Genomic DNA, 72,089 nt, shown 5'->3' on the forward strand with positions numbered 1-72,089 from the left:
ACAGACATAAGGCTATTATCTTCACTTTTATACATTAGAAAAGTAACAACATTGTACAAATAAATAAATAAATCAATTATTCAGTAAAACTTTCAATTTATTTTCCAGCTTTTCAATCTCTAAATTTTATCTTTGTAGATTTGTAGTGAGAAGATTGTGGTGCACAATCTTCAAAGTTTGCCAGCCCTGTAGCAGTTCTAGCTGTGAGTGGAATTTGAGCACATTTGAAGCCCTCCACACCAAGAAGTGCAAAATACTGACTCAATAGTACTTAAATAACCTTGTTCTTGTGCAATACATTTAGCATCTACCTCTCATTGACCTTCATGACATAATTTCATATTTAAATTCAACTGTCAATGATATGGACGAGCCTAAGAGACACTCTTTTTTAAGGAAGGTAAAACTAAAATTAATAAAGAAGTAGCAGAATGGGCAGAAGGTATAACCACATAAGAAGGCAGAAGGTATGTGAATGGATGTAGCTGATAATTTTTCTCAAGTTCAATCAATATCATCAACTTCAAGAGCACCCACACATCCACTAAGAAGTTCTACTCATAGAAGAAATTTGTAAAATATTAATTGTAATTGCAATTTTTTATCATATAACACCGTGATTGTATTAAGCTTCTTTATTGTTTGTGAATGAATGACAAACCACTTATTTGCTCTCTGATATCAGTTTTATAAATGTTGTTAAATTTGCTTTTTTTATGTTTGGAAATTTTTTTGAGTTGAGTCCAAGTCAAATTTGGGTTTGTCAAGTTTTATAAAGTTACAAGTTTCTTAATTAGTAACTAAGGAATAAATAATGAATTCATTAGTGATGTCACATTCACCTTACTGCTCATTAAAAGTAACTCTTCTCCATTTTCACTCTTCCATGAGGTCACTTGTCCACCATACAACAATACCTACACAAATATAACATTAATAATTTATACATATGACCTAAAAGAGAATTGATAAATTGAAAATGACATCAGAACCACAACTCAGATTAATCCATTAATTTCTATTGACACAATGTTAAAATCAAGTGATAGAGAAAATAGAAAGGAAATAGGAAGTAGATCTAATGAGCCATATTAAATATAAGATCAAGGTTACATTAAACCATCCTATGCTCTTAAACTAGTATCAACAACTAGCAACAAATGACACAAAACCAAGTATATGCACATATGTAAGTATTAATTGTTTTTTCTCAATTTCGCTCTTCCATGAAGCCAATTGCCTGTCATACAGAAAAAAGATACACAAATTCCACATATAACCATATAATCAATGAAATGATTAAAATTTTTTAATTTCAGAACCTTGTACCATGAGCAACTCATGAATAACCTGTTTGTGGGAATCACTGACATGAATGAAGCAAGAAGACTAAAAAGAAATAAAGCTATCATAATATTATTTTAGGTATGGCTCCAAAGAACCCTACAATATGCTCTATATGCCCTATGAATGATATCAGCAACAATTGACAATAAATTAGGAATATAAACATATAGAAATATTGATAAACTATATTATTCCTGCCAGGCCAAAAAAATTGATGATCATGCTGATGGGCTACCATCTTGCAGTAAAGATAAATTGGATCAAGCTATCAATGTCTTAAGCTTTGGTGGAACGAATTTTAGTTGGTTGTGTTTCTTCACTGACAAAAATAATCTAAGCTTGTTAAATTTCTTCAAAGATCATAATAAAATATTTTGAAGTAGGAACAATCAGTATACTATGTAGTGTAGGTAACATTGATGTGCCTAGAAGCCTTTTTTTTATAGCATAAATAGATTTAACATAAACTATTAGTCTATTAATGATGAATGTAGAACTGCTTGGGCTTGTTACAATCCTCACAAGGTTATAAAAACTACCATAACCAAAGTCAAAAAATCCAAAATCCAAAAAGGCATGAATTTGAGAGAGAACTCAAAAGCTTGATAGAAAGAACTTAAAACAATAGATCATTTCAAATCTCAGTACAACCTCAATTATGAACACAATTCAAGAACAAAACTTATTTATTGACCAAAACAATACCTTAGAGCTTCTCTTAGATTGAGATTCCTGTGTAGATTTACTATTATTTGAACCAGACATTGATGTCTAGGCATGGTTCAACATAACTTGAGTTTCTAAGCCTAACTTTCTAACCTATGAAAATGGAAGTTCAAATGTTGATCCCAAAAAATTAGTTGAATAATTGACCTGCAATAAAAGAAAGTGAGAAAAATTCATATACATATTCTATTAAACATTTGAAGACATGAGATTTCTACATTACATCAGGTGAAAATTGAAAGAGCTTCTAGCAGTAACTGTGTAGACATTTGTCAATCTAACTAAATCAAATTAAAACAAAAATTATGTTAAAACACTATACAATTAGAAGTTACAGACTGCACAACATTTTTGTAGTAATATAATCTCAACAAAAATGTAAACCATATCTAATACAATGCAATTACATACCTGGGTCATCCCATATCTAAACCATATCGTTCTTGAAGCTTTGATACTAACAGCAGTTGTTGTCTTCATGGTTACTAGCTACACATTCTGGGCCTCCAAAAAGGGCAAAGATTTCATTTTGTTAGGCCCAGTTCTCTTTGCCAGCCTTCTTGTCCTTATTCAATTTAGTTTTATTCAGGTTATGGACTCTTTCCTTTTGTTTTCCTACCTTTCTTGTTTCCTTATTTTCTAGGCATATAAAACCTAATTTATTTGCTTCATATTTATTTTGTATGGACAAAGAAATGGTGATGCTGGGTTTGAATAGTGATGTTTTTTGTATTTTGCAATTGAATAAAAATCATGTGCAAACTTGTATTATCCACAACTGGGAAATTTGTACTACACTATAGGCCTATGTTTGTTGTTAGGAAGTGAAGGAAAGATGAAAATACATGAAGTGAGTGTAGTGACTAATTGAGAGTCAACTTAGGTTTCTTATTGTATGAGGCAATAAATAATTCTGTATCAACCTCACCTGAAGATCGATGTCTCAATTTTCTCTCTACAAGAGTTGTCACAAATTCTAGTAGTCATAGAATTAAATTATTAAAGTAAGATGGTGCCATGGACTAAATTTATTCAAATCAAAGAACATATTTGAAGCAGCCATACTTTAAGTTTGACATTTTTCAGCTATCATTTTCTATTTAGCTTGATTCTAATTTTTATGTGTCCTAATTTTAAAACTCCATGAGCTTTTAGCCCATCTATACTTGTTGGATGCATAACTTCTACAAATAAATTTGGTTAAGGTCTATTTCTCTATCATTGTTGTAAGACTATATGATATATGGCAGTAATTGTCTTATGGAAAGTTGGTAGCAACTAGAATATATAGCATTTAGGATTTAACAGTAGCATCAACTATGGCTCACTTAGTTATAAATATATCACTTTGACAATGTCTTCCTAATTTTGTGGTGGAAGTCTTTTTATTCATGGTGCTTGCATTTCCCTGGTAGATGCTTATGTATAGATTTTGAATAAGCTAGATTTTTATTTACCTATTTATGGCATTTTGGGATGCAATACATTTTTCAAACCTCCTACAGACTATTGATAAGACAGGAAATATGTATGCTAATAAATAAGATAGTAGAACCTTACTAACCTATATCACATTTGATTTCAACTGGTAAGGCAAGCTTATGTTCCCTTCACCATTGGATCATATAATGATGTTGTATTGTGTGACATTGTACCTTTGAGTGGTTGTCATATAATTTTAGGAAGGGCTTGGCATGTTGAGAAGAGATCCCTACATGATGGCAGAAAGAACACCTACACTTTCACAAATAATGGAGAGAAGATGGTATTAACACCATTGGAGGAGCACAAGACAACTTGGAAGGTGTTAGCGAGCATTGGAATCTTTGAGAGGGAGAGGTTCCTAAGAAAAGAGGAACATGGTGAAGCAATGGAAGATGTTTTGATCAAAAAGGATGATGCTTTGAAGCAAACAACTAATGAGAATGAGGTTGAGGAAAAGAACCTAGAAAAGGATGATATGAAGACAAGTTTTCCATTTGAAGGACAAATAACAAATGAGCAGCAATCAAGTGTTGAATAGCAAGGAGAACCTAACACCAAAAAGGTTCAAAAGGTTGTAGCAGATGTAAAGAGAAAGGATGCTGATGAAGACAGAAAAAGATCAGGTCTTGAGGGGCTTGAGGGAAAGGAGATGATTGGAACAAAGATGAAAAGTACAAATGCTGATGTAAATAGCAAAGAAACAAGGGTTGGAGAAGCAGATATGATATTGATTAGTTCTATATGGTGTCCATTGAAAGTTGGAAAAATAAAATTCACAAAGACAATGATGAATGAATCGGATAGAACAGCCACCAACTAGGAGTTGGTATACCAAGGCAAATAGCAATGGTGTGAAGACATGTTGCAGACAGCACTAGAGGTCTCAAGGTGCAAAGAGACTAAGGATGAGAAGACAATGGAGATGAAGAGCCAAGGGAAGGCTAAACAAGGTGATTATATTCGAAGCATGGAGAAGTATGAAAATATGAGTTATTTTTGGTTTTTTATTCTAATTTTGTTGTAGGCATATGAGAATATGATGGAGATTCCTAGTGTGGGGAAGATAGCAATACTTGGTAAGAGTTATGTTCTAGAAGGAGCTTGTTATTGCTTCTTGTTTCTACCTATTGTTAGTATCTTATTGAGCTTTACTTTGTTTTGAGAATAGTTTAATATTCTCTACTAAACAAGGCCAACCACATGAAGGTGGAAGCTCATTTGGCCCCACCCCCCTCCCCCTAACATCACTCTACATTCTTTGTTAACATCTAACATTCATTCATTCTTTCAACCATTAATAAAATGTAACATTCAATCAATATCACATGATAACATTCAATCAATATCACATGATAACATTCATTAACACATTAGATTCGTTAACATGCAACATTCGTCAATATTTTGAATTAACACATAATTCATGAACATTCATTAGCACATAATTAAATTCATTGAGACATAAAATTTAGTCATTATCAATTAAGGTATGTAGATGACAATCATTTATTTTTTTTCTTTCTATTTCTTTTTTCTATGTAAGTTCTAAGAGGAGCATCAGTGTCATCATCAATTCCCCCATCATCAGTTGTTTTGTTCTCTATTCTTGATGATCTCAAATTCCTATGCTATTGCAAAGGGGGGTCCTCTGCAATAACAAATAAAAGAGTTAAATTAAAAATAATTTATTATAATTTTTACAAGTATTTAATTATTTTAAATAACATAACTATGGCGCTCTTTACCTGATTTAACCACATCATTTTGTCTGGACTCAATGTCAACATAGTCATGAACATTGACCCCTCAATCCTCTACAATTGCTCTACGTTAATCCGAACACCAATTGCAATTACATATTAAAAATTTAATAGAAAATGTATACCTCCACCACTGGGATGCACATCATGTGAACCTTTGGCATCCACAGATTGTATAGAAGGATTGTCAGGCTGCATTCCAACATCCTACGCATTGTTATCATTGCTTGCTTAAAATAGATATACTTACTTTATATTGGAACTTAACATCAAATAGACTAATTGGTAAAGTATTCAATTTGAAATCAATTTCATTTAGCTTATTTACATGTGGCTCAGATGCATCATTATTAGAACCTTCCACACTGATTTCAGCTCGTAGCCATTCAGCCATAGCTCTATAGCCTTGTTGGAAGCCAATTATCTTATCCTCTTTTGTGAGGCATCTCTTGAACTCTGAGCCCTGCATTTTTGTGTGGTATGGTGAATTTTACTTGCATTGTTTCATCAACCAATGGAGGGTAGTTAAAATATCAAAAGGAAATGGTAAATAGTTAGCAGGGTTTCCAACCCTTTTTACACCTTATTTTGGTCATGTTGGAGTTATTCTAAATTTTCTTTGGTCTTTGGGAGTCCTAGAGGATCCAATTTCACTCTTGGTTGGGTGTGTAGAATAAAGGTCAAGTGCTGCAATTTGCCCTGTCACTGGTAACAACAAGTTTGCCTTAGACCTGATTTGTTTTGGGTTGTGTTGATGTTTGTTTTGGTTTCCATTTATGTTAGAGGGTTGGAGTTGTCCAAAACACTTGGTGTCAAGGTTGGGTGTATGAGGCCTTGAATGGTACAAAGGAGAAGTAACTAGTATGCAGCCTTATGTGATGAGTTGGGCCCACGAATTAAAGGAGCAGGAGTTGTAATAGAAAATTAGTTCTTAGGCCTAAGAATGGTTAATGGTTATTAAAATTAATATGATGATCATGAATTATCTTGGATCCTCAAAATATGTGAGGATAAGAAGCCTATAATATAGGATTAAGGCATCTATCAAAGTTGCCAAGTGTTGTAAGAATGTTGTCATAACAACATTTTGCACTTATTGCAAATATTCCATGCAACATGGATAGCCTTGGATTCCTTTGATTGTGGGAGGTTATTTTCGACCAACTAGGCCCTAGAATGGTGGAGAAGACACCTAATGGAGTGATGTCTTGAATCTCCAAGCACTGGTTGCATATTGTAAAAAGTTTGAGTTAATGAAGTGGCTGGAAAACTCTATTTTTGAAGTGATATTTTGGTTTTTGAAGGAACAATCATACTTCAAGCCTAAAACATGTTGATATAGTGGTTGAGATGTGTTCTATAGTCATTTTAAAGACTTTTTAATGTTATGTGTTAAGGGTTTGGATGAAATCTTGAATATGATACACCTAAGAGCCAAGAACCTTGCCAAATCAGTAAAATGGGATGGAATCTCAATGAATTCAATGTGAAGAAGGTCCCCACAATGAAGTTTGAAATTTGTGATGTTTTAGTGGATTTGGCACTTAGATCCATCTAAGTGAAAGTGAGAAAGAGAACCAAAATTAAGGTGTGGATCATCCAAGGTGGAGTTTTCAAGGTGTGACTCTTGTAGTAAAGAGTGAATAGGATTTAGTTAATGATCTAATCCTATTAGGAGATCCTATAGAAGCATAGGATACTAGGAGATATGATAAATCTCTTGGTGGAAGTGGAAAACTAAGCCTAGGATTTTTATCTTACACCAATGCTTCCAAAGTGTGTTACTCTGCATCATATATTGGTGTGGAGGAACACTGAGATCCAAGTTGAGGATCAGGAGCATAGACAAGCTAGTCTATCCTAGAATTTTCCATCACATTATATAAAAAATTTGATACAATTTTTCATTTACTAATACTTACAACTCTTGTTTGAAGTTTCGAAAAACCACTAGAGCCGAGCTTGTGTGTCCTGTGCCTTTCTAGTCTTGCCTTTGTTGGCTTTGATGTGTCAAGCAATCTATGAAAAGTTTGAAATATGTTAGATAGTATAAATATAGAGGTTAATTAGTACATAATTAGATTCTCAATAGTATGACATACCTTGTTGTACTCTCCACTGGTGTAATATTATTTTTCTTGTCAACTTTATCCTTTCCATGCAAAATTAGAGCCTGTCACTCAGCCTCAAGAACATAGGGTGGACACTTGTACCTGGGGTTATCCTATAATTTTTTTCTATACTGGTCCCTAATATACTTCAAACATAAACTAGCTTTTTCAAGGAGCTTGTTTCTCTTGAATGCACGAGGTCCAAAGAGTTGGGTCATGCTCTCTATGAGATCATCCTTCAACGGTTTGCATTGGTTTTTCCACCTTTTAAGTAAAAAAAAACATGTTAGACTCATAAATAAAGTGAAGCTACCTTTAATATAGTTCAAGAAATGGATGAAAAGGAAAACTATTATAGCAATGATATGAAATCAAAATAGTGGTTTGGGGTTTTAGTTAGGATACGATGTTCCACCAGGTACGCAGGGTGGGCCCGAATATTCGCAAACACTCATCACCAAGTTTTCTCCAAAAAAGATCATTCCCTACAAAATAATCATGGGATCATTAGTCAATGAAGAGTGATAAAAAACTAAATTACTATTATATCACTATAGAATAATAATAACTTTAAAGTACCTGGAACTTTGGCTACTTTTAATGGAATGCCTTCATCGTCACTAACGATCAATATGACATCCTTCACCATTCTCGTACTAGGAACATAGGAACATCCAAGAAATGATGTTGCAACTCCTATTGCAAAAAGTTTCATAAGTTTCATAAGTCTTTGTCATGAAGTATAAAAGAACAAATGATAATTGATGTTAAAAAGTTGTAAAAAAAAAAACTGTTTGTTGCTATCATAAGAGAGAAAAAGAGGGATTTGTGTACTAGCAGATGGTGCAATAGTCGATGCCTGTAAGCTATGTGTTGCTGACTCAGTAGTCAAAAAGAGATTTGTGGTTGTCCTGGATGGAGGCGGTGTCATCATAGGATTCAATTGATGTGAAGCTAAAGAATAAAATTGTTAGAGCATTAAGAAAAAGGATTGTTGGAGCATGTATTGTCAATGATTATGATCATTCCTATATATATTCAGTGGAAAACAGAAGTGGGGAATGGAACATGCGATCTACTTGAATGACTTGAAGCACCCTCATCATGGGAACGAGGCTCGAAATCATGCAAAAACCTCTGTAAAGACAATGCATCCATATTTTAATTAATGCCATAAAAGAGCATAACATAAAAACCATTATTGAACTCTTGTTATAATTAAAAATTTCATTATTACTTACTTTTAAGGTTTTAGAAGTGTGCATCAATTTAGCTCCCCTTTCTCTTATATCCTGAGTAGTAGGCTTTATGGTTGCCAAACGTAAAATTTCTTTGCCAATTTTCTTCAGCAACTTTTTAGTCAAACCGATCGGGTCATCGGTGTCTGCTAAATCAATATAAAAAGGGTCCTCCTTAGGGGGGCGTTGCTGATTAGGGACTACAGGTTCCTTTCCCTCCCTCTAACCACTGCTCCTCTGTGACAACAATAGTATTAGTATTATCAACATTACTCCAAAACAATGAAGAAAACAACATTAAAAAATAAAATTTTTCTTCTATCTAGTTTGCACAATTACAATGAGTTTTACCTACTCGTGTGTAGATGAGTCGAGAACATCGCCAACATCCCCTCCAGGCGGTTGCTCCATATTGTGCCCCTATGTCAAAGATCAAGAGTAAAAATGTTAGCAAAAAATTTATTGACTAAATTGTATGTTGGAGTCATTGATTAGAAGTTGGTTTAATAGTATGTACCACCCCCATGATAGTAGCCTCGTTTGTATCTATACTGTTCAAATTGTAATCAATAAGAAGCTCTTCCCCTGCATGTATTGATTTTATCACACGGATGAATACATGATTTCCCTCGCGTGCCTCAAGTATGCAATTGGGTTGCTTTATAGTTGACCCAGGTCATGTACTATTTATAAAACCTGCAATATTCCTTGTTGCTTTTGGCCTTCCATCAATGTATATAGCCACACTTTTACTTTGATTATTGTCTTGCTGTTGTATATAATTTTCCGAGAGAGCATACCTACACATACTTTTTTTATATTGAACAATATGAATCCAACTTTTGTAATAGTGACATGGTCCAACATACTCCACCAATTCAGAAACTTTGTTGTAAGACACCTTTATGCCGTCCATAGAAAATAGGCCCAAACCATGTAGTGATGATGGTGCTATGCGATATATCCTCTTGTTAACACAAAAATCAGTGTTTATTGGAGGAAGTTCCTTGGGTACCCAATGTTTCTGTAGATGTTGGTACCTCAAGGGCACCTTGATATCGCCTTCCATCTCATCATCATAAGAACATGACCCCCCTTGGGCAAGGAAAAATTTCATGCATTTATTGAATTTCCTTCTAGTCCTTTGACCTCTAGTTAATCTCCCTATTCTAGATAAACTGCATGTCTCACTTTCCTCTTCTATTCCTATATTTCCCTCACTCGAGGAAGACACTTCTAAAAAATACCTATTTTTTGGTACCTGCAACTGGGAGCAATCTTAGAATACATTAATCTTACTATTGATAAGTGTATTAAATAGACTGTCTATAAGGAGTATTGACTTATACCTGTTGATCCATGAGACTGTGCAGGATGCTCCTGAAAGGGGTTCAATTTCCTACAAATGTAATTCAATTATCGTGAGCATAATCACATCATAATCATAATCACATCCATCATTAGCATCACATAAAAATTAAAAACATTAAAAGGTACACAATAAAACACTTAAATCAGGCTCACATTATAAGCCTACTAGGGAAGTAGGCCTAGTGAAGGGCTAAAACTGGGTTTTTGTATCAACTAATGAGTTGAGGGCTTAGTCACCTTGGGGACATGCTATTTGAAGTTTTTTGATGTGTGTGGAGGTGGAGGAAACACCTAGTTAAGGTGAAGTCAAGTTTAGCACCTATTAAGGCATTGTGAGCATTTGATAGTTTCTTGATTAGATTGCTTACATGAATCCATTGGATGGATTGAGGGACATTCATGGGATTATTCCAAATATGTAGAACCTAAGGTGGCATAAGGATTTGGTGTGCACTCTGATAGGTTATGGAGTTGGCTTGGATCAAGGAGAGGGATCTTATGAAGATGCTTGGTTGGTGTGTGAGAACACTATGGAAGTCCCTCTTGTTATGAATGATTGCAAGTCCACCTAGGGTCTTTGCATCACCTACAGAGGTAGAATTATTAACCAACAAATTGGGTAAGTACTTATATTATGTTTTCCCTATGAATTTTATTCTAGGTACAACTCCCTTTTATAGATATTTAATGAATTCCCTTTTCTGAACTAAACACTTACAAATGCTTTTGACCTGAAAGAAAATAAGGCTCAATACATTCACACACCAATATGTGTTTTAAATATTTTTATTTAATTAATTTAGAATAGTAGTTAATTTAGATTAGCAGTATTCTATTTGTAGTTGAAACTTGTAACTTTTAAATAGATAATGAATAAACTATGTAACCATATATATAAGACAAATATATTTCTATCAAGAAATGAATATTAAATAGATTAAGGATTGATGGCATACCTCTAAATTCCATCATCATCATCAATAACAACATCATCGTCATCATATTCTTCTTCTTCTTCATGAAAATTTCTTTCAGTAACATCATCCAATAACTGTCGATCGTGATCATCATCTACATCATCTTCTACTTCTTCGATGTCTTCTTCTTCCATCGCATTATACTTTATTGGCCTTCCTCTCGGTTCATGTCTAACAACAAATGACCAACCTGGTTTATGTGGAACCTCTGAGTAAAATACTTGCTCACATTGGCTTGGAAGAACATAAGGCTCATCCCCAACTGGCTCAAATGACCTTGTATTAACCATTGTAAATCCATTATCATGTTCAATAATAGTTCTATCAGGATCATTTGGATTAAGTCGTAGCCTGTACGATTTGAAAATGAAGAGTACTAATTTGAAGGAACTAAAGTCACACTCAAGTATCTCATCCAAAATGCCATAGTATCAATTTTCAGACTCTTGAGGATGTAAGTCATTTCTAGATGAAATATTAGTCACTTGAAAGATTGTAGTTATTCTTGAATCACAAGTTTTCTTCGTGTCATCCAACACTTTGATGCAAAATTTTTGACCATTACAGAACATAGCCTTGTGGCATTTAATTTGCAATAATATGTGAAACATGTCAAAATTATTGTATCATGAGTTGATAAACATACAGGTGATTAATAAATTTGTACGTACTTGGAAATCTCTTAAACCACATGCTAAATCTATTTCCCTTTGCGTAACATTGGAATCTCCATTATGATGAGCTTTTTAAACCAATTAAGATACACCTTCCCATGTTAATGTGCGACCAAAATTTTGACATCGTTCAATCCATACCATCATCCAATAAAGATTGTTTGCAATATACAAATGTAGTGCATCTCACTCTTGAGCACCTGTACAAAAAAAAATACACAACTTACAACCGATTTATTTTGAAGATTAAGAAATAATTTATTACAATAACATCTTATAATTTATTACCTCTCACTTTCCTCAATGTACCTTTCCCCATTAAGTACTCCCCTTCTAATTTTTAAAAAGGATCGAGATCCGAAATGCTATCTACATGGATATTTGATGCAAACTTAGGAAGATATTTAGTAATGTACACCATAGTCTGGTATACCATATATCCCTCTACCATAGAACCCTCAGGATGTGCTCTTTGTTGAACCAAAGCCTTCAAATATTTCAAATGCCTCTCAACCATCCACATTGACCTAGTGTGTACAGGTCCACTTAATTCAATCTCCTCAACTAGGTGTATGAGGTAGTGTTCTTGTGCATTGAAAAAAGTTGGAGGTAGACACTTTTGCATTTCACATAGTAAATGAGGAATTCTTCTCTTCCAATAGTTTATATCTTCTTTATGGATTTATTTAGATGACAACCACCTACATTAAGAGATTCAAGTCACAAAAAATATATAGATATGAGATTTTACAAAATAATATAAAATAGATTACATAGCAAGAAAAACAAATTGTGAATATAATAAATATATACAACAAATTGAACCGATATTATTGCTTACCTCATATATTTTCCAAGATCGTATATCACTTATTTGATGTTATTGTTGAAGTGCTCTGGGAGAGATAGAGGAAGCACATACTGCAGTAATTATAAACCAATCATTTCATTGTTTTCTAACATAAAATAATGAACAGTACACGTATTTTATGAATATATTGTAAATACAGAAGAACATAACTTACCTTGATGAAAGTGTGCCAATCATGCATTTTGAGCCCTGGCCCAAATTCATTTTTTTTTGATATGAGATTGTTTATGTTCATAGAAAATCCTGTGGGAAATCAAATTTTTCGTATGACTTCTTTTATGGCATCACTTTGCTGCTCTATTAATAACCATGGAAGGGAACTTATATTAATATGATCTCTGTTGCTATTTGAGTGAATGAAATTCTTTAATGCATGATTGGATTCATGTATGTCATTACAAATTTTGACAATTTTTTCTTTGTCACGCCTTCCATCCAATATTTTCCACAATGTCTCTGTTATATTCTTTCCAATATGCATAGTATCAAACAAATGCACAATTTGTAAGTGCTCGTAGTAGGGAAACCTACTAAATTGTCTGGGATAGCTTTTTAGTCCCTTTGGAAGGTTGTTAGTATTGCCTTAACGACCTTCACAATCATCAATTACACAATTAGTGAACAAAAATCACAATAGAAATATATAAGTTACAAACATAAACCATTAGGTGGAACGGCATTACCTCAACAATTAATTCTATTATATTCTAACTTCCATAGACGAGGTGTCATTCTTCATGGCTTTGATGTAGTCTCTTCTTTCCCATTGAAAAGATGTTTTTATGTACTTCAATACTTATGATTCCTATGGAGGAAGTGTCTACACTCATCAAACACCTACTTTCCTAAACTTTTGGAATGACAAGATTTCATCTTTGGACCACAAACTGGACATGCAAATTTTCCCTTTGTTTGAAGACCTACAAGATAATGATTTAATTGGATTATTAAATATGTTGATTTTTATAATTATAATTATTGTGCGCAACTTGAATTCACTATAACATACCACAAAAATGTGTTAGCCTTGGGGCATCATGTATTGTCCATGCAAGTATTGCATGGAATTGAAATTGTCTTTGTCCTATTGGTCTAGACATGTCATACATAGTGACACCGTTCCATAACTCCACCAACTCGTCGATAAGAGGCTCAATATATACATTCATATCTTTTACTTGATATTTACCTACTTGAATGAACAGTAACATTACATAATTATTGTGACCGTTTTACTGCAAGATTTGTAAGTACATGTAAATTAATAACTATCAAATGATAAGATACCTGGAACAATCATTACCAACATAATGTGATCCCTCTTTATTGACATCTATGGAGGAATGTTATTTTTGATAACAAAAATAGGCCACACCGAGTAAACAGATCTCATCTCTCCAAATGGATTGACACTGTCCACTGCCAATGAAAGCCTGAGATTACGAGGTTCTTGTTTGAAGTGTTGCCACTTTTCCTCTATGTGCATAAATGCCAAACCATCCAAAGGGATTCAAATAATGTCATCTCGACTTCTATTGTGTGCATGATAATCCATAAATTGAGCCAAGCTACTACACCTGAATAATTGTCGCATCCGTGGAATAATGGGGATGTAATGAAGAACCTTTTGAGGCACCCTTTTTGTTAGATGATTTGTTTGATATCTACTCATATGACATACAGGGCATTGTGTTGTAAATTCATGTTCTTTATAATATATAATATGATCATTGGGACAAGCATGTATTGCTTCATACTCCATTCCAATATCTTTCATAACAATAGTTAATTCTCGATATGAGCGAGGTAGAATATTTGATGATGGTAACAAAAACTCACCTATCAATCTCCAGCAAAATATATAAGTTGTTAATATAAACAATATTAGTGGTACATTATTCACCCTTTGTTAACTATAAAGACATATATGACATACCTTAACATATGTGAAATTGTTATGTTGGATAAACCATTCATAACCTTCAAGTTCAACAAAAACAATATAGCAGAGAGAAGAGTTGTTTGGGAGTCTTTGTATAGGGGCTCGTATGCCTTCTAAAGTAGAGGTACATCAAGGCTATCATCATCATCATGATCAGATATGCTTGGACTAGATGTGTCATGGATCAATGTATTTATACCATCCTCTTCAATTGTGTTTTTTGGTGCATGATCATCATCTTCCATGGGATCATTATGTTCACCTTGGATATTTGCACCTCCATGTTCCTCCACTTCAAAAACCATATTCTTCAGATTATTGTGGTTCATATCATGTACTTCCCTGGGAAGATCAACATATATAAAATTGATTAACATAAATAAACCATGATCACCAACTCATCATCAAGTGATTTCATATGTATATAAATTGTTAAAATGATATAATGAATGACTTACCAGTGGATGATAGTCATGCCCCCCTTCAATGTGACCATTCTCCCTACAATGTCTCTTAATTGTTTTGATTAGCAGTCTTCTTTGGTTTAAGCCCTTACAAATATTACAAGGACAATAACATTTTCGATCACCTTTTCTTCTCAAGTTAGACCACAATCTAGCGATTGTCTCCCTATTTTTTTCTTCACTTATATTATCTGACATGATCATTCTTTGTAGGAAGAAAAAATTGGGCTATGAAAACTTCGGTCTACAACTTTCACAAACTAAGAAAAACTATCGAAAGTACAAAAATCTTCTTAGACCTAGCTAAATACTTTAATATTTTAAAAATACTTTCTTTGAATTTATTCTTAAAATTATTTGTAAAACTTTGACCAACTGCCTGAAGGTCTTATTTCAAGAGACCTTACAACATTAAGCCACTAAAAGCAATTTCAAAACATATAAACTAAAAGTCTAGTTAAAATACACATTAGAATAAAAAATATACAATTTTCATACCCAAGAGTGTGGCTATAAATCGTGCAACGACCTTCTTGCTTAGTTGTAGAAGCTCTCCAGTAATCAAATTATACAAACTACAAGGCCTAACAAAAATTTCAAAACATATAAGCTACAAGTCTAGTTAAAATATACATTAGATTAGATTCAACAATAGCAAGCAATGTTATTCAAAATTAGATTCAACAAACCTTAGTAGTGTAAATAGCCATCTCCTCTAAACTGGACTCCATACACGAGGGGGCATTCACATACTCTTCCCCTAAAGGTATCCTAAAGAACAAAAGCCACTATTCTTGAGTTTGTGAATTGCACCTCGAGATGAATGAAGCTTAAAAGGAATGAAAATTGTTTTCATACATTTAAATCAGGATGTAATATTTTTTCATAAGTATATACCTTGCAAGCACTTAAAATTGTTGTTATATGTGTTGCAGGAAAAGAAGAAGTTTATACTTATGTGTATAGATGCACTTCCTGTATGCGATCCAAAGCTCGAATGTTATCAAGTGTGTCCAATGATGGGGAGAGACCTCCGTGCAAGCAAAAGATCTATAATGAAACAAAAGAAAAAGAAAAAAATTTATAGTAAGAAAAAGTTTGTTGTGCTACACAAGGTACCAAAAAAATAGTGTATAATATCTTTTTCTTTACCTGGCTTTCAATTCAGCATGAGAGCCTTTAATAGAAAAGTCAAGTTGATAACATATTTAACAGGAGCTGTAGGGTAGCATAGTTCTTGCGTAAGTCCAAGAAAATGTGTGAGGATTGACATAGATTTGCATATGTCCAAGAAGATGTGTGAGCATTGACATAGATTTTGTGAACATTTTCTATGTAATGAAGATTTTACTGCAAATGGAATGAACCTAGTGATTGGTAAATTGATTACTTGTATGAAATGGTGTAAAATTGAAACTAAAACCATTTCAATTGGCCATGCCACTCATGGATTGTTCCTCCATATGTTATAATACTTTCATCATATATCACAAATATGAAATAGAATATGTAGCACACTGAAATAAAACATTAAAAGATAGTTTCTAAATGTAATTGAATATATGGAACTAGTTATAAGAATCTATAAAAATCAATCAAAATGGGTTGAAATTAGTGCTCAACTTAAGAAGATCAACACTGATAATATGTCAAATATTTATTGTTAATTTCTGCTCGTAGTTGTAGGGAAATTAGCTAAGAAAGCAACAAAAGAGCCAATAGTTTGTAAGAGTATACCATTTAAACTGTGTATGCTAATTTAACAAGAGAGCCCATAATTTGGCATGAAATACTCAAGACAATAGAGGAGCTTCTACCAAATTCCCAAGAAATCTAGAAATTGGATGAACTCAGATGATTTTTTTATTTTATTTTTGCCAAAGTTTTTAGTTGCCTTTAAGATTTCCTTGTTGGATTATATATTCTTCTCTCGTTCTCCTTAGAACTTATAATTGAATTAGTTAGCTGACATATTGTTGTGAAAATATGGGTCATTTTTGAAGATACCCTACTAGGATCCCAAGGAACTTAATATGACTATTAATAATGGAAAACTTAGAGAGTACGTAAAAGAGAAGGGCAACCATAGATTCTTGTTTTAAATTATAATTAGTTTTAGGTCACTTATATGTCATGTTAGTGGCATGAAAATTATTTTAATGTGTTCTTTGATTGAGGCTTGAATATAAAGTCCATAGGAGACATTCTAGTTTATTATAACTAGATGAAAAGATAGAAAAAATGTTACATAATTGAAAGGCAAAGGCAACTTATGAACAGATAAATAGGAATTCAAGCAACAACTTCAAAAAGACTATGTGAGAAATTGATATATGAAGAAAGATGAAGATTAATATCAAATATGAATTGAAAAACACTAATATTATCTATTGAGAAACAAATCCCAACTAGCAGGAGAGAAAACAGGCAATAAAAAAAGAATTGATTAATTGCTCATCTCCAGCCACCTAAAAATTTCTATGTGTTTTCGTTGAAATATTTTACAAAAAATCCATCAGAAAAACCCTAATTGGTATTACTATTTGGAAAATGATTCAGAATCTTGGACCCAAAGTTTGGGGCACTAGGGCCTAGATCTCATAAGCTTATCAGACTTAGTGAGGCCAAGTACAACAAACTCAAAAGTTGTAATATTCTGCACAATTCTCTTGTCAAACTCCTAAACCAAATATAAATTTAGGCTATGAGGCACATACAAAAATTCCCATTACTAGGCATGAAAAATGAAGTCAAGCATCTCAAGCATAGAATCGTAACCGTAGGCATAAATGCCCATGTCTGAGTTGGACATAACACAAAAGCCACAACTATATATTTGATATGCATCTTACTTTAGCATTTCATGTAACACAGACAAACTACCTAAGATTTATAACCTTTATCTTCCAATATCCAATGGCTCCTTATAGGCATTAATACAAAGAAGCCAACTGTCAAAAACTGTGGCAATGATAAACATTTTGAAAAATAAAATTGTATTAGGTATAAATAAAAAATAGTGAAGAATGGTGTAGACTTGTAGCCAGAAGATAACACAGTGAAAATTGATGAGCTCTTTGTTATCACCCACCTCAAAGAAACATGCATATCAACTCCAAGTGTCAAATGTTAGTTGTAAGTGCAACAATGCAAGTTTTCATCTATTTAACTTGTTTTTCTACTATAGTCAATGCTGATACATCCTACTTTAACATAAATAGATTCAAAAGGAAGTATTGTCAACTTAAGAAAAATAGTAAAAAATATACAGATGGATAAATGATGCATTTGTTTGGTATATTGTTAACTAGTTGAGAAATAACAGAAGCTACACTGATTGCTTGAAACTTTTTGTATGGCTTTTCCTGCCCCTGTGAAGAAGATGAAAAAATGCCATAGATAGTAATCAAAAGGAATTAAGCCTACTAACAACAAAATGATTTGCATTGACAGAAAAAACCACAAATCCGTACATTTAAAGAATGACTTGAGTGATCTTTCAAACAATTTGAAAATGAGCTCTGAACAAATACTTTTAACCATATTTCCTTTTATTATGCTATGTCTCCCTGCAAGAAAAATAAATAGATCTACAAGAAAAATATTACACATGCTCATCTGCATGCCCAACTAAACATGCAATTAAACAAGTGTTACACCATTTGTAGAAATGGGAAGCTCAGGAGCACCCTCTGTGAGTATGATAGGCCAAACACTTTGGTACTTGCTCCCTCATGCCAAAATGTGCCAGCAAGCATAGCAACCTAAACACTGGTTTTTTAATTTTCACCTCTTCTCTTTCATGGCCAAATGCTACTCAACGAGTGTTATCGAAACTAAATCTATGCAGAACATCATACAAATTTACAAATACCTTTTGTTGCAGACATTAGAGAGGATGAAAATGAGGTGACTTGAAATCTCTCACCATCTTGGGCACAAAATTGCAAAGGCATATGGTATTGATTTCATCGCTGGTAGCCTTCCTCTCTTAAAGTGATACCTTTATTAACCGAGCTCTGATACCATGTTAAATAATGAAGGATCTTTGTAAATGTAACATGGATCTCTCTAGGTGATAATCAATATAGAATGGATATGAATTAATTCAATATTGAAAAATGTTTGGCAGGTCTGAATATATAATTAGATCACTTATTAGAATTCCCAATCTGAAGAGATAGAATCATTTATGAATCTCGATAATCCATCTCTTGTGATCGATCATCTTATTTAGTGCAATCAAGAGGCATATGAGGGGTGGTTGTAACTATTCAACTACATGTCTCCTTGAGGAGACACATAGGCATAAACTTAATTAGCCAACAAATCCAAAGGTTATCGATTATGATTAGTCACCAAACAAATTATCAAGAGACCCTATGGCCATCATCATGATTATTTGGTAAGCCAATTTCAACATCAAAGCCTCTAATATGAGTATAGAAGATCATAACTCGATCCCATATGATTGTCATTCAATCCATCTTGATTAGGGATATACTACCCAATCCAAGAGATAGATATAATGTGATTGTTCATATTTTCATACTTAGTTTAATAATGACAATATCAACTCAATACAAGGATGCCAATCAACTCACTGCCATCACTACTAATGCTTCTAAATTAGCACAAGTGCTCTATATTATGTTTTTGGTACTGAGTTAAATGAGAAAGAGAAAAGAGCATGATTAGTTCTCACATATTATTTGGCCAACTCAGTGCCAAAAATACAACCTTTAATGTGAAGTGAGGAGCTGCAATAGAGTGCAAGGATTAGAACCTCTCCCCAAGTTTTTAGTAGACTAGGGAAGATGAAGATTTAAAATGTTATAATGTAGTTTATGAATCATGATGATGATTTTTAAAGATAATAACTGTAAAGACAATCCTAATTTTGGTTGAGTCCTGAGTATGAAAACCGTGCAAGGAACTTTGTATGATGCTGCAAGAAATGCATTGATGCATTTTTGGATTTAGTCTTCTCAATTAAATTCAAATGAGTCAAACTTGATAGAAAACACTTTTGTACTAATTTTTGGACTCATTAGATATATTTTATCATTTAATTTTGTAAAAATAATATTTTTCTATCCCTTCTGCTCTCTAATATCTAGACGATAGATCATAGAGTGAGATCTGAAACATTGTGATTCAAAAAACATATACAATCTCTTCTAGAAACAACATCAAGTAAAATCTTGGATAGCAGAAAAATTGTTATGTATAGTAGAAAGTTTTTTTTAAATAAACTTAAGCAATTTTTAATTTACCTAAGTTTTTGCTAAGCCCACATTTGCCAACTATGTATATGATGCTGTGAGGAATGTATTGATGAAGCCAAAAAATGTGATTTTTTGATTAATCACTAATTGTATCTACTCTGATTTACAATCAATTTTCATCCTATCACTGTGAAAAATGGTAGTGTGATGTTGCTTGTATTACAAAAGGGATGTTGCTTGTCAATCTTGCTAAGGGTACTAACCCCAAATCCCTATAAGGGACATTGCCTCTTGACCCTTTTAGGTGCTCCATCCCTAAACTTGTGCCAACGATTGTCCCCAAATCAACCCTTGCTAACCACCATCCCCAAATCAAGATCCTAGTTCCCACCCTTCCCAAGACTCTAAAGGAACATAGATTTTTTTGCAACTTTGTACTTAGCTTTTAGGTTGACTTCATACAAAGGAAATTTTAATTGAAAACTATCAACAATTAGTTATCATTTATGCAATGTGTAGTATATATTGTGTAATACAATTTAATCAAATACAATATGAACATAAATAAGAAAAAATGTATCTCATAATTTATGGAATAAGCTTTCATTTTATTTTATTTTTGTATCTCTATTCTATAAAACCATGTTTTGTTAATTTTTTCATCTTTATTTTACGTGTGTTGAAAATATGATTTTTTCTTGATTGATTCATGATAGTTCGATAATTTTTGAATCTTTTGGTTTGCCTTTTTTTTACTAAGAAGATTTTTAGTACTATGGTAGATACTATAGGCCTTGGCAATGAGGGCCATACTTTCATAACTATGCCAGATATATAATACCATTGCATTTTTGTATAAGATACATGAAACCAAATGTACTTTTTATTACTGGCCATTCTGTTGACTTAGGGCCTTTCATTTCCAATGAAAATAATGTTCTATTATTACTTTTATACTTGAATTAATGAATGTCGAGCAAGGATTTTTTAATTTTATTCATTATATGAATGTTTAAACTTGAATCTTGATCTCATGTAATGGGATACTTGTAACAATTTTCCAACTTGTATCCCAAATTTTTAATATATAGTCGTAAATTTGTTGCTACCATCCTACCATAATGGGCTTCGAGAGTGAGATCTTACCACCCAAGGCTATGAAAAATAAAATAAGCTTTGATGCAATGGACTATGAGCAACAATAAATTTTCATGGATTTTGAATGTCTTTTTGTTGCAAAATCCAAGCACACTGCCATGGAAGTATGGGAGGCATCATCAAGGAGCTCTCGGCATGAAATGGAAACACTTAAAAGCAAGTGTCTTGTTCAAGAAATGAAAGGGCATTCATGAGAAACATTAACATTTATAATGAGAATGCATGACCATTTGTGGGACATGGGAAGATAAATTGCAAATAGCTTGAGCCTAGTGAACCAGAATACAATTACCAAAATGAATTCATCTCATAAAGGTTGATATTTTGCAATTTTCTTTGGTCAAATGTAGATTTCCATATTGTTGTCAAGACCATAATGTCTTATGACATTTAAACTGGAACCTGATGTTACTGTAATCTATATTCATAGATATATTCCATATCTTAATAGAACAATTGTTTACCCTGTCACGTCTACTGAAAGGCCTCTTGTTTCCCTCTTTTGCTCTGCAGTCGTTAAAAGACTTGAAGGAGCTCAAACATTTGGACATTGAAATGAATGGGCATGCTTTTGATCTTGAAAAACATGTTGATGAATTACTTCTATTTAGAGTCAAAGAACAACGGATGAGCAATTTGATGTAGTCCATTCTTATAGTTTCTTGTGTTGGTGTCATGCCTATTATAAAAAAGATCCCTACATCAGTATTGTGAGGCTATTTTTCTTACATGGCAATAGAGAGTTTACCTGGTAATAAATTTTGGGAGAGGTTCCTTATATTATTCATTGCACCATCACGAAGATATAAGTGATTCTTAAACATCGTTAGTTCATTTTTCTTTGGTTTTGTTCATTCCTTTGGCTTCTTACTATTTGTTTTAACATGCTAACCCATGAAAGGTTTGCCTGAAATGAAATTAAAATTCATCAATTTTAAATCTAAAATTTTATGTGCTTTTCATTTAACATAATAAATGGTTATGAAAAACTAAACTCTTTGAAATGACTTCTTTGCAGAGTACTTGAGGATGTACATGCTTCATTTCTTGAAACAGTACCGTTCAAGACTTTTGCTAAATTTACATTGTTACAATTTGTTTACTTATTGTTATGCTTCGGTATTACAAAGATACCAATAGTAGGGATACTCTTCCCTCTTCCTTTCTTTTTGCTTATTTCAATCAGACAATATATTCTTCCAAAGCTATTTGAGGTTTAGTACCTAAGTGAATTCGATGCAACTGAATATGAAGAGAGTGAAGCCCTTACTCATTGCAAGAGTTTCAATTTTAGTGTAATTGTCTTAACTCTTAGAATCTTACATCAGTACAATCCTTTACGTCCTTTTCTTGTTTTTGTCTCCAGTATTATACTCTCTTGTAAGTACTTATACTTTGGTTTCTCTTCACTGAAATATACAGGAACAGCATCTTGATGGTACAGATATATTGGAAGGCATGAATGAGAATGTTGATGATGCTGAAATTTTGCATGAAATAACTACCAGGAGCCGTTGTGAATTAAAACACTGACTTGTAAGATATGATTTGCTTTGGATTTTTTTTCTTCAAAAATATGCCATAGATCATTTTCAGGATTGAAAAAGTGGCTTTAGAATCCATAGTAAGTGTGTGATGAAAAGTAGTTAGCAGCAAAATAGATTGAAATTTTGACTGATGGCTTGAACATGTTTTTCATTGAACAGATTCACACTGAGGATTAGAAGTGAATGAAATTAGGAAGTATGTTGAAATTTCAATTTGGGCCACACTTCAAGGATCTAGTGAGAGATATTGGTCTCTATAGATAATTCACATTGCATTTGCATTGACTTTAATCATAATGTATCCAATACACATATTAGAAACATGTTCCTTAAAGCAGCCTCTCTCTATTGAACTATGACAAATCAATTTCATCATTGATTTTTTAGATATCGCTGAATATTGTTTCAACACTGTCCTTGCAATGAGAAAATCCTCTCTACCGAAGCTTTTATTCCAAAGGGGGAGCTTTAATGTTATTTTGTACTAATTACAAGTAAGAGCCCTATAAACAATAGGCTTGGTCCCTGATCAATCTGATGGATGCCAAGTCTCTGAACATTTGTTCTTTATTCTCATTTTCCACGAAAGCTCACTTGAATTCTGTAATATTAAAACTATGCAGGTGCCATGTCACAAACATCTATTTATCATTCAAAATTTACGAACATTCTATTTGTGTTGCAATGACCCAAATAGATTTTGCAAGGCTTTTATGAAAAAACACAAACTTATCTTATTTTCAAGCCATTAGAATGTTGTCAATACAAATGGTCTTCAAACTAAAAGATGATTGGCAATGGTCACATGTACATTAGGTTATATTATTATATTGTGTCTGATGGTACAGCAGAGTTCATTCTATCTAATGCTTGCCAATTGTACAACAAACAACAATACAAAATTCTCACCAATTTTAACTGCAGATATTGTGAGGCTTATATGGAGAAACATGTAGGAGTCATATTTTTGGGCCATCGTAAGTTTAATATAATCTATTTTAAAAATAGTAAATGAATGGGAATGGTCACATGTACATCAGACTACTACGATTGTGTTGTTCAATGCAAATAGTTTTTGAAAACACAAAATGGCCGGCGATGGTCAAATGTACATCTGGGTCTATGGTATTATAGCACATTTGTGGTATAATAAAATTGACTATAGTCAATGGTTTCCAATTGTGTATCTAACGCCACATTTTTGGCAGCCAGGAGATAATTTACATCCGGTATGGTTGTGTCTCCTCCCATTTCCTACTTCATATATATAATAATAATAATGATTGGAGAACAAAGGAGTAATGGGTTTTTTTGTTTTGCACCTTTCCATCATCCTCCTCTGAATGTTGCCCTTGGATCTTTCACCGCAGAGATTCCCATACAATATAGTTGGTCAAGCAAGCTCAATGCGTCAAGTTAGCCGATGCGAGTCTCTGCCCCTCTCAATGCGTCGAGTTAGCCAATGTGGGTCTCTGCCCGACCTTCTCAATGCCTCAAGTTTGCCTCAATGCCCCTCTCAATGCTGCTAAAGTGGTCTCCTGTGCGCCTTTCCTTTTCGAAGAATCCTGTGTCGCACAATTTCTTTCAAATGAGGGTTTTTCAGTTTTTTCTTCTCTTATATCCCATTGGCCTCGCAATTGTGATGCCTTCCATTGCAATTGCGATGGCATCAGGCTAAAATTGAAAAAAAAAGCAAAAAACACATTACCGTTTCTTGTCGTCGCAAATTGATGTCGCAAATTGACCCCTAATGTATTAGTGTAGGGTTAATACATTCCATGATGCACCATGTATTCCTCCATCAATTTGGTGATGAGGTAAGATGTGAATTGTGCCCCTTGATATTTGACAATCTCCCTTGGTACTCCAAATTTTGTGAATATGCATTCATAAAAAAACTCAACAACTTTGTGATCTTTGGCATGTCTCATAGCTTTGGCTTCAACCCATTTTGTTGCATAATCTATACATACTAAGATGTAAGACTTCCCATGAGAAGAGGGTTCAATAGGCCCAACGAAGTCAATACCCCACTTGTCAAAGGGTGTGACAACTATCTATGGCTACAAAGACATTTCGTCAGTCTTTCTGGGATGTCCCATATGTTGACACCTATCACAATGTCAAGTATTCTTGATTGCATACTTATGAAAAGTAGGCAAGTAGTACCTAGTTGTCAAGATTTTATAGGTTGTTCATTTTGTGAAAAAGTGTCCTCCACATGGCTCATCATGGAATACCTAAAGGATGTCATAAGTTTCATCTTCTCAAACACATCTCCTTATGAATTTGCCTGGTCTTGTATAAAACATAAACCTTAAGATCCAAGAGAAGTTAAAAATCTTCTCAACTAATAGATGACATTGTTTAGGAGAAAAGTAAGGTGGTGTTCTCCTTATAGCAAGGTAATTTCAAAGTCTGCATACCATGGGTTAAAATAACCAATAGAAAATAAGTGCTTCTCAAGAAAACTACCATCAATTACTATAGGATCATCTAGCACTTGCAATTGTAACAAGAAATTGGCCACTATATTAGCCTTGCCTAGTTGTCTATGATCTTTAAATCAAACTCTTGCATGAGGAGTAACTAGCATGCTAGTCTACCCTAATGGTAGGTTTATTCATTAAGTATTTTATAGTTGAATGATCAGTATACACAAATACTTCATAGCTTGTAATGTAGTGCCTAAATTTGATTAGTGCATAAACAACTGCTAACAACTCTTTTTCAGTAACATTATAATTCAATTCTGCTCCTTGAAATTTTTTACTAATATAGTAAATTGCATGTTCAATAATACCTTCCTTTTTTCCTAGAACTACTCCAATAGCATAATTAGATGCATCTGTGTGGATATGGAATGTGGTGGTCTGATTTTTTGCAAGTAAAAAATCAGACAAGTTTATATTCCTGTAGGATAGGGTTTGGTTTGTGCAAAGTTTAATTTAAACAAAAAATAGGTGAAACCCTATTAAAAAATTTATGCCACAAGTAGACTTCTTAGGTCATACATTTCTATTTTAAAAAAGAGTTTAGTAGGCGAATCAAATTTGAAAGAGGAATATTCTTTTGGGAGACCTTTTCAAAATTCTTTCCTTTCAGTCTCCTCTTCCAAAATTTTTTCCTAACATCAGATGTCTTCTAGATCTATGGTGGTTGTCATGTCACATAGTGAAGTTGCAACTATTTTATCACATGTGACATGGTGAACATCACGAAACATAAAGATGGTGATGGGAAATAGAAAAATGGGTGCTAGTTTTTCATTGTTTTAAACTTCTCAATGGTCAAACTGATGTTAGAAATGTCAATATTGAAGAAATCGACCAGTTTGAAGGTGCTCTATTTTTTGTCACCAATTTTGGCAAAGTGCCTTCCAGTGAAAATAAAAAAACATGAGATTAACAAATGGATAGGCACCGCAAAGTTTTTCTATTTTTAATGAGGTTTTATGCTTATGAGGCATTCTCACAAGCATTGATTATAGTAATAATGGTAGAAACATGTGATACTTCTTGGCATCAAATTTTCTTAATACCTTAAGGAGGTCACTATGTCATGACCAAAAAATCAAGGAATCCTAACAGTAGTGACATAGCACCTTGCTTGGAAAGATGGAATGTGGAAACAATTATATTGAATGGTGGGTCCTAGAAGTTCTTTAGTCAACACATAATCATTGTGATATGTTGGCAATAATTAAGAACACGTGTTTTTCTTGTGCCAAAATTTTAAAACAATGCAGTGTCACTATGTCACAACTAGAAAAACAAGGAATCCTATCGGTAGCGACATAGTGCCTTATTGAAAAAGATAAGACATGACATGGCTCAATTTTATCGTATTGTAAAAGGGATTAAAATATTATATATGATTTTCTAGCATGTCAAAATGTTTCCAAATCACATATGACATGGAAAAGAACTCAAGAAAAAGGTAGATGAAGAGTTGGGACTGTCAGATGAAATTCACTTCAATGGTTGGTGCTAAGTCATTATGAGGAATTGTCTTTTTTTTAATGGTAGTGACATAGAAACCAAAGGAAGAGTTAGAGGGACCCACCACAATCACATTAAAATAGTGATCAAATGCACATCGTCAGATTATAATGAATCAATGCTATTCATTATGTCGCATATGGAAATTTCTCACTATTTATGCATGGAAACATAGCGAGAAGGTGAAACTGTCCATAAGTGCCAATGGGTCTGGCCCAAGTTGCCAATAGTAAAAGAAAGGCTTACGAAGAGAAATTTTATTAGATTGAATTCTAGCTTGGCAAGTAGAAAATGAGTCATGTCTTTTGTTTTATTCCTAGATTGTCAAATTTCATTAAATCGATAGCATATTTTAAAAAATAGAAGGTGGTGCCACTCTATTCTCCTTACAACTCATTTATGAAAATTGAAAGCTCCTTCTGTGAACTAAGAATAAAGTATATTGCATAAATCTTGCTATTTCCTTCATACACAAAAAAATCATCAAACTTCAAAAGAGCCTAGAGCTATTGAGAACTTGTGCTTTTAAAATGCGAATAAATTCCAGTAATCATGGTGTGTCGTAGAATTACAGTTATAGGATGGTGAAATGCAAGTAAGTTTCTTAGTCTATTATATATTAATTTTTCTAGTGCTTTTCTATTTTAATCACCATGCCTCCAAAGAAAGTTTTCTTAGGTTAGGTTGACTATTTATCTAGAAACATACATGATGACCTTCTTGAGTTGTTGCCCGAGTCTACAAATGAATCTACTCAAGTGAAAAAATTAACCACTCTGAACTGTAGGCTCAAAATTGCTAATGGATTGTATGATAAGAGGAAATGGGTTAGGGATGCCAAAACTTCTCAAACAAGGCTTTGTCTCTTCAAAAAATGGTTCTTAGAAAGGAAATTGTTTGCCCCTCATGGGAACATTGGAACTTTGACTTGGGAAAACTAGTGGTCCCTAATGTTTTCATGGATTATGACCTATTAGAGGTTATTTCTAAAAATAATGACCCAAAAATTAGAGTAGTGAGAAGGTTGGATGGTGAATGTCTAATCACAATCATCCCTAAGGAAATTTGAGAAGTTTTTGGTCTTAAGCCATTGTTAGATTATCATATACCTATTAACCTATAAGAATTAGAAAAAGAATATTTATCTAAAAGGGATAAGATCATATAGGGTGCATTGAGGGTACACATAGGCACAATTGGGAACTTAACAATAATCACAACATCTACTAGGGAACCTTTTAAAAAGGAATATTTCACTTCCTAGGCTATGGAGATATATAGGACTCAGTGTAAGGTTTCCAATGAGGATGAGAAAAATATCATGCCTATAAGTTTTATGTATGTGCTAGCTCAAATATCTTCTTTTGGTGTTGATATTATTTTTTATTTCACATCATATTTAGCAGAATATATCCATATAGGCTTGGTTGGAATTGCCAAGGGCAAGGTAGAAAAGACTTTTGGTCACTACTCATTGTTGATGCACATGTTTTTGTTTAAAGGTGTGACATATTTTGGGAAGGAAATGGTGTTAAATAGAGAACAAGAGAGAGAAGATCTGCAAGTCCAACTATGGAGTGCATACATGACCTGGGATGTAGAGAATGCTAGTTTTGTCATGTTTGATAGGTACTTTGCCTCAAGGTTAAGGTGCTTGTTATTAAGTGATAATCCTAGAGTTCCTAAGGCACTAGTAAATTTTGTCAGGCCCATGGATAATCCTACTAGTCTAAAAGTATCACATAAATGGGGAGATATTATACCATACTCTATTTCAACTATGTACAGAGTTTACGATTTTAGAGGGAATCCTCATGTATTTCCCTACCAGGTGCGTCTAAAAGTGGGGATAGTTGAGATATTGTGGTAGCTAGGAGGATTGGAGGAAAACTATTTGATAAAAATGAGTTTTAATTTTTGGATTTGATTGTGTATCATTTTTTGCAATCAATGTTTTGGATCATACTACATGATCCATCATCAGGATGCAAGAGAATCATGGTCCATCATCATTTTTTGTTCTTCATGTTCTCTTGCACCTTGATGATGGATCATGTAGTATGATTCAAAACATTGATGCTAAAAAACTATACACAATCAAATATAGAATTTAAAACTTATTTTCATGGATTGTGGAAATCTTATAGATCTATTTGATAAAAAGAAAAAGAGGCTCAATTTTCCCTACTTGTACTGTAATCCACCATATTTTAATCAAAAAGGGTGGTTTGTTGTTTTTATACAAATTACTAGACTAGTATAAGATGGTTGTATGTCATCCACATTTATGTAATACCAAGGGATTCTACTATTTAGTTTTTAGATTCAAAGCTAAACTCGGTTCCATAAAACATGTGCCTTATTACCCTAAGGATATAATAACAAATGAGTTCTCTTTGTAGGAGCAAGAGACTAAAAAGGAGAAATGGAGCATTTTTTCAAGAGTTTTGGAATTTATTCATTGCTTTGACAAGGATTATGAGCCTCTAGATAATGCAAAACTAGAGGTAGATAAAATAAATAAACTCATGATAACTTTTCCTGAGATAATGAGAACAATGAATTAGAAGAAACAATTCTTCATTAATGCCTATCCTGATAAAGCCAGGGAGGTTATGAGAAGGCTAGCATTAACTCCCAATGGTGGAGTAGCATAATTAATTGTCCAAAAAAGACTAGGCTACAATGTGATCCAAAATAAGAAGACCTCTATGGACAAAGAAAAGAAAATAATAGAATCAACTAGTGTTGTCTTGGAAGAGAGACCTGATGAGCTCTCACCCAAGAGGTAGAAATTAATGAAAGAACAAGGTCCTCACATTGAGGAATATTTTCCTACCCAATCCCCTTTGTAGATTGGAGAGGAGCAGCTCACTGGAGGGAAAGTTGAACAAATGGGGTCCCAAGGGGGAGTATTTATTACCCAGATAGAGCTAGAAGAAGGAAATCCTCAAGAACCTCCAATGCCAAGCCTTGATTTGACAGTAGTAGATTATAGAGGAAAAGAGCTAGATCCTATAGTTGAATAGGATGGTCATGAATTTTTGTCTGATGATAGTTTTGTTGGAACAAGAACCTTCTACCAATTTGTATGGAGAGAAAATATTGGAAAATATGAGGAAAGGTGTAATAAGTTAAGAAGAAAGCATCCAAAAATGGAGGAGGTAGCCATGCAAAATCAAATAAAAGAAGAAATGATGCAAGAATTCCAAAATATAACCCCTAAAGAGGGGATATAGATGGTAAAAGCAGCTAATATTGTACTACTACCCAATTGGGATATAGTAGATGCTCTAGTTTTTAATTATGTTTCTAATAAACTAAACATATAGGACCAAAATAAGAAGGAAATAAAAGGTGCCACCTTCAGTGAAGACAAGGCTGCCTTAGTTATTTGGTCATTAAGGAAAGGATCTAGGACTCTTTCCTCATAGCCGAATGACACTGGATTAATGGGAAATATAATTGTAAAGAGAGTGGGAAATACAACCCATGTGGAGGCTACACATTTGAATGTTGGTACATCTCACCTAGCTTTGACCACTACAGAAAGAGATGAGAAGGAAAGGATGGAGTTATAGGCTAAGTATGAGAAAGTTTTGGAGGCTTACAATAAAGAAGTTCAGAAAATAATTGAACTTGAGAAAAAATAAGGGGACAATCTTCTAGACCAAAGATCACATTCCCTTGCCCACTAGTGGAGCCTTTTAAATCCACTCCCCTTATTAAGATTCCCGATACACTATAGAGGCCACTTAACCATATAACTAAAGATTTTAAAGAAGAAAAAAGTATACTATGGGCATTACATGTAGAGTTGAATGTCCAATATGAAGATAAACTAAGAAAGGCTCTCATGTATTTGGTTGAAAAAATTGAATGGAGATTATACTATGATCAATTGTCAAAGGTTATAAACATATAGGAGGAAATAAAAGAAAGTGATGAGACTTTGAAACCCATTGTCAATAAGTGGAGCAAGAGAAGAAAAGAGATTAAATTGTTGTGTTATTTTGTTATAAGATCTTCATAAGACCACATTGAAATAATTTATGATGTTGCTAATGATCTTTCATAATTTGATGATAAAAGAGTTGAGCTACAAAGAAGAATTGTTAGCTACTTGGATAAGTAGAAAAGTAAGAAATTTGATTTATTCCCACTTGTTTTCGATAAGAAGAATAAACTAAAAAATAAAGATGAATGGGCCAAAGAATTAGATGATTTATTTTGTTTGAGAATGAATAAAGTCATTAGTGAAACATGACATACAAGGTGGGAAACCACAATAGAATAAATGGTGAAGGTCCAATTATTAATTGATTCTTTAAAACAAGATTTTGTTAATATCGATAAAGAGGTTGAGTATGTGATCAAGAAGGAAAATTATATTTTGCAATTTAACTAACCAAGTGACACACTTTTTGACAAGTGGATGGAAGATATTGCTTCTGATAAGTAGTGGGAAGAAGTAGAAAGTGATGATAATAAGATGGATCAAGATGAAATACAGATCATTGATGCACCTTTGGTAGATCAGAAGAACTCAAATGGAATGCGTTGTGGGCCAGATAGATAATGTGGTAGAAATCAAACTAGGTATAAGTGTCACCTTGATAGTACAAGATGATGCAAGTGGAAATGCCAAAGTTGAGGTAAATTTACAAGAATCAGAGCCTAACACATCATTGGTGAACCTAATAGCTACATATACTGAGGAATTAGAATAGAAAATGGCCAATCATGGAGTTTGTAGCATCTAAAAATGTAATAGAAGTGGATGCTATCAAAAAGAATATTATGATGAAAGGTTTTCTATTACACATAGTTTTGTCTTTCATGATAGCAGAATGTACATATATTTTGTCTTAAATGAAAACTGCCATTTTCTCTAAGCCTAAAGCTTGTTGCATTTGACCATTTATAAGTGAGATTCCAAGGCTAGAGAAAGGGTCCAAATTATTGCATTTCTATGTCTTTACTAAGCCTATTCGGTCTAGCCTTTTTGATGAATACTTTGTGATATGTTTTCTCTATCGGTTTATGAGAATACATCGATTTAATAGGATTTAGATGTTTTGGCTTGAGTCATTCTGAGTCTTGTTTAATTGTATAAAATTGTTTTCAAAATGAAATTAATACAAAAATGAACTATCAACACATCTTTTCTAGTTGAATCTTGTCTCCATTTCTTTTACCTAGTTATTTTGAAGTTGTATAAGAAAAGCTTGTCTAGTTGAATGCAATTGAATTAAATTTTATATCAATTCATCATTGCTATTAGTTTAATGAATTAAATAAATTCTTTAGTGGTATTGATAGGCTCTCCATGGTAATAGGAAGGATGTCTACAAATACAATTTTCAATAAGAATTATTGATAATGTTGATTATAAAGCAATCAATCAGATCTAGGAATTGAATGGACTCTTAATCCTAATGGATGAGGCACTGGTCTATAAAATTTAGTCTATATGTGGAGAAATCATAGGCAATTATCAAACTCAAATTAAAAATCAATTTTACTTTACTATTCAAAAGAATTGTCAACGCTGGTCAACAATTGTTTACAATTAATCTCCAAGCCTTAGTTAGCTACTATTGCTAGAAATACTTGTAAATCTGAGAAGAATTGTGACCAAATCTACTTATAAGGGATGTGTATTATCTTAAAGTGTCATGGAATGAGAAAATTATGTATGTGCCAAAAGTAGGAGATGAGAATTAGAATTAAACTAAGAGGTTTTTCCTCATTTTTATTCATTTCTTTGAACCATCCCTCAGGTATACCCACCTTGGTTTTGTAGAGCCTAAAGAGTATGAAATCTGTCTTGATTTCATTATAGTTGGGTCCAGATAAGAAACACATTCAATTTTTTATAGGAAGTAGTTGATCCTTAGATTGTTTGTGTTTTCATTATCTTGGTATTGAATATTTTGTTACTTAATAGTTGAAAAAATAGCAACAAAATGGTGACTCTACTCGGGAGTTGCTTAATGCATGTGTGTGTGTAAAATGTACTACAATTTATTTGGTCTTGGTGTGTATGTATGTGTTAGATGAATTTGTAGTACTATTTGTGGTTGTAAGTGGGCCTATTTCAGTGGAAAACTTTGAGAATTTAAAAAGAGAGAGAAACAACCCTAGTGCCACAGGTGTACATTGACATACACAACCTTTATGAAGTGTCTTATCTATCAAGAAAGAGTTGTAGTCATGTGTTTTTTGTGATTGGTCTCTTATACTATAAAGTTATTTGGTATTTTCTTTTATTTTTTCTTTTGAAGTCAAAAGCTATCTTACTATCATATTTCCCCTAAAATAGGGTCGCAACTTAGTCAAGGTTTTGAAGCTAGTGCATATTTAACAAGAAATTCTCTTTAATGGCTGATAAAAGGAAGAATACAAGAGGTTACACATGGGCTAATCTTGATGTACCCTTATATATTGATTCTCCCCAATGTGATAGGAAAAATAAAGGCAAAAAGAAGGCAGATTTGAATCCCACCTAGAAACTTAGAAGTAATACATCAGTATATCCTCAATACCAACTAGTGGTAGGAAGGGAGTCTTCTTCATTAAGTTTTGAGTCAGAAACTACAAGGCTTTTGGGTGGGATATTTAGTACTCCACTTCAAGAAGACCAAGTTTATCATGATAAGAATGTTTCCTCAGTAGGAGATACTTTTCATAGATTAGATATGAACTATAGGTTAGGATATGGGAATGCCATGAAAGATCCTAGAACAGCTCCATAAATGGAGCCTAATCTTATAGATCTTGATGACCCTTTTGATTCAGAGGCAACTTTTTTAGATCCTAAGGAAGTATGTAAAAAAATAGAAGTTCTGAAGAAATGGGTCATAGAAGAGGAGGCCAAATGTATTTGCTTGGAAAAGGAAAGCGAGCAAGCCACATTGAATGCTATTATTAAAAGAGATAACTTGCTTAGAAGGATAGCTACTTTGAAGGAACATAACAAGAAGTTAGAAGAAAGGACCTTAGTCCTTCATGCTAATGTGTTTGGGGATATAGATAGTTTAAAATATAAAAATCTAGAACAAGAAAAACTCATGAGCCAAAGGCAAGAACCTATTATTTCTCAAGTCCAAGCCTACAAGCTTGTCTATAAAGATCATGTAGAACCTCTTGTGAAACCCATAGATAAGGGATAGGGAAAAGCTATAGGAATCCAAATAAATGAGCGCCAAGTTGCACTAGAAAAATTTGTAAATCCTCCCATCTCTAAATTGGAACTTGATCTAGAAAAAGATACAAAGTAGAAAGAGGATCTAGCAAAAGAACTTGAGAAGGTTGAGAATGAAGCTCAAGCAACTAAAACTAGGAGAAATTTTTTTTTCATCAAATCTAACTCTGCTTTATCCTCTTGGCCAAATTTGTCTACCCAAACTATAGCTTATGTGCCTACTTGTGGACTAGTAATATCTAGTAAGGCTATGTCTCTATCTATCCCTGTGTCATTATCCACTATTAGCATTTAGATCCCTACTATTCAAATACAACAATCACAAAATGTTGCCCAAAATCAGGCCAATATAGCAAGTGCATTAAATGCTGATATTTTTTAGGAGAAGCCTATATATATGGAAAAATTTGGACAAATATCATTTGTAGGGATTCCTAGTTTCCCTCATCCCATATCTTTTGATCTAAGAGATAAAGTTGTTAAGTTCTCTAGAAACAATGTTGTCACTAGAGAGGAACACTTGAGAGTCTTTGTAGACATGTTGAATGAATTTGAAGTTGAGTATGAAGACATGTGGTGATGAAATTATTTGTGCATTTGTTAATAGAAGATGCCAAGGATTGGTTTAGAAGATTACCAAATGACTATATTAGTTCTTCGAGTGATATGGAGAAATTATTCAAAGAACAATATGGTGAAAATACTAACACTGGTTTCATGTTGAATGATTTCAATAATATCAAGAAAAATGCTACTAAATCTATATTTGATTTCAATGTAAGGTTTCAAAAAGGAATTTATAAGTTGTTCCAAGTTATGAGATTGAATGAGGATGTTTGTCTTACAACTTATTTTAATTTTTTTGACAGCAAGATGGCTTACTAGTTGAGGGATAAAGATCCCGAAACTTTGAGGGATGCTTATAGGATTGTAGTGAATATTGAAAATAATAGAAAAGCATTTGGTAAGCTTGGGAGGAGAGATGATCCAAATCTATTCAATCGCAATAATAACAATAGAAAGGAAGTTGATAAAACTCTTGCAGGTAAGAAACCTAAAGAACCCACAATAGGTTAGGTATTGGACTTGTTGAAAAAGTGAACCAAAAAAATTTCAATACACATAAACCAAATTTTGGTGAGAAGGTCCTAGTGATCAACAACAATTTCAATAGATAACTTAGAATTCAGAACTATCCTTATACCTCTCAATGGAAAGATGGCAAATTGATTCCTAACAAGACCCAAAATGTGAAGGATAAGGGTACACCAGATCCTCTGCGAAGAATTTTAGTTAATATGAATGATGATGTATCATGCTACATCATATGTCAATCATCCCACTCTCTAGAATATTATGCAGTTTCCCAATAATTTGCTTTAGATCAAAGTACACAAAATGGGGAGGATGAAGAAGAAAAAAACCATTATGATGTGAGCTATAATATGGTTAGCATGTGTGATGATTGTGTAGATACTAATTTGGATGAACTTGTAAATGATATTGCACACTAGAGAATTTCTTATTAGCGACATCATTAGCAAGTGTTTTTTGACAATGAAGGTTATGATGAAGAGTAGGCATGTGTTATATCTTCTAGAGTTGGCCATGTAAACTTGAGAATGCCCTCTAAGAAGGAGATTGATAGTGTTATTGTAGAGATGATTTCTCAACTTCATAGAAATTAAAATTTGACAAATCAAATAGTTAATAATGATGCTAGAAAACCCTCTGGTATATTCATCAAGGATATTCCACATAAGATAAAGGATGATAATAAAAAGATCAATGAAGATATTGCTAAGATAAAAGATAGCAAGACCAAGAAGTAGGAGCCCAAGAAGAAGGTTCAGTTCCAAGCAAATGAGACACCAAAAGCAATTGTGGAAGAAAAGAAATCAAGATTTGACACTATCAAGAAAATGATAATGCCTATTGTTCAAAAGGTATCCACTCCAGCTTTGCTTATTAAGCCCACTTGGTTTGAACCTATTGATATGATATCTATGTTGTCACTAATTACTATCAAAGTACCTTTATCTAAATTATTTAGAATCAAGGAACACAAGAGTAAGGCCTTATCATGGTTGGATGGGATAGGAAAGAATAGTAATATGGTTGAACCAAGTGTCATTCAACAAACCCCAGTAGTGGTAGAAGATAATGGTATTATATACCAAATCCCACAAATGGTTTTGGATGATTTATCAGTAGCTTGCATAGAAGATATTGACCCATTTTTTCTCAATTTCATCATAAAAAGAAAAACCCTAAAGAACTGTATGATACATTCAGAAGCATCTAACATCATCATGCCTTTTAAAGTCATGGAAGCTTTAGGTCTAAAGGTAGATACTAAACAAGGTAGATGTAGAGGTATGGATGCTAGAGAAGTCCATATTATAGGTGTTATCTATGCACTACCATTCAAGTCAGTTCCATAACCTAAAGCAGAATTGACCATGTCAATCCTTCTGGTTGACATTCCCCCACATTATGGGATGTTTCTCTCTATAAAGTGGAGTGCTGCTATGGGAGATAGTCTACAATGTGACTTTTCATATGCAACTTTCAATTTAGGTGATAAGGTAGTTAGGGTAGATAGGGAGCCAAGGGTCAATAAAATTCTAGGAGAAGGCATTGATAAGGATTCAGCTTGCTTTTTGGACACTAGTTTAAAAACTTTTATGGTAGAATTGATCATTCAAGAAGTAGAGAAATTGTCTATTGTGATTGAACATGAAGCAGAATTTTCTATGGATTCACCAGTTTTGTGCACAATGTACTTTGATGGGGCTAGTTCCAAAGAAGGTTTAGGGGTAGGGGTAGCTTTTGTTTCTCCTAAGAAGAATACTTTCAAATATCCATTTACTCTAAAATTTTCTTGTACCAACAATATAGCAAATTATGAAGCCCTATTGTTAGGACTGAAAGTTGCCACCCACCATGGAATTAATAAGTTGCATGTTATAGGTGATTCTAAATTGGTTATTTCACAAATAAGGGAAACTTATGCCTATAAAAATAAAAGTTTGAAATAGTTGAGAAATGTAGTATGGGACCAGATAGAGCTTTTTAATGCATTTGGTATTTCATGGAGGGACAAAAGTTAGAATAAAATGGAAGATTTACTAGGAAATGTAGCAATCAAGCCTAAGGAAATGTCATTTTATGGAATCTCACAAATGGAGGTTCAAAATAGACCTTCAATACCTGACAATATTGAAAATTGGCAAGTTTTTGAAGATGGTAAAGATATTTAAACTTCATGTTAAGTGAGGACAAGTAAAATGGTCAAGAAATGGATTATAATGATTTAATTGAAACCATTAATGGTAAGGAAACAATTTTTGGCTAGGAGATTATGCAGCAGAAAACCAACAAGGTACCTAAGGGGTTAGTGGTCTTGGAGAATGTTTTTGATAATCAAGATAGAGTAAAACTTGGAACTAGGGATCCTGAGCCTCAAGAAATAGGAGAAGTAAATCTTGGTACTACTGAGGCCCCCAAGAAAGTTTATATTGGCCAAAACTTGCCTGCTAAAATTAGAAAACCACTGATTGATTTGCTGAGGAAGTATAGACATTTTTTTGCATGGTCATATGATGACCTTAAGGCTTATAGGGAATATCTATTCCAACATGTCATACCTCTAAAAGATAATGTAAAACTTTTCAGATAGAAACAAAGACTAGTAAATCCCACTCTAGCCTACAAAATGCAAGAGGAGTTGATGACGCTAAGGGATTGAGGGATAATTAAGCCAATTAGAAATTCCACCTAGGTTTCAAATTTGGTACCTATTCAAAAGAAGAATGGAGACATAAGATTATGTGTAGACTTCAGAAATTTGAATATTGCATCCTTGAAGGATAATTATGGACTACCAAATATGGAAGCTATGTTGCAACAGGTAACTGGTTCTGAGCTAATGTTCATGATGGATGGGTTTTTAGGATACAATTAGGTCCTTATGATGGAAAATGAACAATTTAAAACTGGTTTTACAACTCCATGGGGAACCTATGTATATGTGAGGATGCCATTTGGTTTGATCAATGTAAGTGACACTTTTCAGAGAGCTATGGATGTGGCATTCCATGAGTATATTGATAGATTTATGGTGGTATACCAAGATGACCTTATATCATATTCAAAGAAAGGTGGTGATCATTGCAATCATTTGGAAAATATCTTTATCAAAGTCTTGGAATATGGGGTATCTTTAAATCCAAAGAAATTTATATTTTGGGTAATTGAAGGCAAATTATTGGGACACATAGTATCAAAGGATGGAGTAAGGATAGATCCTCAAAGAGTGACAACCATTGATAAAGTGGCTAAGCTAAGAAATGTAAAAGGAATACAATCTTTCTTTGGGCAAGTAAACTTCTTGAGGAGATTTGTTACAAATTTTTCTGAAATTAGTAAACCCATTTCAAAAATGCCCAAGAATGAAGCTATTATCAACTAGGATGGTGAACCTTCATAGGCATTTCAGGACATTAAAACTACCACAAAGAATGGTTGAGTCCTTATGACCCCAAATTATACAAAACCAGTGCAGATATTCTCTTTTCTATCTTTCCATATTGTAGCTATAGTTTTGTTACAAAAGAATGAGGAAGGATATGAACAGCCTATTGCTTTCTTTAGTAAATCACTACAGCCTATTGAACTAAAAATATGAGATAAATGAGAAGAAGGCAAATACCTTGGTGATGGTTGTTAAAGATTTTAGGTGTTATTTGATAGGTGCCATTGTTATTGCATTTTCACCTAATGCATCTATCAAGGACATTTTTACTCAGCAAGAGGTATCAAGAAAGAGATGCAGATGGATCAATAGGATCCAAGAAATTAACATTGAAATTTAGAACACAAAATTGATAAGAGGTCAAGGATTAGCTAAGCTTATGGCTTAATCCAACTTAGATGCTAATCAGATCAATATACTAATAGATGATTTAAGGTCAAACTTATGTGGCATGGACCATTGTGAATGGTATACTAATGTCATTCATTATTTACAACATATGGAAACCCCATCTCATTTGACTAAAAATAAAAAAAGAAGTGCTAAGTTACAAGCCATTAGATATATTATTGTCCAAAACAACTTATGATGGAGAAATTTTGAAGCAGTGCTACTAAAATGTCTTGATCAAGAGAAATCAAAAGAAGTGTTGAGTGAAATGCATTTTGGAGTCTATAGAGGACATTAAATGGCCAAGACCACTGCACACAAGGTGATGAGAGTTGGGTTTTGGTGGCCTACCCTTTTCAAAGATGCTCAACTAATGATTAGAAAATGTTATGCCTATTAGAGATTTGCATGTAAATTGAAATTTTTAGGAAACACTCCATTAAAGCCAGTGGAAGTTCAAGCAACATTCCAAAAATGGGGAATGGATTTCATAGGAGAAATTTCTCCTAAGTCTAGTACTAGTTATTCATGGATATTTATTACTATTGATTACTTCACAAAATGGGTAGAAGCAATTCCTATAAGAAATGAAACTAGCAAAGTTGTCAATAATTTTTTGCTAGATAATATCATTTCCAAACTTGGTTTTCCTCAAAGGATTGTGACAGATAATGCAATGTGTTTTAGATATGAGGAATTCATAAAGTTCTATGATAAGTATGGGATTACAAGATTAGTATCTTCACCCTATCATCCATAAGGAAATGGACAAGACGAGTCTACAAATAAGAACTTGTTGAAAGTAATAAAAATAACACTAGATGATAATAAGAAAGCCTGGAATTCTAAATTGCAACTAGCAATATGGGCTGACAGGGTGACTATAAAAAATTCTATAGAAGTAGCACCCTTTGATATTGTGTATAGTATCCAAGCAAGGATGCCTTAGAAAAATTTAATGGGACTCTATAATTACATCCAAAAATATGATGAGGATATTATTGATGACATGTAGGAAAGATTGGATGAGTTGGTAGGATTGACTGAGACCAGAAAGGAAGCATCTGTTAGAAATCAAAAGTTGTAACTACAAGTTAAGATACTTTATGATAGAATAATAGTGAGTAATAAATTTGAATTTGAAGATCTAGTCCTTATGTGGAATGCTAGGATTGAGGATAAGGGAAAATATGGCATATTTGATCCTAAATGGTTAGGCCCTTATCTAATTGAAGCCTCATGGGGAGAGGATTCTTATTTGCTGAAGGATCTATCAGGTAATATTTTTCAGCTACTAGTCCATAGATAGCTCTTGAAGAGGTTTTTTTGCTAAAATACTTGTTTTATCCATGAGCATTAGCTTTAGGTTTTTTGTACATTTGTATATGCTTTTTGTCTTTTTGTATATTTCTTGTGCATAGTGCTCTTCTGGTGTGGTTGCTCTCTCAAAATTTTTCATTCTTGGTCAAGTATGTGGTCTACTCTACTAAAGATTATAAATTCTTGCATGGACATAGGTAGTCTATTATCCCCATACAGAATCACCGATGGTCTAAGTTTTCACAAGTAAAAAATTAGACAAGTTTGTATTCCTACAGGATAGGGTTTGATTTATGCAAAGTTCCATTTAAGAAAAAATAAGGTGAAGCCCTATTAAAAAATTTATGCCCCAAGAAAACTTGTTAGATCATACATTTCTATTTTAAAAAAGGGTTTAGTGAGCAAATCAAATTTGAAAGTGGAATATTCTTTCAGGAGACCTTTTTAAAATTCTTTCCTTTCAGTCTCTGCTTCCCAAATTTTTTCCTACCATCAGATCTCTTCTAAATCCATCATGGTCATCATGTCACATAGAGAATTTGTAAGTATTTTATCATATGCAAAATCGTGACCATCACAAAACATAAAGACGGTGACAGGAAATAGAAAAATGCATACTAATTTTTCATTATTTTAAAGTTCTCAATGGTTATAGTGATGTCAGATATGTTAGTATTGGAGAAATGTTAAAGTTCTCAATGGTTATACTGATGTCAGATATGTTAGTATTGGAGAAATGAACTTGTTCTAAGGTGCTCTATTTTCCTTCACCAGTTTTGGCATAGTACCTTTTTGTGAAAATAAAAAAGGTGAGATTAACAAATGGATAGGTGCCATTAAGTTTTTCTATTTTTAATGAGGTTGTATACTTATGATGAATTGTTAGAAGCATTGATTGTAGTAATAATGGTGCAAACATGTGATATTTCTTGGCACCAAATTTTCTTAATGCCTTAAGGAGGTTGCTATGTCACGACTGGACAATTAAGGAATCCTTCCTGTAGCGACATAGTGCCTTGCCTAAAAGAATGGAATGCGGCAACAATTATATTGAACAAAATGTCCTAGAAGTTCTTTAGTCATCACATAATCATTGTGATATTTGGAAATAATTAAGAACACATTTTTTTTCTTGTGCCAGATTTTTAAAATAATGTGTTGGTCACTTTGTCAAGATCGAAAAAACAAGGAATCCTACTAGTAGTGACATAATGCCTTACCAAAAAAGATAAAACATGGTGGGGCTTGATTTTATCATGTTGTAAAAGGGATTAAAATATTATATATGATTTTCTAGCATGTCAAAGTGTTGCCAAATCACATATGACATGGAAAAGCACTCAAGAAAAGGGCAGATGAAGAGTTGGGACTATCATATCAAATTTGCTTCAATGGTAGGCACTAAGTTGTTATGAGGAATTGCCTATTTTTTAATAGTAGTGACATAGCAACCAAAGGAAGAGTTGGAGGGACCCACCACAATCATGTTAAAATAGTGATCAAATTCACATCGTTAGATTATAATAAATAAATGGTGGTCAATGTGTTGCATATGGAAATTTCTCATTATTTATGCATGATGACATAGCGAGACTTCAGGCAACACATGTCCATAAGTGCCAACGGGTTCAACCCAAGTTTCCAACAATAAAAGAAAGGCTTACATGGAGAAATTTTCTTGGATTGACTTCTAGCTTGGTAAGTAGAAAATGAGTCATCTTTTTTTTTATTCCTAGATCATCAATTTTTTTGAAATTGATAACATATTTTCAAAAATGGAAGGTCATGCCACTCTATTCTCCTTACAGCTCATTTATGAAAATTGAAAGCTCTTTGTGTGAACCAAGAATAGAGTATATTGCAAAAATCTTGCTATTTCCTTCATACATGTACAAATCTTCAGGCTTCCAAAAAGCTAAGAGCTATTGGGAACTTGTGCTTGGCGATTAAAAACGCAAAGAAATTCTAGTAATCATGGTATGTCATAGAATTATAGTTATAAACTAGTGGAAATAAAGTAAGTTTCTGAGTCCATTATATATTAAGCTTTCTAGTATTTTGTAATTTTAATCACCATGCTTGAAATGAAATTTTTCTTTGGTCAGGTTGACTATTTATCTAGAAACATGCATGATGACCTTATTTGAGTTGTTTCTTGAGTCCACAAATGAATCTGCTAAAGTGAAGAAATTAACCACTCTAAACTCTACATTCAAAATTGTTGAAAAATTATATGATAAGGGCAATTGGGTTAGGGATGCCAAAACTTCTCAAACAATGCTTTGTCTCTTCAAAAAAAAATTCTTAGAAAGGAAATTATTTGCCCCTCGTGGGAACATTTGGAACTTTGACTTGGGAAAACTAGTGGTTCCTAATGTTTTCATGGATTATGACCTATTAGAGGTTATTGCTAAAAATAATGACCCAAAAATTAGAGTAGTGAGAAGGTTGGATGGAAAATTTTTGATCACAATAAGCCTTGAGGAAATTTGAGAAGTTTTTGGTCTTGAGCCACTATAAGATTATCATATAACTATTGACCTACAAGAATTAGAAAAAAAATATTTATCTAAAAGGGATAAGATCAGATAGGGTGCATTGAGGGAACACATAGACACAATTGGAAACTTACTAGTAATCACAACATCTACTAGGAAACCTTTTAAAAAGGAATATTTCACTTCTCAAGTTGTGGAGATATATAGGACTTTGTGTAAGGTTCTTGGTGAGGATGAGCAGAATATCATGCCTATAAGTTTTATGTATATGCTATCTCAAATTTCTTCTTTTGGCGTTGATATTATTTTCTATTTTGCCTCATATTTAGTAGAAGAAATCCATATAGGCTTGGTTGGAATTGGCAAGGGCAAGGTAGAAAAAACTTTTGGTCACTACTCATTGTTGATGCACATGTTCTTTTTTAAAGGTGTGACATATTTTGGGAAGGAAATGGTCTTAAATAGAGATCAAGAGGGAGAAGCTCTGCCAATTCAACTATGGAGTTCAGATATGGACTGGGATGTAGAGAATTATAGTTTTTTCAGGTTTGATAGTACTTTTCCTCAAGCTTAAGGTGCCTCTTATTAAGTGACAATCCCAAAGTTTCTAAGGCACTGGTAAATTTTATCAGGCCCATGGATAATCCTACTAGTCTAAAAGTATCACATAACTAGGGAGATATTATACCATACTCTATTTCAACTATGTTTAGAGTTTATAGTTTTAAGGGGACTCCTCATGTATTGCTTTGCCAGGAGCCTCTAAAAGTGGGGATAGTTAAGATATTATGGTAGCTAGGAGGATTGGAGGAAAATTATTTGGTAAAAAGACAAAGAGGCTCAATTTTCCCAACTTGTATTGTAGTCCACCATTTTGTAATCACAAAGGGTGGTTGGTTTTCTTTATACAAATTACTAGACCAGTATTAGATGGTTGTATCTCATCCCCATTTTTGTGATATTAAAGGATTCTATGATTTAGTTTTTAAATTCAGAGTTAAACTTGGTTCCATAAAACATAAACCTCTTTACCTTAAGGAAATAATAAGGAATGAGTTCTCTTTGTAGGAGCAAGAGACCAAAAAGGAGAAATGCAGGGTTTTTTCAAGAGTTTTGGAATTTATTCATTGTATTGACAAGGATTATGAGCATCTAGATAATGCAAAAACAAAGGTAGATAAAATAAATAAACTCATGATAACTTTTCCTGAGATAATGGAAACAATGAATGAGAAGAAACAATTCTTGATTAATGCCTATCCTGATAAAGCAAGGGAGGTTATGAGAAGGTGAGCATTCACTCCCAATGTTGGAGTAGGACAATTAATTGTCCCAAAAATACTAGGCTACAATGTGATTCAAAATAAGAAGACCTCTATGGATAAAGGAAAGAAAATAATAGAATAAACTAGTGTTGTCTTGGAAGAGAGACCCGATGAGCCCTCACCCAAGAGGCAAAAAATGATGATAGAATAAGATCCTCACATTGAGGAATTTTTGCCTACCCAATCTCCTTTGCAGATTGGAGAGGAGTAGCTCACTGTAGAGAAAGTTGAATAGATGGGGTCCCAAGAGGAAGTATTTATTACCCAAACAGAGCTAGAAGATGGAAATCCTGAAGAACCTCCAATGCTAGGCCTTGATTTGATAGTAGCAAATTGTAGAGGAAAAGAGCTAGATCTTGTAATTGAATAGGCTAGTCATGATTTTTTGTCTGATGATAGTTTTGTTAGAACAAGAGCCTTCTACCAATTTGCATGGACAGAAATTATGGAAAAATGTGAGGAAAGGTGTAATAAGTTAAGAAAAAAGAGTCCAAAAATGGGGGAGGCAGCCATGCATAATCAAATAAAAGAAGAAATCATGTAGGAATACCAAAATATAACCCCTAAAGAGGGGAGATAGATGGTAAAAGCATCTAATATTCTATTGCTACCCAATTGAGATATAGCAAATGCTCTAGTTTTTAATTTTGTTTCTAATAAACTAAACATACAGGAGCAAAATAAGAAAGAAATAAAAGTTGCCACCTTTAGTGAAGACTAGGCTACCTTAGTCATTTGGTCATTAAAGAAAGGATCCAAGACTATTTCCTCACAGTCAAATGACACTGGATTAATGGTAAATATAATTTTTAAGAGAGTGGCAGATACAACCCATGTGGAGGCTACACATTTGAATGTTGGCACATCTCACCTAGATTTGGCCACTGCAAAAAGAGATGAGAAGGAAAGGTTGGAGTTATAGGCTATGAATGAGAAAGTTTTGGAGGCTTACAATAAAGAAGTTCAAAAAAGAATTGAACTTGAGAATAAAATGAGGGGATATTATTCCAGACCAAAGATCTCATACCCACACCCGCTAGTGGAGCCTTTTGAATCCACTCCCCTTATTGTGATTCCTAATGCACCGCAAGGGTCACAGTAATATACAGCTGAAGATTTTGAAGAAGAAAAAAGTGAACTATTGGCATTACATGTAGATTTGAATGTGCAGTATGAAGATAATCTAAGAGAGGCTCTCATGTACTTGGTTAACAAAATTGAATGGCCATTATTCTATGATCAATTGTCAAAGGTAATAAACATATGGGAGGAAATAAAAGCAAGTGATGAGACTTTGAAACCCATTGTCAATAAGTGGAGCGAGAGAACAAAGGAGGTTACATTGTTGTGTTATTCTGTTATAAGATCTTCACATGATCACATTGAAATGACTTATGATGTTAATTATCTTCTAGAATTTGATGATAAAAGAGTTGAGCTACAAAGAAGAATTGTTAACTACTTGGATAAGTAGAAAAGTTTGATTTATTCCAACTTTCTTTGGATATGAAGAATAAACTAAAGAATAAATATGAATGGACCAAAGAAATAGATGAATTTTTTTTTGAGAATGAATAAATTCATTAATGAAACAAGAGATGCATGGTGGGAAACCACAACAAAAGAAATGGTGAAGGTCTAATTATTCTTTGATTCTTTAAAACAAGATTTTGTTAATATTGATAAAGAGGCTAAGTATGTGATAAAGAAGAAAAATGATATTCTACATAGTGGATGGTAGATATTGCTTCTGATGAGAAGTGGGAAGAAGTTGAAAGTGATGATGATAAGATAGATCAAGATGAAATATAGATCATTGATGCATCATCGAAAAATCAAAAGAAAGAGGGGGACAAAGAAGGGCAACCATCTCAAAAGGAAAGTGTTGTGGGCTAGATGGATAATGTGGCAGAAATAAAACCAAGTATAACTATCAAGTTGATAGTACATGATGATGTAACTGGAAATGCCAGAGTTGAGGTAAATTTGTAGGAATCAGAGCCTAATACATCATTGGTGAACCTAATAGCTATATATGTCGAGGATTTAAAATAGTAAAAGGCCAATCATGGAATTTGTAGCGTCTAAAAATGTAACAGAAGTGGATGTTATAAAAAATAATATAATGATGAAAGGTTTTCTGTTACACACATTTTTGTCTTTTATGATAGTAGAATGTAAATATCTTTAGTCTTAAAGGATGGCTATCATTTTCTCTAAGCTAAAGCTTGTTGCATCTAACCCTTTATAAGTGAGATTCGAAGGCTAAAGAAAGGGTTTGAATTATTTTCTTTCTAAGTCTTTAGTAAGTATGTTCGGTCCAGCCTTTTTGATGAATAATCTATGATATATTTTCTCTATAGGTTTATGAGAATACATCAATTTGATAGGATTTAGATGTTTTTTCTTGAGTCATTCCGAGTCTTGTTCAATTGTATATAATTGTTTTCAAAATGAAATTAATACAAAGATGAACTATCACCACATCTTTTTTGGCTGAATCTTGTCCTCATTTCTTTTACCTAGTTATTTTAAAGTTGTATAAGGAAAGCTTGTCCAATTGAATGTAATTGAATCAAATTGTATATCAATTCATTATTGCTATTAGTTTAATGAATTAAATAAAGAATTTAGTGGTATTGAGAGTGTCTCTATGGTAATAAGAAGGATGTCTATAAGTACAATTTGTAGTAAGAATTGTTATTAATGTTGATTGCAAAGCAATCAATCAGATCTAGGAATTGAATGGACTCTGAATCCCAATGGATGAGGCATTGGTCTATTAAATTCAGTATATATGTGAAGAAATCATAGGCAATCATCAAACTTAAATTAAAAATCAATTTTACTTTACTGTTCAAAAGAACTATCAATGTTGGTCAGCATTTCTTTGCACTTAATCTTTAAGCCTTAGTTAGCTACTATTGCTAGAAATACTTGTAAATCTAAGAAGAATTGTGACCAAAACTACTTATAAGGGATGTGTATTATCTTAAAGTGTCATGGAATGAGAAAAGTGTGTATATGTCAAAAGTAGGAGACAAGAATAAGAATGAAACAAAGAGATTCTTGCTCATTTGTATTCATTTCTTTGAACCATCCCTCATGTATACCTACCTTGCTTTTTCAGAGCCTAAAGAGTAGGAAATCTATCTTGATTTCATTGCACTTGGGTCCAAATAAGAAAGAATTCAATTTTTTATAGCAAGTAGTTGATGCTTAGATTATTTGTGTTTTCATTATCTTAGTATTGAGTATTTTGTTACTTAATAGTTGAAAAGAAAACCAATAGAATGGAAACTACCAATTAGGTCCTCTAAGAATAGTTGTTGTTCTTAGAGCATCCTTCAACTTCTAGAATGATGCTTTACATTATTTTGTCCATGCAAATTAAGCTTTTTTCTTCAAAAAATTGTACAGTGGTACTACAAGTTGGCTAAAATATTTTATGGACCTTCTATAGCAACCACCATGGTTGAGGAAACTTCTAACATCCTTCTACTTAGCTGATGTGGGACATGCATTTATAATTACAATTTTTGTAGGATCAACCTGAATTCCAAAAGATGAAAGATAATTTCCAAGGATTAATCCTTCCTCCATCATCATGTAGATATTTTCACTGTTAAGAGAGAGATTATTATCTTGACATTTCTTAAGAGCTTTTTCCAAGTTAGCTTGTGCTTCTTCAAATGTTGCTCCATGATTTATAAAGTTATCCATATAGATTTCAACACAATCAGAAATAATGTCAAAGAAAATATCCAACACTACTCTTTGGAAAGTAGTAGGGGCATTAAATAATCCAAATGGCAAGATTGAATAAGCAAAGGTTCCCCAAGGATAGGTAAACATTGTTTTGTCCTAATCTTTGGGTGATATTTGTATATGATTATACCCACTAAAGCCATCGAGAAATGAGAAGTACTTTTTACCTACCAGACTATTAAGCACTTGGTCAATGAAAGGCAGTCAAAAGTTATCCTTCTTAGTGGCTTTGTTAAGTTCTCTATAGTCAACACAAACTCTCCACTTTCCTCATTTCTTTGGAATAGTGAAAAGAGGAGAAACCCACATATTGTCGAAGATAGGGTAAATAACACTTGTACTAAGAAGGTTTTTCAACTCATTCTTGACTATTTCTCTCAAAGTAGGGTCTATTCTTCTTTGATCTTGACTTACTAGGTTGTATTTTGGGCTTATATATATTTTGTGAGTATAGAGTTTAAGATCTAGGCATGTCACGTAAGTGTAATCCCATGCAAAGGCTTGCTATTTATCTTGTAAAAGCTTGAGAAGATTGGACATTTAAGACTCAGTGAGGTTTTTATTAGCATTTAGCTCCTTTATTGAAGCAATTCCAACTCTCTCAACTTTTTCTAACATCAGCATTTCTACTATGGATGGAGACTTTATCTCATGAGGTAGCAAAGTGTGAAGGTAATTAGGTACTACAAGAAATTGAGATTTGGTTTGCTTGGGTAGTATTGTTTAAAGGGAACAATTTAGATAATCACAAGATGACTCCTTAGAACCATACTAGCTGGTAAGGATTTTTGCAAGAATGCCATCCTCTTCTTGGGATACAGTAAATATATTTCTCTCAATATCCATAACTTTTTGCATAGAGCTTACTTCAAAAGAAGCATTTCCTAAGTCAGGCAAGACAACTCCATCAAGTTCACTTTGGGGTTTTAGTGGAGAATATAGAGTTAACTTCTTGGTATTTATTCCATTAGGAATGGTCGTCTTTCCTAAATGGCATGCAATGCAAGCATTAGTTGTGGCTAACCAAGGCCTTCCTAGGATTAATGGGTAACCTCCAAGAGTGGTTTTGCGTGACAAGACTATAAAATCTAAAGGGTGCTCTAAAGAATCCATAGTAACAACAATATCCTCAACCATACCATCAAGATTGATTGTGGAATTACCATTTAACTACAATATTGTTTGTGTCTCTTGCAAACTAGTGATACTAAGCTTCAACAAAACTTCTCTAGTCATAGTATTAATTTATGCTCCGAAGTCAATTAAACCATTCTAAATTTGGGTACCATTAATGAAGATGGTTACAACTAGATTTCCTAGGTCTGAATACTTAGGCATGACAACTTTATTTAGCATGAGATCAGAGATCTGGCCTAAAACATGGATAGTATTAGGGTCTTTCTTTTCCCTTCTAGGCTACTTGATACAAACTTCTTTAATTGCTTTGGTATAGAATAGAATTTCTTTAAGTGCATCCAACAAGGAAATATGCATAGTCATTTTTTTGAACTAATCAATCAAATTAGTGGCAATAAGATTTTCTTTTGGAGGAACACCCTAAGACAATCTCTACAAATAAGGAGGATTCTTAAGCAATTGTGTAGTTTGAGCAATAGGTGGAACATTAATAGGCTAGCTCATAGGTATATCCTTAGTATTGACAACTTTGGTTATTATTGGCTCTTTAAGTGTAGGCAATGTAGTTCCTAATCTAAGATGGATGTCATTTATATGAAAGGAGTAGGCTGACTACTTATTATTAGGATTTGGAGTTGGCTAAGATAGAAGTTGAGTTGGCTTTTAAGGAGTGTTATTTTATACAAGAGGTGGTGGCATAATAGCTTACTACTGAGATGAAGGCAGTAGCACTAGCCATGGATTAGGTTGATTAGGTCCCCACTGAGGTTGTGGTTTCCAATTACCCTAAGGTGGCCATTGATTATTCTATTGTGGCTATTGATAGGAGTTATATTTCTATTGGTATGGGTTAAATGGTGGTTGCTACTAATAGGCTTGATTATGGCATGGTTGTTGATTGGACCAATTGTGATTCCAATTGTGACCCTGAGGAGAAAAATTTTGGGGGTTTTGGTTTGGCCAATAGCTACTATTATTATTATAACTAGAATTATTTATTAGGTCTAAAGGCATACCTTGTCTCTAAGCCCATGCACACCTTTAAAAAATGTAAAAAACATCTCTATTTTCCTCATCTATAGTTTTGAACTCAGTGGGCATTGAGTTGATGTCCACAAATGCAACTGTCTTACATTTATAGTTTATTTTTCTCTATCTACAATGAGAACATAATTTAGCAAGCACAACATCTGACTCTTCCTTCTTGCTTTTTACTTACATACTATCCAACTGAGTGGTGACATCATCAATGATGTCCTACTTGAAATCAGATCGTAGATTAGATAACTCCATTTTAGATACTCTAGCATCACCATTGGACTTATGTGGTAGGTTTCAAAGTCCCCTACCCTTCTTCAAAGTGATTTTTGAGTAATTTTCACATATATTCTTTATGTCAACCCATGCTTTTTGTGTGATATCATCTCTTACCATTAGTTCTAAAGCCTCAATGCTTCCATCATTCACAACTTTTAAGAAAAGATGCTTCTGAGATGCCTCATTTAGATAGTGTTGAGGACTATGCTACAAGTTAAACATAACTCTAGATACATAAACTTCTAGTGTTTCCTTCTCCTTTTGAGACATTTTAAAAATTTCATCACCTTTCAAATCTTTACCTTTATAGTACTCTTTATACTTTGTAAGAAATATTGTACGCATGGCATGCCAATATTACACAACATAGCACCCAACCCCATGAACTATCTTAAAGAATTTTTTTTAAAGTGGATGGGAACAACTTTAGCTTGTCAGAATTAGTGGTATAGCCATAACTCTACAAAATAATATCAAGTTCAAGGAGAAAGGTCTTAGGGTCATCTATTAGGAGGCCATAAAATTTGGGAAGTGTGGTAGTAGGTATATTTTTTAGATTTTGGTTGCCTTGTTGTTGAGGTATAGGAAAGGAAAGGGACCTTGAGAAGCCATTCTAGGAGGAGGACCTTGTGGTGGTGTCTAATATATGACAACAACAAGTAGATTATCTTGATATTTAGGTTCAAAAAATAGGTCATTCAAATGTAATGATTCTTCAAATGATGAAGAGGATATTGTGTTCCTAAGCATCAACAAATGGATTTTCAAGGGGTTCTTCTTCATTGTTCTCACTTTGTGATTCTTCAATTTGAGGTTTAAATAAATCAAATGGTTCTCCTTGATAGTTATGGGGAAGAAATCTCTCGAGGAGATCTCTTCTTCTATGCATAAAAGTGCTTATTGAAGTACTAAATTAAAACTAAGATTGCAACTAAAAGGATTATTTTGACTTAACACCATCCCTAACAATGGCACCAAAAATCCTTGGCCAAACAATGGTCTCATAAACCCAAAGCAATGGATTACATAATTCAAGATTGGACACCCCAAATGATTCCTAATGTGTTATTTAGTCTCATTTAATTATTAACTAGGGATGTAAACTTGGAATGACATCTACAAAGTATATGCTTCAAACCTCCTCTTCTAAGCCTATTTAAGGAATTCAAATTCTTATGCTTCAGGAAAACTAAAATAAAACTAATAAGAAAATGTATTCTAATCAAAGTAGGAAATTGCATTTAGGAACTACTCCAACTCACTGTGCTATAGAAATAGGCTACTAATTCTAGTATCACTACCTGTAGAAACAATAGAGTTCTAAAACATAGAAATGAACATGAAACAAAATCTACACTAACAAAGAAATTCACTCATCAAGTGGGCCCCTCCTAAATGAGTGAATGGAAAGTAAAATCAAGATGAAAGTTTTAAACTCTAACTAAGCATTCTATTCATCCATAAAAACAATTACACTTGATTGAAATAGTATGAAAGAGTTCTCTATTAAAAACTAGCTTGTTTGACTAACTCCAAAAGAGTCATAACAATCAATTATTTAAAAGGACACTATTACTAGCTTCCTAAACCTATGATCACTTAATAATGAGGATCGATTACAACACATAAAGTTCATAATAGAAACACTATTGACCATGAACAATCCCAAAATATAGTTCAAGCTAAATTTGTGCATTGCATGCAACAGGAAGCACTAGCTCACTTTGTGAAGATTCTACAATCATGGTTAGCTTTGATGACTCTCATGCTAGTTTGCTAGTCCTTGAATATCCATGTTCAACTCCTGCAAGATAATTAATGCACACACATCCAACCATATACATATATATCCACATCATCAATATTAGGAAAAGATGTTAGTCTTAATTATCACTCTTGCAAACCTATGGCTACAGGAAGTAACTACCCAAAACATAGCTTAGGAGATAAAACATCTATTAAAATGTATAAATCTAATATTTACCATTTTTGTCCATGAAATTAAGTAGATATTATGTCTTTAGAGGTATCCATATTCCATCTTATGTTCACATACATATATAATCATATACATAGAAACCATAAGTTCATATGCTTAAACCCATAATTGTATGTCTATATGCAATCAAATGTCTTAGAAAGAGGATAAAAAGTGGTGAGAAAGATGATTAATTGAGGATCCCCTCACTCCATATATATCTTTATGATGTGTTTCCTCACTTCCTCATGGTTGAACTTAAATTTTTTAGCAAATTCTTTTGCTTCAACACTAATTATCTCTCCTTTATCCAACTACCTCAATTTAGAAGCATTTTTGGGACTACTCCCGTATACAATCTAGAATGGTGATTCACCAATACTCCTATTGATAGAATTATCATATGCAAATTCTAGCTATGGTAAAATCATATACCATCCTTTTGACTTGTCTCCAACCAAACATTAGCAAGTTTCCCAAACTTTGATTCACAACTTCTGTCTATCCATTAGTCTGTGGATGATGTGATGAACTAAACTTCAAATCTATCTTTAACTTCTTCCATAATGTATGCCAAAAATACCCAAAAAATTTGATATCTCAATCTAAAACTATACTCTTTGGTAGACCATGTAGTCTCACCGCTTCTCTGAAAATCAATTATGCTACATGAAAAAAATCACTAATCTACTTCCAAGGAATAAAATATGTCATCTTTGAAAACCTGTCAACCACCACAAAGATAGAATCATACCCACATTGAGTCCTCAGTAATCCAAGAACAAAATCCATTATGACATCCTCCCATAGCTTCTCTAGTATAAGTAATGGCTAATACAACCTTGTATTCTACGTCAATCCTTTTGCCATCTAATATACTCTACAACTCTGTACAAACTTCTTCACATCTTGCTACAACTATGGTCAGTAACAATTCTTAGCAACTAGAGCAATGGCTTTATTTCTACCAAAATGTCCAGTCAATCCTCCACTATGCTTCTCCTTGATGAAATTCTCTCTCATTGAACTTTTGGGAATGCACAACTAGCTTCCTTTGAACAACATACCATCCTAAGTCATGAAATCCAACCACTTTATCTTGTCAAGTGTAATAGGTTCTATACAAGCCTTCCACACTTTACCAAAATTAGGATCATCTGGATACAATGTACTAATTTCCTTGAACCCAACCACCTCTATGTACATTTTTGTCAGGAAAAGTTGTCCTCTACTAAGAGCATTTGCAACTCTATTAGACTTCTCACTCATATGTTTGAAAACAAGTGTATAAATCTGCAAAAACTCAACCCACTTCAAATGCCTTTGGTTTAATCTTTCTCAACTATTCAAATATTGCAAAGCTTGATGATTAGTATACAAAAAAACTCCTTGCAAATAAGATAGTGTCTCCACTTCTTCAATGCTTGAACTATAGCATAAAATTCTTGATCATAAACATAATATTTTCTTTTGACATCATTCAATTTCTCACTAAAATAAGAAACAACCTTCTTAGCTCATAACAGCTCCTATTGTAGTACCACTAGAATCATAGTCTACTTGAAACACCTTGTTAAAATCTAGAAGTGCTAAAATAGGCTACTTAGTAACTTTCTATTTCAATAGATTAAAACTCTTATCTACTCCTATAGTCCACTTAAATTCTTTCCTATCCCCTCTCATCGTCTTAGCCAAGGGTCCACAAATATTGCTAAAATCTCTTATGAACTTTCTATTAAAACTAGCTAGTCCATGAAAAGATCTTACCTCTACTAGACTCCTTGGAGTAGGCCATTCAAGGATAGCCTTCACTTTCTCTAGGTCCATTTTTAGACCTTCTGTTGAGACTAGAAATCCTAGGTACACCAACTCCTTTACAAAATTGCACTTCTTTAGGTTTATCAAAAACTTTTCTTCCCTTAATTTATTAAACACTTTGTGATTATGGATAAAATGCTCCTCCAATGTCTTACTAAAGATCAAAAGTCATCTAAGAAAACAATGACAAAGTTATCCAAAAACTCCTTCAGTACCTCACTCATGAGCCTCATGAAAGTGCTTGGTGAATTGGTTAGCCCAAAAGACATGACTAACTATTCGTACAGTCCTTCTTTTATTGTGAAAGAAATCTTCCACTCATCACCTTCTTTGATGTGAATCTAATGGTACCCACTCTTTAGATATATCTTTGTGAAATATTCAGCTCCACTCAAATAGTACATAATATCATCCATCCTTGACATTGGAAATTTGTACTTGATTGTGACTTTGTTAATAGCATGAGAATCTATGCACATCCTCCATTCTTCATTCTTCTTTGGTGTTAATATGGCTGGTATAGCACATGGATTTAGACTCTCTCAAATCAACCCCTCTTGCAACAACTCATGAACTTGTCTATTCAACTCTTCACTTTTTGCTGGTGTCATTCTGTACACTGCCTTGTGTGGAAAATTGGCTCCTAGAACCAAATCCATCTGGTGACCAATCTTCCTCATTGGGGGCAATCCATCATGTATATTATCTAATACAATATCAAAAAACTCTCCCAACATATTTGCAAGTCCTACAGGTACCTCCTCTACTTTTTCTTTACTCTCTTTAGGAATTATAGAAAAACACACATGCTCATGCTTCCTACCTTTGAGAAACTTTTTTCCATCAACAAAACATATTTTTCCAACACTACATACCTTTTCTTCTTTTTCCTTCAATGGCTTCAACACTCCATCCTTGGTTAGAGTATAGGTATTTGCTTGCCCATTGTGTATAACATGCCTGTCAAACTACCATGACCTGCCCAAAAACATATGACATATGTCCATAGGTATGATATCACATAGTACCTCATCCTGATAGCTTCCAATCTTGAACTTCACTAAGCACTTCTCATTTACCATGACCTTGTCGTCATCTTGTACCCAAGCAATACAGTGTGGACATGGGTGTTTTTCCCTCTTTAGCTTCAACTTGGTGACCATTATTTCTGAGACTAGATTGTCAGTACTTCCACCATCAATGATCACATCACAAAATTTGTCTTCACATTTGCACCTTGTGTGAAACAAGCTCCTCCTTTGATAAAATCCATTCTCACCACTCAGTAGGACTCTTCTATTAACTAGGACTTCTCCTCTTTCAAGATCTTCAAAATGTGAGGATCTAGCATCTTCATCAACATGTGTAACTCTTTCCTAGCCTTTTGTTCTTTGATCTATCCTTTCTTGGCATTGAGTACATTCAAATGCTCTATGCCCTTTTTCCCTATAGTTGAAACATTTCCAACAAAAGCCTCCTCTTCTAGATCCTTGTCCTCTACCACTTCCTCTCTAATCTCTATTGCTCTTATCATGGAAATGATAGGAATTATTTCCCCTTTAGTTATAATTTCTACTTCTAGCCTCATCCTTGTTCTTTTGATCATCATTATGACCTCCATAAGATCATCCACCATATCTTCCACTGCAACCTCTTCCACTATTCTCATGATCAAAATTCTTTCTTAGTTTCTCTTCAACCCTTAGGGCAAATTGATATGCCTCCTCAATACTGGTCACTTGAACAAGACTCATCTCATCTTGAATGCTTGGCCTCAACCCATTAAGATAATAGTCAACTTTCTCCTTATTAGCTTCTTCATGGATGGTTGTAATAAGAACTCAGTAGAACTCTTTAGTATATGCTTGAACAAATTTTACCGCTTTCTTTAACCCTTGCATTTTCTTCAATAAATCAAGCTTGTAATCCATAGGAATTAACTATCACTTAATTTTAGCTACCATCCAATCTCATCTAGCAATTTTGTCCTTTCATCTTTTTTCTCGATACAATTGGATCTTCTACCACTAGATCTTTGCATGACCCTTCAGTTTGGCCTTCAAAAACTTGACCCTATTTGGATCTTTAGTATCTTAATATTCAAAGTACTCTTCCAATTCGTTGATCTAGTTGATTAATTCCTCTAGATTGAGATTTCCTAAAAATGCGAGAACATTAGACTTTGGTCTATTTCCAATACTAGAAATGGCCCTAAAAATCTTCACCTCCTCTAGGTTAAGAACTTCCTCTACTGTGTTTGGGTCCACATTTCCTTCTTATTCTCTTTCATCCTCACTTTCATCATCTCCTATGACAAGATTCATTCCTCTGTGAATCTATTATTGCATCACTTGCATTTACCTCTAGAGGGTTCTAAAATCCTCAAGTTTAACACCTTTGACTCTTACACCATGCTCTCTTTGTGGAGGCATTTTCACACTTCTACTAAAACTCTAGTGCAAACTACCTCACAATCAATGATTTTTCTACACACTCAACCCAAACCATAGTCTTGGTGTGAACTACCTCATATTTGACGATCTATCCATGCACTCAAGAACTCTAGCTCTAATGCCACTTGATGAAAGCTGCTCCCATTAATACCATAAACAAATTTTTAAAAAAAGAAACAAAATAAAATGTGAGAACAAAATATGAACTTCTTATTTGCCTCGCAAATGCAGGATTATAGAATTTACAAGAACAATATGCTAACCCACATGGGCACCTTCATTATAGTAATTTGCAAGATTAAGCCATGACCTACCACCCAGAGTTATCTAGAAAATGTTCGAGCCTTTCTTAAATAGGAAATTTTATGCCACCTAAGAAGGTTATAGATGCTCAAACTTAATACTTAGGGCCAACAGAGCCTAACAATACATATAGAGTTAGCTAAATACATCTTTGACAAATTATTTTAGATATTTTAGGCAGCCTAAGTTTAAAAGGCCATAACTCTCAAACTGTTCCTCTAATTGGCTATTATAACCACTTTTTGTAAATCCCAACTCTTGATCTACAAGCTCAGAATCGTGTTAGCATCTTTTTCTGAGCTTTTGGACCTTATTTGGGCAACCTAAGGCCTCAAACGGTGATCTTGAAGATCTTTTTGCAAATATTTCCACCAAAAATCCATGATAACTTCTCTAATACTTAAGTTGGAGCAATAAATTTTTTATGGTAGCCTTACAACTCTAAAATGAACCTTCATGTAGAAAATGAGAACATTCTAAGCTTGAATGAGAGACTTACTAAAAATAGAAAGTTCCCATAAATAGTAACCACCCTATCTACTAGTCCTTAATAAAATAGAAAAGACTAAAATGAAAATATTTTTGGGTGATGCAAGATCGCTTTTATACCCAGGATGCTCCTACATCACATCTACTATTGATGCATTAGATTCACTAGATCTATCTTCATCACATATGTCTTCAATTCTTTCTTCCTGGTATTAAGTGCCATTTGGCTAGATTGCCATCTCCTTCCTTCTTCAAAAGGATATTTTCAATTCCTCCTTTGTAGCCTTAGCTTGTTCCAATGCAATCTACAAATCAAGCTTCTAATTTTCATTAACCTTTCCAAGTTTGTAGGCTTCCATCTCCAAGATCTTTGACTCTCAAGTGCTTAGACTTTCTTCATAGTGAACTAAGCTCTATACCAATTGTTAGAATCTAAATTAGAAATTGAGATGCTAAGAGAGAGGTGAAGGTGAATCGGGATATCCAATAAAACTTTTACCACTTCAAACATAAACCATATTAAACATAATTCACAAACTCCTCATTAACCTTTATAATGCAACATCATGCAATAACATATAATACCATATCTAAATTGTACTAGCCTAAATAAAATACAAAAACAAGAAATTAAAACTTGACACAAGATTTGGTAGTCCTGAAACCATCCAAGGTGAAGATGTAACTATGGGGGGATGGAACCAACAAAATCTTTACTACTATAGTAACAAAGTGCCCTTTATGGCTGCAATTTGATCATGTTTGATGATCTACCCTATGAGGGGTCTACTCTATTAAAACATTATAAGACTAGTAAGCCTACATTTACAAAATGATTTAACCTCACAATTAAGTGAGTACTCTATTAGGAGATTTACAATAGGCCTATTAGGACCACTCTATTAAGAGATTCAATTGATACACTGATTAATGTTAAGTTTGTAGTTTTAGTTAGATTGATTCAGTTAAGAGATAAATTGTTTATGGTAAATATATTACAAATATTTAGAATAATTGAGGGGGAGGAGGGGTTAATTGGTTACTCAAGGCCCTTAAGTACCATTTGAAAAATTAAACATAAACACTTATAGTTCTTATTATCCCATTGTTGCTCACTCTCTACTATAAGAATATTGTCTTAAACATAAAATACTTTGTTTAATGAAAATATTATCAAATGTAAAGCATATAAAGCATTCAACATGGAGTAAACCCAATTTGGGAAAAACCATGACCAACATGTCACCACTTTTTCACTCTTTCAAAGTTAGCTATGTTAGGAGCCAACCCTGTTAAAGGTTACAATATACATAGTTAAATGTGACCTCATTAGATGATTTAATCAACCTATTGGAGTGACCTTATTAAAGGTCTTTGCTCATTCCATTCACAATGTCACCTTGTGAAAGAATTTACATATATTTTTATGTCTTTCAAATGATTGTTAGGTTAACCTCTATTAAAAGAATTTCAATACAAACTATTTACAATAATTAGAAAGAAAATAATAGGGTTTTGATCTGTATGATTACAACTCACTATGGAAGTTCAAATATCTGTTTAGTTTAAGCACCAAATCACTGATAAGCTCTCCACTATCATCTTTGTTCTTGATTTTCTTAACAACCCTTCACACAATCTGTCTTCCCACTTCAACAACACTTAATCCTTCTTTCTTAAAATTCACTTATCACAATCAACAACATATGCCTAAGAAATTTCCTTTAGGTTTAGATTCACTCTTACACTTGTGTGTCTCTTACATAAACATGCACCTACACTCTTACAATTTTTTGGCTTTGTGCTTCTTTAAATAGGCAATTACTAATTTCTCATTTTCCATGATCACTATAGATCTTAAGGTTTATGATTAGATCTAACATGATTCATTATATCTATCCATCTTCTTGATCTTCCTCTAGAAACTTCTCTAGAATCTATCTATTAGGTCTTTACCTAATCCTCTCCTTGAATTTAATGATTGAACTCATCAATCTTATCTTCAACATGGTTTACATCTTTTAAGAAATCAATTGAGTTTGCTGGAAATCATGATTTCCTTAAATTCATCTTCAACAATGTTACTCAACAATCTCTAAATTTTGATACTCTATCATCACTAAATTACTTGGTTGTTGTAAACCTTCTGGCTTAGCATCAAGAAACTTGCTCAATTGATACTAAAGTTTGGTCGACACTAGATTTGGTCGGTATGAATTGTGGCTTGGGTGACACTAGCATCAATCAACATTCCTTAGCCTTTTACTCTATTTCTTAGCTCGGATTGACTTCCTTGACATAAATAATCACTTTATCTCATCAAAGTCTAAGGAATCAAATATCCATTTTAGCTTCCTTTTCATAACTCCTCTAGGTGCTATTGTTATGAGAAATTTTTCAAATACTCTTCATCACTCAAATAGACATGGCATTTGGATTAGGTAGCAATACGTCTTATCAATAGATTTGAAATCAATGACAAAACAACAATTTTTCCATTATAAGTTTCCAAAAAAATTCCTCTTTGGCATTGATGGAAACATCTCTACATCTTAATATTATCAATAGCTTAGTAAACTTTTTTACCATACAATCCAAAATATTTTAATCACATAAGTGATCAATATCCTTAGTTTCATTATGATTGTCTTTTCTTATTTTCTTCCTCAAAAACAATATATCTCCTTGTCTATTTTTTTTGTATATCTCTCCCTTATTGTTATCTCTCCATGTCTAGTGTATCTCCCTCTTTGTATAATGCTTCTTCTTTATATTCTCTAGCTATCTCTCCATCTTTTTTATTGTATATCTCCCTCTTTGACAATAATGCCAAAGACACTTAGCTTTCATAGTTTCAATCTCTTCACACATATGAGTTATGTAGATTTTACATGTCTATCTAATTTTTGTCATTTGTCTATGACTGATCTATTATGTTGTACTAAACTATCTACCTTAGAAATTTCCTAAAGTAGATTTGTATTGCATCAACATGTAAGATATTTTGATTAACACATTTGATGCAATGCACCTTGCTTCCTTAAGTAGCTTTTCTTAGGGGAATCAACCCTAATTTACCTCTAAGATATTCATGAGTATCTTTAGGTAGTGCTTTTGTGAATATATCAGTATTTTGTTCCTTGGTGTTTACATATTATAGCTTCACTTCCTTATCTTGTACTAGTTCCCTCAAGTAGTGATACTTAATAGCAATGTGCTTTATCTTAGTGTGCATCACTTGATTCTTTGAAATGTTAATAGAACTTATGTTATCACAATAGATAGCTTATGGATCTATAATTTGTTATTTTATACATTTTAATAATTTCTTTATCCACATTATGTTTGAATATTTTACTATAGTTTCCACATACTCGACTTCAACAATTGATTTGGAAATACAATTCTATCTCTTTCTTGTCCATGACACCAATCTTTTTCCTAGAAAGAATGCACCTGCACTAGTGCTTTTTCTATCATCAATATTTCCTACCCAATTAGAGTCAGTGAACATTTTACTCAAAATTTATCACTTCTTTTTTAATACAATCCATAGTCTTCTATACCTTTTAGATATCTCATTATCCTTTTCACAATGATCATGTCATTTTCTTTAGGATTTTCTAAAAATCTAGCAACTATCCCAATTGCTAAAGCAATATTTGGTTTTCTATGAGAAACATACTATAATTTTCCACTCATGGATCTCTATAAGGTTTGGTTCACTTTAGGAGAATCATCATTCTTAGATAGCTTATGTTCTATTGACATAGTTGTACTCATTAGCATTGAATCTTTCATAACAAAATTCTTTAGTATCTCCTTAATGTATTTGGATTGTGTAATTAAAATACCAAACTTCATTTTACATACTTTTAATCCAACAAATAATTTTCTTTCACCAAACATAGACATTTCAAATTCTTTATTCATTTCACCAGCATATGATTTGCATAATGCTTCTCATCCTCCAAATACAATGTCATCAAAAAATACTTCAAATAATAGTACTTCATTGTTCTTACCACTCTTCAAATCTAGATTATTGTTATCATTTATCCTTTCAAAACTTATCTTCACCAAATAGTTATGCAATAGTTCATACCATGCTCTTGGGGCTTGTTTCAATCCATAAATAGCTTTTTTCTTTTTACATGCCATGTTCTTCTTGTTTGGATCTACAAAACCTTTAGGTTGTTCAATCTATACTTCTTCCTCTAGTATATTGTTTTAAAATATAGATTTGAAATCCATCTAATATACCCTAAAATTCTTATAGGCTTAATATACAAGTAGAGTTCTAACTCATTCAAGACTTGCCACAATAGAATTTTTTTCTCTATAATCAACTCCTTCTTGAGCATATTCTTTGCATACCAATCTTGGTTTATTTCTTGTTACTTCACCATTCTCATTGAGTTTTTTCATAAAAACCCTCCTTGTTCCAATGAAATTTTTGAGTTTTTTTCATAAAAACCCTCTTTGCTCCAATGACATTTTTCTTTAGTCTTGGCATTAACGTCCAAGTATTATTTTTCTCAATCTGTTCAATTTCTTTATTCATTACCTGAATCCAATCTTCATTGTCTGAGGCTCAAATTCACAAAGTGAGCATGCATCATCTTTGAGTATCTTTCTTTTCATAACACTTTATTTAGCATCATCAATGATTTTTTAAAGTTTGTGATGTCTTCTCACATATTTTTCTAGCACAGGTAGTTTCCTTCTTTGTTATTCTATAGGTACATCCTGAAAAATAATCCCAGGCTCATTTTATCTTCCTTTTTCATGTTTTGGGTCAGCTTCTACATGCTTGACATTTTCTATATGATGGTCATCATTATTTGTCTACAACTCAACATTTTTATTCTATTACTCAACACCTACTCTCTGTTACTTGGAAATTTGTTGCACTACAACATTTCCTATTTGTTGAGAGACCATAGCTTGATTATATTTTTCATTAAGAGTGCTTTGAGCATCATCATCCATGTAGATGAATGTACTATAGTATTCAGGTGCTTATTTACATGTAATGCCACTTCTTTCTACAAACTCATCAATTCTCACATTTGCACTTACCACAATTTTCTTAGTGTTAAAATTCCAACACTTCTAAGCTTTTACGCTTAGTAGAATATCCAAGCAATATACCTTCTTCACTCTTTGCATCAAGTTTTCCATTCCTATTATCTTTGAGTATATAGCATCTACTTCCAAACAATTTGAAATATTTCACATTATGAGCATATTTGTATCATACTTCAAAAGGTGTAGCATTTTTACCTTTCTTGACTTGTACTCTATTAAGGGTATAGATAACAGTACTAAGAGCTTCTCTCCAATATTTATTTGATATGATCTTCTTCATCAGTAATGCTCTTGCATAGTCTATTACTACTCTATTCCTTTTCTCAGCTATCCCATTCCAAGGAGGAGTCCTTGGTGCTAACATTTATCTTTTAATTTCTGCCATTACAGAATGTATGGAACTCATTTGAAATGAATTTACCACCTCTGTCAAATCTCAAGCACTTCAATCTCTTTCCTATTTCTTTTTCCACTTTGGCTATACCACTTAAATAATTGAAAAGCATCAGATTTATCTTTACAAAACATCACAATAATCATCCTAGAGTAATGATATACAAATAAAATATTTTTCTCCACAGTAACTTTGAATAGTAATGGGTCCACATAGGTTAGTACAAACCAACTCCAAAATATAATTAGAAGTGTATGTTTTACTCTTAAAACTAGACTTGGTCATTTTTCCCAATTGACATACAACATTGTTAGGCCTCCTTAGTTCAGGAAATCCTCTTACTTTCTTTAGTTTAATTATATCCACCAAATTGTCAAAGTTTAAATGACATAACCTTTTGTGCCATAACAAAACATCTTCTTTTTGTGCAAACAAACATGTTTGATTAGATAAATCTAGATAAGAAAAGTTACCTCTTGTCTAATCACCACTTCCAACTAGCTTACAATCACCATCATGTATCTTGACCTTCCTATTGTGAAATTTAATTTTGTACCCTAATTTATTCAGTAGTGAAACACTTAATAGGTGATTTGTTTGTTGCAATTCCTTTTAGAATAACTAGCGGGGCGGTGAATCAGTTATTCAAGGTCCAAATGTATAAAATATAATTTTTCACAATTCAATAAACCCATTAAGCATTCTTAATCATGCATGCATTCATTGTGTGTTAACCAAAATTGATATATTACTGCTAAACTAACATGCAAACATGTAAAGCATAAGAGACAACATATCGATCAATACACTTGACACAATGATTTAACATGGAAACCCAATTTGGAAAAAAATACTAGTAACATGCTACTCCCTTTTCACTCTTTTGAAGTGATGCCATGTTAAAGGCCAACCCTATTAAAGGTTACAACACACAATGTTAAATGTGACCTGGTTAAGGGATTTCAATCACCCTATTAAAAGTGAGCCTTGTTAGAGGACTTTAAGCCATTCACTTGGAATGGCACCCTATTAAAGGATTTTCCAATGACTATTAAGTCAACCTTTCTCCAAAGGATTTACCCTAGTCTGATAAATTTTTTAGAAAGTAACAATAGAGCTTTGATTTGATAAAACTTACAACCTTGCTTATAGATTATAGATCACTATTTAGTCCTCATCTCTGCTTGGCTTACAATCTTTATAGTTCTGATAGCTTGTTCACCATTCAAGCATTCATCCTCATTAAGCCTTCTTTCTTAGTTCATCATTGTAGACTTCTCCTCTTGGGTTACTTGATGAAGCAAACCCTCTTCCTTCTCCTTGTCAAATTTTCACATCCAAAACTCTCTAACGTCCAACCAGCATGGCTTTATGACTAGACATCCCTACATATAGGGAATTAGAACTCTTTTTCCCACTCATTATCCATTTCAAAATTTAGGGGTTTTGATGGATTAGGTAGGACACAATGTATCTACCCCATATCTTGTATTTTCTAGAAACTTCTCCTAAAATCCATCTGAATTCACCTTCAAAATGGTTTACATAAGATTATGTGCCTCCACCTCATCAATCTTATCTTCCTCCTAATTTACAAGTTCCAAGAAAACAAACTTGTTAGCTTTTATTTGGCAAATCTTCAATCCTTTTCATAATGCAATAGCTCATCATTGTAAATTTATTGATGCTCAACACATACTATGTTACTTAGCATCAACTAGATTTTACTGGTGCTCGAAACATATTGAAAATCACTCAGCATCAACTACCTTGCTTGGCACCTACTAACTTGCTCAGCATCAACTAGTTCACTCGATATCCACTAGAAATTTCTTTCACATGACTCCAATCTGACTTTTTGCCTGGCTTGCACTAACTTTGCTTGGCACCTTCTATCAACTTTGTCAAGCTTAGCAAATAAACTTTGTCCAACCTTTTTCTTCTAAACTCTCTAAGTTTAGGAAATCATTTTATAACCTTAAGTAGATCATCAATAGATCATGTTATCGTTGTCTTAACTGATTCTTACACTTTAGTACATAATCATAACTCAACCTTTCCTCTAGGTACTTTGGTTACATCTTTTTTATCAAATCCTCTTCATCAATCAACTAAGTCATAGTACTTGAAACATATAAGCAATTGTCTTATCAACATGGGGCAAGTTTGACATCAATGACAAAACAATGATTGAAAACACATAGTCTTCGTTCTATTTTCTTTCAATTTTATACTCAAGTGATCTTTTCAATCATACATCAACAATCTCCCTCTTTGGCATTGATGGCAAACCAAATTGGTCAATAGTCAAACAAATGGTGAACATCTTGTTCTATCAAACTGACTAGGTTAAAAAATAAAAAAATACCAAAAAAAAATCTTGTGAATAACACTTCTTGCTCTATCGACAACTCCTTCTTAGGTTAAAAAATATCCTTCTTATTTGATTCCCTTCTGTCATGGATCAATAGAATATCTAAATAGCTCTCTCTTTTGTTCTGATCCCTCTTTTGATTGTTTTATGTTTTCTCCCTCTTTCCTTCATTGAATCTTCTGATCTTCTGATGATGTACTCTCACTTCATTGTTCCTCTTGTGTATTGATCAATTCACTGTACTTTCTCCCTCTAACTTTTTTTGCTTTAACCATCTTCCTCTTTATTAGTATGCACTTGATTAGTTTCTTGTATTTTCTCCCTCTTTGAAAATAATGTCAAAGACATATACTCAACACTTGGCATCTTTTGTATATGCAGATATAAGCTTTTGTAGGTTCTTCAGTTTGCTCCCTCTATCACCTTGCTTGTGATTGATTTGAATTTTTAGTTCTATGATTACTTTAGTCAATTTCCTAAAGCAAAATCTACTACATCAATTTGTATGAAGTGAATGTCAACTTTTTTGATGCAGGGTGCTCCCTCTATCTTTTACATAGTCTTTGATAGGGGCATCACCCCTAATTTACCTCTCAGATACTCATAAGAATCCTTAGGTAATGCTTTGGTGAAGATATCTACAATTTTCTCCTTTTTGTTGATATATTCCATCTTCACCTCTTTGTCTTGAACTAACTCCATTACATAATGATACTTTATTGCAATGTGCTTTGTGTTTGTATGCATGATAGGATTCTTTGATATATTTATAGCACTTGTATTGTCACAATAAAGTGTCATTGGTTTAGTGATCTCTTCCTTCATTCCCTTTAGTAACTATTTGATCCATACAATGTTTTTGTAGTTAATGGCAGAAACAACATACTTTGCTTTAGCAGTAGATTGGAAAGTATAACTCCACTTCTTGCTTGTCCATGTAACAAGTCTTCAACCTAAGAAAATTTCTCCTGCACTACTGCTCTTTTTGACATCAATATTTCTAGCCCAATCAACATCAGTGTAGGCTTTTAGTTCAAACTTTTCATTCTTCTTATAGCATAAACCATACTCTTCTATTCCTTTCAAGTATCTCATTATTCTTTTTACTGTAATCAAGTGATTCTCTCTATGGTTAGTAGAGAATCTAGAAACTATCCCCATAGCTAATGCAATATTAGGTATACTATGTACTACATATTGCAATTTTCCAATAATGGATCTATACAATGTTTGATTGACCTTAGTTGATTCATCATTTTTTGATAGCTTGAGTGTTATTACCATAGGTGTACTTACTAGTTTTGAATCCTCAAGTCAAAATGTCTTTAATATTTCTTTGATATATTTTGACTGAGTGATGTATACACCATACTTCATTTAATAGATTTGTAATCCCACAAAGAAATTGATCTCACCAAACATTGACATTTCAAACTCTTGCTTCATCTGATTTGCAAAATCTTTACACATAGCATCTTGTCCTCCAAATATTATGTCATCAACAAAAAATTCAGATAACAATATACCTTTATCTTTATCTTTGTTCATGTACAAATTTTTGTTATCATCTATCCTTTCAAATCCAATCTTAACAAGATAAGTATGAAGTCTCTCATACTATGCTCTTGGTGCTTGTTTCAATCCATATAGAGCTTTATGCAATTTACATACCATTTTCTTTTTGTTTTTTTTCACAAATCCTTTTGGCTGTTTTATGTAAACCTCTTCTTCTAATATTCCATTTAGAAATGCATACTTAACATCCATCTAATAGACTTTGAAACATTTGTAAGTAGCATAAGAAAGAAAAATTCTTACTCCTTCCATTCTTGCAATAGGGGCAAATGTTTCACCATAGTCAATTCCTTCTTCGTGTGCATACCCTTTGCAAACTAGTCTTGCTTTTTTCCTTGTTAATTGGCCACTCACATCTAACTTTTTCCTAAATATCCATTTTGTACTAATCACATTCTTGTCTTCTAGTCTAGGAACTAGGCTCCAAGTCTTGTTCTTTTCTATCTGTTGAATCTCTTCTTCCATAGCCTTGTACCAATCATCATCTTCTAATGCATCTCTCACTATCTTAGGTTACTTCATGCTTAACAAACATGCTTTACTTCTCAACCTATCTCTTGTCATTGGCCTTGCATCTTTGTCTCCAATAATTTGGTCTATAGGATGGTATCTTTTAACATATTTGAGTAATCTTGGCTCAATTCTTGTGGCTACATTCTGTCTCTCAACTTCAGCATCACTATGTGAATCTCTATCAAGTATTTCCGCATCTCTTTCAAGTGTGCTTATCTTAGAGTCATATTGTGCACTTTCCTCATTCTGCAACTTGGCATCTGAATGCAACTCAACATTCACAAGATGTGACTCAGTAGTTTCTAAAAATTGTTGTTGATTTGTTGCATGATTTGTAACATCTTCTTCAATATGCACTTCTTCATAATAGTATGCAAATATCTTTTAGTCTTCTAGTTCTTTTGTTGTTTTAGCTTCATGTGCTTTTGTAAACTCATCAAAATTCACATTTCCTCTTTCCAAAATTTTGTTAGTGTTAGTAATTAAAATTTTGTAAGCTTTACTTCTTGTGGAGTAACCAAGGAATATACCTTATGCGCTCTTTGCATCAAACTTTGCACTTCTAACATCTTTAAGAATATAGCATTTTCTTCCAAATACCTTAAAATATTTTACAATAGGTGGATGACCATACCATAGTTCAAAAGGTGTTGAGTGAGCATCTTTCTTTACTTGCACATGGTTTAAAGTTTATATTTTAGTACTTACAACTTCTCTCTGGGTAAGTGCACCAAGTTGTGGTGCCAAAAAGGTGGCACCATTTTTATTTTTTCTAATTTTCAATAGCATGTATGTGTTATAGCATGCATGCACTATAGCGTGCATCCACTATGGCTTGGGTAACCAGAGCCATAGCACATATGTGCTCTTAAAAAAACCTATTTTTTATAAATGGGCTACATACTCACATCCCATTCATTTTAACTCTTTTTTACTACTTCTCCTTCTTACAATGTGTATGTGGATTGCAACAAAACAAGTTTTCTACCACCCACCTTGCCAATATGCCTCCTCACCATTGAAGTTTGAGATCACAAGCATGTTTTATGTTATCTAACTTTCGTTTTACATTGTTTGATATGTTTTTTATATTGTTTTGTAGGGTTTTTTTTAAAAAAAATTAAAATTTGTTTATTTATTTAGATTTCAATTGATTTCTTATCAGGAAATGTCAATAATGAATTGGAAAATCCCTAAGAAGGTCAAAACCAAAACCCTCAACAAGATCAAAACCAAAACCCTCAAGAAGATCAAAACCAAAACCCTCCACAAGAAGAACAACAAATTTTGCAACCTGAACCAATTACAAGACCTCCTCTTGGCACACAAGAAAATATAATAAATGAAATAGAAAGAGGCAAAACCGAATTAGAAGGACTCATTGGTCAGTTAAAACAATGTGGACAAACAAATCCAATGAGAGCTCAATTGGCATCGTCCCTCGAATCCACTAAGACCCACATAGCTTCTACTAGTGGTCAGTTAGATGTTTGGCAGGTTAAGAGGGAAGAACAAAAAATATATTATGCAAATAAATTATCACATCAAGATGTTTAAAAAAAAAGATATACCAAAAGGTAGAATATGTGCATTATTTAGAAAACCTAGTGAACATGATACTATTAGAGAGGGTACTAAATAGTTCTCCATCCATTGGTGCATACACAATGCTATTAGAAATAATTTTTGGGATAGATGGTGGATGGTTTTTTATGCCCCTCCTTGCAATAATCATGAGGTCCCCATGTATTTCTTAAGGAAATTTATATTGTGAGTTTATCCTTGGGGAGATCCCTAATTATTTTGATATATTAGACTCTTAGGGTAGAGTTGGGGGGTCATTATTTGAGAGGATGAGGGCAAGTTGTGACCCTAATGTAGTTAAGGCACATGTGGTTAAGCCACAGGGTGAGCATGTGACTATTCCTTTAATTATGAAGGAACATATAGAGGCCAGCACTCTAGGGACTACTAGAGCTTTGACATAGACCCTCATTCATTGCATGAGTCCATTAGTTAAGGAGGAGCTTTCTACATGTCACAGTCACATATGCACATTAGGTAGATCCTTATGCACATTTGGTAGTCATGTTGAAGATGGTGGAGATGATGGGCTCGTGACTAATCAGTTCCTAAATGAGACATTTAGCATTGACACACAGGTAAATTACAATTATAATAAACTAATTTGATCACATTTCATATGTATAGTGAATGACTAATTAATTAGCATGTATTGACATTGTTCAAAATTCTAGGTCAGAGTGTTAGCGACCCTAGTAGTGTTCCCTTGACCACATTTTTCATCCCCTTGACAAGTCCAAAGGTATGTATCAATTTAATCATTTAAATGAATACATATATTTATTAAGTAATCATATGAAGGATTTACAAAATAAATTATGCATGTGCATCAGTTCTCTATAGGACCATCAACATTCACTACAAACTTTGAGCCTAAATGTGACACGAGCTTCATAGAGGTACATTTATTTCATGTTAATTTAATTCATTTGATTATATTTATTTCATGTTTCATGTTACATTTAACGTGTATTGTATGACATGCAACTCCTAATATCAAAAATTCCTCCTCATCTCTGGTAGTTTGTTGATTGCAGAGTGGCTAGAGTTGTGGCTAGTTCACAACCATTAACTGAGGTATGAAAGAATTTTCTTGGTTTTTGTTGTTGTTTATAGTAGTTAGTATGAAAATTTCTAATGTTATTTATAAGTGATTATATTGATTCAGTTGTTGTAGGGTCTTGTCGCACCTAATCATCCACGAGCCTTTGAGGTGGACTTGTAGAGTGATTATATGATGACGATAAGAAAATAATAAATTTTGTGTGTACATATATTTGATTTCAATGTATAATAATTATTCATTCATATCTACTTTTTTTTGTATCAGCTCGAGTTAGAGAAGAGCCTCAACAAGAGGACAAGCAAGCGTGTGAGGAAGACCCCATCATCGCCACCATCTCCCTCCAGAAGACAACTGAAGGCCTCTAGAGATTTTTTTCCTTCCCCTCATGGGAAGGAGAAGATATAGTTGATAGACATGTACATGTATAAGCATCAACGGACATATATGTTGGATTTTATGTTAGTGGACATATTTGATATACATTTGATGTATATATGACATTTTATATTTGATGTATGACATTTATTTGATGCATGAAATTATTAGACTTATGAGATTATTGGTTAATATATGATATGTTTGTTCATATATGACATTATTGGTTATCATAATATATTATGTGTTTGTTAATGTACATGAAATTATTGGTTATCGTTTTATATTATATGTTTGTTCATGGATGACATTAAATTATATATGTTTGTGTATAACATTAAATTAGATATGTTCATGTATGACATTAAATTCAATACCTAATCAGTGAAAATTTGATAGAATATTGATTAACAATAAAATTTATCGTTGTTTAAACATAAGTTTATCATTTCCAATATGTCATTGTCATATGATTTATGATCTTGTTCATATTTAAAGTTTTCCTTCTCTATCATTTGTTTATCAAGCTTAATTAAATACCTAATCAATTTGATTTTTTGATACAATATTGATCAGGGAAAAACTTTATTAGTTTTAAAGCTAAAAATTTATCATTTGAAATTTATGTCATTGTCATATTGATTTATGATCTTCTTGTTCATGTTTAAAGCCTACCTTCTATGTTATGCATCTAAACATTTATCATAAATTATTATTACAAATATATAACAATTCTAAAATTGAAAACAATACATTACATTAATTCCAAGGTTTTGTAAGGAAACTTGGCAAGAAAGAATATAACCGTTTCCACATAACCCATAATAGATTTGAAATAAACACGAAATTAAAATCCACATACAAGAGAGTAGACAACATACCCACAAAATTGTGGCACAAGATATACTCTGGGAAACCCTCATTGAGGGAAAAAAACCCAACCTCCAAAAGCATCCATCACCATGTATTATTCAAAAAAAATAACATTGCCATACAACCATGGAAGCCTTCATGGCCACAGCCACAATCAAGAAAACTATGTGAACAAGCATGAATCCACACATCCAATGCCATGCTTTCAACCTTTGCAGATTCTCCCTTGGCTAACCTGTCAAGCTTTGTCCTGCTCGACTCTTGCCTTTCTCACTCTCACTCTACAACAACTACCCTTGTGGCTACTTATATAGTAGCAAGTCTGACAAAACCACTAAGTGGTATTACATAAACCATGTGCTAAAACTATGTGCTACCTAACCTACTGACCCGACATTTAATATTGGACATTTAATTATTTTCCCCAATATTAAATAATTACATGAAATATTATCACAATGTTACAATATAACTCATCAAGAATATTCCATGGAAATCTTTACATGTTGCACATCCATCTAGGTGGAACATTACATGATAAAATAAAATAATTAAATATAACAATATTATGCAATGTGTGCAGCACCCATTATCTCAACAGGGTTAGTTACAATGTAGAGCCTAATAGGATTCTCAAGGTTTAGTTAAGATGTAGAGCCTAATAGGATTCTCATGGTTTCATTAATTCCATATGTTAGATCTGCCATCATAGAATACCAATTGTAATGGTCACTCACATGTATTCCAATGCATATATTTCCTTATATGCACAATTGGTCAATGTTGTACCTTATAGAAGATAGA

This window comes from Cupressus sempervirens, chromosome 3 (assembly GCF_028749045.1).
Source record: "Cupressus sempervirens isolate cs-2001-9-10 chromosome 3, ASM2874904v1, whole genome shotgun sequence".
Lineage (NCBI taxonomy): Eukaryota > Viridiplantae > Streptophyta > Pinopsida > Cupressales > Cupressaceae > Cupressus > Cupressus sempervirens.